Here is a 72,089-nt window from a genome sequence, read left to right as displayed (position 1 = left end):
TTGTATTATGGTGCATGGAGGTGTCTCAACGATGAGACCTTGAGACTTATATATTTAAACATGAACTGTTTATTGTTAACATTTAACTCTTTATAGATCCAAGGTATGGTCATGCATGGAGCTGTTGTCCCCATGCAGTCTGGCTCCAGTGTTCTCCCTAGCCTGTTCTCTCAGTCTATTACCATGTGACTCTATACATCATACCATGGGCGGTGCTATTCTCCAGTCCCGCATTAACCCTTTCTTTGCCGAGCACTTTTACATTACAATGGCATGCAGACACATACAACATCATGCAACATCCCCCTTTCTTCTCCAAAGAAAATTTTCATTTCCAATAGAATATAACTATTTGCAATACAATCTTTACTTGCTATCCCTGCTGCCCCGTCTCAAGTTTCTGACTTTATAAATTCAGACAGTCTTGAGGTTGACAGTTCTTCCACATCTTGGTCTGTCATGTTTGGAGGAATGATAGTAACACGCTGTGTTTCTGGCACTTGGACATCTCTATTTGATTCACTTTTTATGCTCCTTTGAGATGCGTTTCTATTTATTAACAACTCGTCTGCTTTTTTTGGACACTGTGGGTTTGCTTTGTTCCTTTTGAGGGGAATATGAACTCCCTTCATTCCTAGAGTGGACGCAAATTTTCTTTTTCCATGTTTTATTTTTATTCATTCAGGGAATATGGTATTTCACTGGCTGGGTCAGCATTTATTGACCATCCCTAATTGCCCTTGAGAAGGTGGTGGTGAGCTGCCTTCTTGAACCACTGGTGTCTGCCATGTTCTTACTGGATGTATATGTTTTGCAAATGGAACATTCATTCCCACTTGTTTCACAATTTCAGCCAAACATTTGTTTGTTGTTTTATTTTTGAACCATTTTGCAAGCTTATGAATCTTTTCATTCAGCTCAATGGTTCTCAGTACATCTGAGACACCCAGTGCTATTTCTTCTTCTAGTTCGTTGCGTTTCAGTGCCGGGTTTACATGTTCCAATTTTATTTCTGGTCTTCTCTTTCTCTGCCTGAAACTTAACTTTACCCTTGTCCTTCATTTTGGTTTCACTGTTGGCCAGGCCTGTCTCTGGCAAAGTCTAACCTGTTTCAGTTCTGTAATTGTGCTACTCATGGCTTCATTATCCACTCACAGTTTGGAAATTTCAACGGCTTTTCCTTTCAATGCCTCCTTTTTCCCATTCAACTGTTTCTTCAACTCTTCGGTCTGTTTCTTGTAGCTTTTGGCTTCCTCCTGGAAAATGGAACATTGCTGATTCTTCTCTGGTTCTTCAGTTTGTTCAAAATGATGTTAAATTCATTTTCTTTGTAGTTTTCCAGAGGAATAAACTTTGTCCTAAAACATTCTTGTAGTGTGCGGAGGCCTGTCAACAGGCTTTCCTTTTTTTTGGCGAAGCTCACTTATTTCACCTTGAGCTCTCCTGTAATTCAGCATGGTCTCCTTGAGTTTCTTCTGCTGCGCTTCCATTCTGCTGTTCAAGGCAGTCTGCATTTCTTCATGTTGCTGAATGGCTATGCATTCTTTTGGATTTTGATCTTGAAAGACAATCAGTTGGTCTTTCAACTGTTTATTTTCCTGTTGACTTCTTTCCAACTCACTCTGGGTTTCAGTGCGTCATTTAGTTGCTATTGATAATTCCAGCGCAGCTTTTCCTGAAGTAATATTCAATGTCCTTGTTAACTCCTCATGATTTTCCACGGGAGTCTTTCAGGGTCGCAACTTCTTTGCATGCCTTTTCTGCCTGCTGCTTTGCCTGACTGCACATCTGGTTGAGTTTTCCCAACTCCTGCTTTGATTTGACAACTGTGGAATTGAGGGTTGTTATCTCTTCCTGATAACTTTGTGTTGTCTCTGAAATTTGTTGATTCAGGTCTCAAACAGCTTAATTAATTGAAGGCTTCAGTTTTTCATACGTTTTCAAATGCATATACTCAGCTTGAATCTTGCGCTTCAAATCTTCCTGCTCAGCTCTGATGAGAACTTTTTCTTGTAGGACAGCTTCATTTACTTTTTGCACGTTTTGCTTCTTTTGAGTTACCTCACACTCTTGGGTCTTCTGTTGCCCTCCCTCTGGGGTCTTTTGTTGTCCTTGCCACTTAATTGGAAGTTGCCCTCTCTCCGGGGTCTCTTGTTGCCCTTGGTGAAGTTGCCCTCTCTCTGGGTTCTCTTGTTGCCCTCAGTGGAGTTGCCCTCTCTCTGGGTTCTCTTGTTGCCCTCGGTGGAGTTGCCTTCTCTCTGGAACCTCTTCCAATTCTCTGTCCACAGCTGTTTTCTTTTCTTGTAGTTACAGCTTTAAATTTTGTTGCCTTTTTAAAGCTTAGTGTAGTAACCACTTTTTTCATTCCAGGCTGTCTCTGCAGCTGCCAACTTTTTTGATATGAGTTTCCTGCACTTTTATGTTGTTGGCGGGCTCTCCGGTGATCACGGGCCTTCAATGTTTAAACTTGTTAAAACTGCAGTAATTTTTTAGCTTCAAAGATCAATTTCATGGAGATTCTTCTGTTTTATTTTAAACTCTGCAGGAACGTTCCTCTTTTTTTTGAATGCCCTGCACTTTGAGAATTTTGGTGGGCTCAAGTTCTGATCGGGACCCTTCTTTTTAATTTAAAACTGCGGCACTTCTTTCTGTCTGCTCTACTCGCCGTGAAGGGGATCTAAAAAAAACTGTGATATTCTGCAATTTTTTCTTCACTCTGCAGTTTCTGCTTAAACTTTTGACTCTGCCAGCCAGTCTTTACAGGCTTTTTTGAAACTTTGTCTTTTACTTGCAGCTCTCTTTCAGCTGCCTTCTGGATGCTGAGCCCTCAGGACCACCACCTATTCTAAAATGTAAGTACGGCTACTTTTTGGGGAGGATTTTCCGCTTGTCGGGTAGGTGGGCCCGGGAGCGGCCATGCAATTGACCGCTGCCCGCGAACGGGCCCTGACTGTGATTTCATGCTGGCTGGCCAATTAACGGCCAGCCAGCGTGAATCGCGCGCTGAAATGCTCGGCGCTGCCTGGGTGGTAGGGGTGGGGGTGTGGGGGGGAGGATGACAAGTGCGGAAGTCAGTGGATGTACGTGGGTGCGGTCAGTGAAAGCTCCCTGAAGGCACAGAGCTGCCTCAGAGGGCTGAAGATTTATCACAGTACGAATAAAGATTTTAAAATTAAGGGAAACAACATGAGCAGGTATATATTAAAAATGAGCTGTAAAAGTTTTTTTTAAGTCACCCTTTGAAACTTCATCCCGCCTGTGGATGAGGTTTCACAAAACATGCAAAGGTCGCTTGGCCTATTTACCACCCACCAAGTGTAGGGTTGGATGGGCAGGGGAAAATTCAATTTAATTCATTTATTAATGGGCTTAACAGCCCTCTTAATTGTCGGTGGGCATGCTGCCGACTCCTCTGTGTGCCCACCGACTGAAATATCGTGTGAGTGTGAGATGACGTTGGGACATCATCGCGCACTATTTTACTCCCATTTGGGTTGGGTGCATGCCCGTCCAATGAGGGAAAAATTCTGTGTTTTGTACTTTTGCTCACCATCTCATGAATTGTGTCACTCATAGTTCTGTGTGTTTTGTAGTGTTGCTCACCCGCCTTGTGATCTAAGCAGTTTTCTGCTCTGCGCCACTCAGGAGTCTTGCAATGGGCTCCCACTCACTCTCAGTGGATTCCTCAACTTCTAATTCAGTAGTGAAGCTTCTTCAATTGTTCCTTCAATTCTTCTTCTTAGGTGCACATCTCTCTAGTTCAGCTTCAGCTGCTTTTAGTGTCTTCTACCTTCATGCATTTAGGGGCTACCTTTCATATCACCGCGGGTCACCATGTCGGATTATGGTGCTTTCTCTGATGTGATATCTTGTAGAAGTGAGCACCTCTGCCAACCATGTTTTATTATGGTGCGCGGAGGTGTCTAAACAATGAGATCTTGAGACTTGTATATTTAAACATGAACCGCTTATTGTTAACCTTTAACTATTTACAGATCCAAAGTATGGTCATACATGGAGCTGTTGTCTCAATGCAGGCTGGTTCCAGAGTGTTATCTCTTGACTGTTCTCTCAGACTATTACCATGTGTCTCTATACATTATACCGTGAGCAGTGCTAGTCTCCAGTCCAATGTTAACCCTTACTCTGCCAAGCACCTTTACATTACAATGGCATTCAGGCACATACAATATCATACAACAGGATGGGGGTGTTAAGGTGTTTGATAAGGGGGTGTGTTTGGGGGTGGGACCGTTTATGTAGTGGGGGAGGGGCATAGGTTGAGTTATGATATTAATCACTGAGTTACACCAGAGTTTAAACAGTGTACCAATTCCAGAGTAAGTTTCCTGGTAAGTAGTGTGTATCTAACCCAAGTCTCTGAAGTCACTTAAATCAGTGTAAGAGACATTTGGAGAGGGCCCGGTGCAGCACAAATCAGCCCATCGGAAATTTAAACTTCCAGACAATTACTGTATATGTGCGTGCGTCAGGGCTCTTGACGGATCCTAAAGTGCAAAAGTGGTGGATGCCTCGACATTCGCTACTGTTGGCATTGGTAGACCTGGCCCCTTGAGGATAGTGGCGAAGGGTTATTTTTCTGAATGGAGGATAGTGTACAGTGGAATTCTCTGGGGATTGATATTCACAACCACTGCCCTTTTTGATATATATTGGTGGCCTGAACTTGTGTACACAGGTATAATTTCAAAGTTTGTAAATCTCATGAAGCTCAGAAATATATTAAACAATGAGGAGGATCATAACAGACTTCAAGAGGACATAGACAGGCTGATGGAATGGGTGGAAATGTGATAGATGAAATTTAATGCAGAGAAATGTGAAGTGATTAATTTTGGTTGGAAGAATGAGGGGAGACAATTTAAATAAAGGGTACAATTCTAAAGGGGGCCAGGGACAGAGGGACCTGGGGGTATGTTAACACAAGTACCTTGCAGATAGCAAGGTAAGTTGTGAAGGTTGTTGTAAAAAAAAATGTAGGTTTCTTGACTTTATTATTAATAAGAGGCACAGATTACCAAAGCAAGGAAGTTATAGTAAACACTGGGTCGGCCCCAACTGGAGTGTTGTGTCCAATTTTCGGCAACAAACTTTAGGAAGGATGTCAAGGCCTTGGAGATGGGGCTGAAGAAATTTACCAGAAATGTACCTGGAATGAGGGACTTCAGTTTTGTGGAGAGGCTGGAAAGCTTGGATCAGAGAAGGTTAAGAGGAGATTTGATAGAGTTTTCAGAATCAAGACTGGTAAATAAGAAGAAACTGTTTCAGAAGGGTCAGGAACCAGAGAACGCAGATTTAAGGTGATTGGTAAAAACTCCAGTGATGGAACATATGATGGAACTCACATTTACACAGTGTGTTGTTCTGATTTGGAACGTACTGACTGAAAGTAATTTTCGAACGGGAATTGGATAAATAATTGTACTTTGCACAGCTATGGGGAAGAGAGCAGGGGATTGGGACTAATTGGATAGCTCTTTCAAACAGCCGCACAGATATGCTGGGCACAATGGTTTCCTCCTACTGTATCATTCGAATGATTCTCTGAGAAATTTAAAGTTTTATTGTATTTGCAACATTTTCGACCATCCATTTGCAGATGATTTTTAACGTTTTCATTTCCTGATTTTCTGGGTACGTTTACCTATCCCTGAACAAGGTACAAACCTTTGTTTTCACCCTAATAGTTTCTTCACTGCTGAGTTCTTGCACTTTGCATGAATGTGAATTTATCTGCACTTTCTCTCATTCTTTCGATTTTCTGTGTTTCACTCTTTGATCCTTTCTTTCCTTCCTGCTTTTCTTTTTTCTCCCTTGATCACTGTTTTTCTCCTCCTTGAATACCTCATCTTTCTTTCTCTTTCATTCCTCTTTCTGCCTTCCTGCCTCCCTCCCTGTCTCCCTCTGTCCCTCCCTCTCTTCCACCCTCTCTCCCTTCCACTTTCCCTCCCTCCCCCTCTCTCCCTCTCTCCCTCCCTCTCCCTCTGCCTCCCTCGCTCCCTCTCTTTGTGCCTCCTCTCTCCCTGCCTCCCTCTCTCGCTCCCTCTCTCACTCTCTCGCTCCGTCTCTCTATCCCTCCCTGTCTCCTTGGCCCGTCCCTCTTCCGATTCCATACACATTGCAGAGAACGAAACGGCATATTGGTCAAATTAATGGGCATTAATAAAAAAAACAAATTGAGAATAAACATAAACAACAAACATTAGAAACACTCAGCCGGCCAGACTGAATGTTCCCAGCATTTTCTGTTTCGATTTCAGAATTCCAGCATCCGTAATCTTTTACCTTTTGAATTGAAAATAAACCCTTATTTGCGGAGAATATGTACTAATGCATGGTTGAAAGCACTGCAGTCGGAGCATTAGCCCTCTTGTCACAGCTCTGTGAATGATTCTGCTAATTTTTGCAATCAACATTGCAGCATATTTTATACTGAAGTGGGGACCAAACTGCCCAACTCTGCTGTGTGTTCAGTCAGTCTGCAATACGCCTATTCTGGGCACACTAAAGCATGAATTATTCTCTCATGCTCGAGTCATGTTACTCCCTTTCGCTGGTCTGCAGTCACTAATTCACTGAAGTGGCCAGCTCACCATAATCACAAAAAAAGTATCATCCTGAGAGCAAGCCAAAGAAATAATAATAATTCTTTCAGCAGAAGATAAGGAAGTAAAAACCTTTATCAAAAATAAATGAAAAATAAGATTAGTACCATCATTGAATGGTTGTAATGTAGAATGGAGTTGAAGTGGAGTAATTGGAATAATTCAATGTTAAAACTGATATTAAGGTGTGCATTAGCAGCTTTAAAAATAGGCAAATGTAGTATGAATATTAGCAGCTTTAAAGTAGACCAGTGTAGCCATGGGAGCTCTATCTAGGCATGATGGGAAATATAGCCAACACCGTGAGAACCAGTTCAGCATTACACACAGTGAACCAAGTGGCCTTCACAGCTTGGGTAAACAAGGTGTTAAGGAGATAAGGAAGCAGACAGGGAGCCATTAAGCTCCAGGCATGAACGCATCCCTGCTGAGGAAAAATGCTGAAACTGTTGAGATAACAGAGAATATCTGCAGAAAGAGAAGCCCTCACTTTTGATTAAGTGATGTATGTGTAAGGCATTGCCAGTGATGAACATTGAGGGATTGTAACAAACAGTGTTTTGCTGTGTGTGAACCAAGAGCTATAAATTGAATCCACAGACTTTGTATTGTCAGGGATCCTTGGAAAAGCAACCAGGGCTGATCTTTCCTTTGCTTACTAGAAACTCACAGACTTGAGTGGTCCCATCTTTATACCACAACAGAGTTAATTTCATTACGCAAGAGGAAACAAAGAGCAGGTTAAATTAACCAATGCATATATTTTAATACCTCCCTGTCCTCTCTTCAAATGTAGAGCTGATACCAGCATCCTCTAAAACCACATTGCATTAGCTGATAGCATTGTGATACAAGCACATGTATCTGCGAAAGATTTGGATATACATGTGTGTGTATGTGAGTGTACACATCTGAAAGTATATATACATGTGTGTGAGTGTAGGTATGAGTGTGCATGTGCTTTTAAAATAAAGATTAAAAAAAATAGATCCAAGGGCAGAAACAAAAACTGGAAGTTCTGGAAATGCTCAGCAGGTCAGGCAGCATTTGAAGAGAGAGGAAATGACTGAATGTTTCAACTCAAAGACCTTCAATCAGAATTGGAAAAAGTTCAGGTGTAACTGGCTTTAAGCAGGAGCGGTTTGTGATAGGGTGGAAGGCAGGAGAGGTGAAATGACAAAAGGGATGATGGTGCAAGGAAAAGGGGGCGCTAATGGGACAAGTAAAGAGACAAAAGATGGGTCTAGAGGAGGTGTGAATGGCAACAGCAGAAATCATCACCAACAGCTGCTGTTCGGAAAAAAATGGGAGCGGGGTTATGATCTGAAATTGTTGAACTCAGTGTTGAGTCTGGAAGGCTGTAAAGTGCCCAATTGAAAGATGAGGCACTGTTCCTCCACCTTATGTTGGGACAGTGTAGGAGGCTGTATACAGAGAGATCAGAGTGAGAATGGGGCGGAATTTCAAATGATAGCTTTCGGACTGAACAGAGGAAGTGTTGTCATGGTAACTGTGGGAGTCAGTGGTTTTACAATGGATATTGGTCAACAGCCTAGCTGCAGAAATAGCGATAGAGAATGAAGGGAAGGGAAGCATATGAGATGGACCAGGTTCAGGCAAGGGAAGAATGGAAATTGGAAGCAAAGTTGTGGAACATCTCCATTCAGTTTGCAAGCGTGACCACCAGCTTCAGGCCCTCTGTCATTTTAATCATTTGCCCCACTCCCACTCTGACCTCTCTGTCCTTCACCTCTTACACTGTTTCAGTGAAGCTCGATGCAAGCTTGTGGAACACTGGCAAGGCTGGCATTTATTGCCCATCCTTGGTTGCCCTCAAAAGGTGGTAGTGTGATTTCTTCTTTAACTGCTGATAGGTGTTCGATGGAATGAAGTGGCCCATTAGGCCAACTCTGGAAGCTGTTAAGTGCCAACCACATGAGTGTAGGACTGGTGTCACATTTGGGCATATTCTCACACTCGAGACTTGAGCGCATAATCCAAGCTGACACACCCAGTGCAGTAATGAGGGAGTGCTACACTGTCAGAGGTGCCATCTTTTGGATAACACATTATGCCAGGGTTTCCATCCACCCTCTCAGGTAAAAGATCCAATGAAACTGTTTGAAAAATGACAGGGGCATTTTCCCCAGTGTCCTGGCCAATATTTAATCCCTCAACCAAGGTCACTGGTGATGATCATATTAAGGTTGTTTGTGGGAGCTTGCTGTGCACAAATTGGCTTCTGTGTTTACTACATTACAACCGTGACCACACTTCAGAATGTACCTCATTGGCTGTATTGCACTTTGGGATGTCCTGTGCGCATGAATGGGGCTATAGAAATGTTTCCTCCTTCTTACCTTCTGTCCATTCCAGAGTTGCCGATCTTGTCGGGATGGATGGATTGGAGATGCTTGTGGAGATGGTTTAGGGAGAAGGTGGCAGGAAAAAGTCAGCTGACCTTCCTGCCCCTGACTGATGGGAACTTGAGTGTCTGGATGCCATGTGAGGTTATGATTGAGCTCAGTTATACTAATGATCTGCTGATCGACACTCACTGACTGTGTGTTCCAACAGAGGGCAAGCCATGTGAGGCCTGTGACAGGCCTGTGTGGTGAAACTATACTCAATGTGAGGTAGCGGTGTCAGAATTGGAGGATACCAGAAGACGTAAACTGATAGCGAGCTCGCACTGTTTTATAAGTAGTTTGCCACTTTGCAACAGCAATAAATAAACATTATATAGAATAGAAAGCAGTTACAAGTCCCAATGCAATCAAATTCTCTCATAAAGAAAGCAACCCCACAGGGCATTTAACTGCTCCAACAATTAAAATACACAAACATTAATGACTCCCATATGTTAAATTGAATCAACTGCTGATTTCACTTGTTGCTGGATCTTTTTTTGGGATAATTGTATATTAAGATTTTATCAAAGCTACAGTGATTTATATATATTTATGTTTGTATTAGTGAGTTAAACTTTATAGCAAAAAGTTACAGCTTCAATATGAGACTGGCAACTGAAAAACAGACCATTTAAAAGTTTTTAACGTTGAGTTTTATCATGCTTGTGATAGCAACTTCACAGCCTCAGTAAGTTATGCAACAAACGTCAAACTGATTCTAACGCCAGGCTGCAGCTTGTAGACATTCCTGACAATACTGAGTCACTTTTGAACTGCTTGTGGAGATGTGATCCTGAGTTTGGCACCTTACAAAGTTATTGAATCGATTTTAAATTGATTGGGCTTCACGTGCTCAATCTGCTTTGCATGCTTATTGCTCATTCAAAATGGCCTAAATGTACCCCAACTCAAACCAAGGTCCTGTTCAACCTGCATCACATGTACCCACTGAGCTAAAATGATTCCCCTTCCAGCAATGTCTTAATTTTAAAATTCTCATCCTCATCTTTAAAGTTGTTTATGGCCTCACACGCCCTACCTTTGTAATCTCCTCCAACCTAACGACCTTCTCGATCTCTAATTCTGGTCTCTTGTGCATCTATGATTTTAATCACTCCACTATTCGCAACCATGCCATAAACTATCTAGGACTAAGCTCTGGAATTCCCTCCCTAAACATCCCTGGCTCTATCTCTCTGTTATCCTTGAAGACACTCAATAAAAGCTATCTCTTTGATCAAGCTTTTGGTCATCTATCCTAATACCTCCTTAAGTGGCTCAGAGTTAGATATTGTCTAATTACACTCATGTGAAGTGCCTTGGGATGTTGTTCCATGTTATAGTTAAATTCAAGTTTTTGGTTTTGCTAAACTTTAGTAAATCCTAAAATTGTACAACTAATCTAAAATCCAATGCAAGGAGACATTGACAAAAGAGATCACAGAGAAAATAACTTATAACCACACGAAGTTGTCAATAAAGCGAAGCCAACAATTCATTCCATCTGTGTAAAAAAACCTGCTATTGATATAATTCTTTTATGAGCCTGGGTTCTCAGCCAAGCCTCCTTTTGCACTATTGGCTGAGAGCCCAGGTTCGTAAGAGGATTATGTGAGTGGGAAGGATGTTGAATTTGCTTGATTGACACCTTTACATGGTTATAATAAGTTATTTTTTTTCTGTGATCTCTTTTGTCAATGTCTCAATGCTTATTTGCACAAGATTAAGAGGTGTGAAGTGCTGAAAGCTTCTGTTATTGATACTTTAATGGCCTGTTTGATGACACTATTATAGGGTTGTAGGAACACCAGTTTTTTTCCCAAGAATTATGAATTAGGCCATTCCACATATACCATTGTTATGATTGGGTTCATCGGTCCTGTACATAGAGTATACAAGGTGAATAGTCATAGAAGAGCCATGAGTTAGCATGAATGGTATGAGGGACCATTGGGGTGGCTGTGGTGGGGGGCATGAGTTAGCATGAAAGGGCATAGGTCTGACCTTTTGAACTTACCTTTCAAGATGCTTCTGAATTCAAACTATGGTCAGAGTCACCCTCGGTTTTACCCACAGGTTGCAATCGCAGGTTTTCACACCGTATCATCCCATTCCTGCCTCATTAATTATGCAGCCACAGGAAACATGCCGCCTTGCTGGTGGGCAGCCTCTGATTTGCCCACCATGCCGTTACCTCACCGCTTCCTGACGCAGGGCGCCTTATCTAAACTGCAGCTGCGCGCACACTTCTCAATGCTTGCAGCCCAGGAGGGCACCGGTGAAGACATGGCCCAAAAAGCCAAGAGGGGTGCACCCCCTCGATTCAGTGATGCATTCCTGGGATGTCTTCACGGTGGAGGCCCGCTGCGATGTCCTCTATCCCCACTTTGGCCGCAGGAGGCCCATCAGTCTCACCACTCCTGCTTGGGAGGCTGTGGCAGCGGTGGTCAGTGCCAATGCTGCACACAAGAGGTCGGCCATCCAGTGCAGACAAATGATCTCATCCATGCTGCCACTCTAAACTCACACACTCACAAGGCCATCGCTCATTCACTGGCATCTCACTCACTGCCAGCTCATGGGACATCACCACCCACTCTCTCACACAGACCCTCTCATCTCCATCTGGCCTCATCTCCTCTGGAGACTGCATCCTCAGCCCTCACCATCTTGAGGCCACTTGCACAGATCAACATGTGTCCCCACACACACCCTGGGATACCCTCCTTCCCCAGTACAGCCCTCATTCTGCAGCCTCTTTCCTTGCCTGAGGCCACTTCTCCCCCTTCCTCAAGCAAGCCCCAGCCCTGCAGCCATTGAAAAGCTACCTCCACCTTACAGCTGGTCTGGTAGGTGGAGACCTGCCCATGAACCCTCCTATCAGTGACGTGGTGATGACTGCGAGTGCTGCCTGAAGCAAGATAGGGAAACAAACCCCGAAGCCCCGAACAAAGTGCAGCTCGCCGGGTGCATGCCGCTTATGTACAGTTGTGGAACACATTGGCAATCATGCCAATGATCCAGCTTGGGGGGATGATTCTGGTGAGCAGGGCTTACAATGAGATGCTAAGGCATTGAAATTAGCTTCCTGACGTGCGGCAGTGGGAAACGCAGCCCACCATTGAGGGGCCGAGTGGATGACTACAAACTAGTTTCACGACAGCGTGAAACCGATTTTTGGCCTTCTATATCACCTCCCCACTCCACCTCCTGCCCGCCATGATGCCTGATGCCAACAAGGCCAGAAAATTCAGGCCTATGTCTCATGGCTTTTCTGAGATTGGGGAACCACGAGTCCTTGAGAAGCTGGCTCAACTCCATGATAACTGTTGGGAGCTAGGAGATGCCTACCCCTGCAATAGAACCAGTCAGGTCGGGAGTGCAGGTGTGGGCTTGCTACTCGCCCCCTAAATCTCATGCTGGCGAACGTTGGGGGTGCTGGAAATGGAGTCGGGAATCCTGGAATCAGGTCCCACCTGCATTTTTAAATAGCTTCTGAGTCCTTCGGACAGAGCAAAATCTAGGCCTAAATGTCAAATGTCAGTGGTCAATGACCCAATGTGTCTAACCATTGCTTACTAACATGATCGCAAATGGCAATTAGAACATAAACAGAAGTAAGTTTCCATTGGTGAGTTTTTATGTATTCTTGACATGCCACTTAACATACATGGTCTGAAATTTTCTGGTCCCTCCCACTGGTGTGATTTTCCGGTCTGGCTGAAGTCAATGGACTTTTGAATGGCCACCGAATTTTCCGTCCCCGCCATTAAATTCCATCCATTGTATTTTCACCTCCCAACCACACTGTACCAATACAGTTGACTCTTATGCATTGCAAACATGTTGTAGGTTGCCTCTTAGATGCAGAAAACAAACGTGAAATGACAGAAAAAACAGTTTTATTTCCTTCGACATAAGGATATATGGGCCAGAGTTGGAGGTTAGAGTAGGCCATGGCGTACCCAGTTAGTTAGACCTTTTCCCTCACCCAATCAGCTCAGACAAACTTTACCCAGTAGCTTGGTGGAAGTACAAATTGGTAACTATATGCTGAGGGCCTTGGTGAATGGCAGGACCAATAGTCTATCTTTGAAAACCAATGAGATTAAGGATTGAGAAAGAAACAGAGGAACAACAGGGAAGAAAACAGTGAATTAGAGTTAAATCAGGAACAGAAAGAGAAATAAAGAGAGGGAAAGGAGGACTGGAATAAGAAAGAAAAGACAGAAAGGAAAAGTAAGAAAACTTTAAATTTTCTAAACATTTGACATTTTTAAAATTTCTAAGAATTTATTAGATGCAGAAATGAGATTGGACAGTTTAACAGGTTTAGTCAACTGCATTCTACAATTTATCTACCACATTTGCTGCTCCCAATGCGGTTTCCTCTATATTGGAGAGACCAAACGCAGACTGGGTGACTGCTTTGAGGAACACCTTCGGTCTGTCTGCAAGCATGACCCAGACCTCCCTGTCGCTTGCCATTTCAACACACCATCCTGCTCTCATGCCCACATGTCCGTCCTTGGCTTGCTGCAATATTCCAGTGAAGCTCAACGCAAACTGGAGGAACAGCACCTCATCTTCCGATTAGGCACTTTACAGCCTTCTGGACTTAACATTGAGTTCAACATCTTCAGTTCATGAACTCTCTCCTCCATCCTCACCCCCTTTTTGATCCCCCCCTTTTTCTAATAATAATTATATATATTTCTTTTCCCACCTATTTCTGTTATTAATTTTAAAATGTATTTCCATCCATTGTTTTATCTCCACCTTTTAGCCTATTTTGATCCCCCCTCCCCCCACCCCACCCCCACTAGGGCTATCTGTACCTTGCTCATCCTGTTTTCTACCTTTAATGTGACCATTAGCACATCCTTTAGCTAATATCACCACTGTCAACACCCCTTTGACCTTTTGTTTATGACATCTTTGGCAATCTCTCCTTTGCCTCCACCTATCACTGACCCTCTATCCAGCTTCACCTGTCCCATCCCACTTAAACAGCTTATATTTCACCACATTTCTATTTCTCTTTAGTTCTGATGAAGAGTCATATAGACTCGAAACGTTAACTCTGTCTTCCTCTCCACAGATGCTGTCAGACCTGCTGAGTTTTTCCAGCAATTTTTGTTTTTGTTTCAGTTTAACAGGTTGATTGGCATTGGTATGATCATATTGTTAAAAAGGTTATTTAAACTCTTAAATGACAGGAAGTTTGTGAGCGAGATGCTGTTTGCATAATACAATCCGTGGAGCAATGTAAATCAACTAGGGATTTCACAACTCATGGCCCTTAATCCCCTAAATTTAGTGGCCAATTTTTTGTTTTGCTTGTTTCTAGGATGTGAGCATTGCTGGCTAGACCTGCATTTTTTCCCCTCCTTTATCACCCTTGAGAAGGTGGTGGTGAAATGCCTTCTTGAACTGCTGCAATCCCTGTGGTGTTGGTACACACACACTGTGCTGTTAGGGAGGGAGTTCCAGGATTTTGACCCAGCGACAGTGAAGGAACGGCGATATATTTCCAAGTCAGGATTGCATGTGACTTGGAGGGGAACTTGCAGGTAGTGGTGTTCCCATGTATTTGCTGCCCTTGTTCTTCTTGGTGGTGGAGTTTGCAGGTTTGGAAGGTGCAATTGAAGGAGGTTTGGTGAATTGCTGCAGTGCGTCTTGTAGATGGTACACTCTGCTGCCATTGTGCATCGGTGGTGGAGGGAGTGAATGTTTAAGATGGCGGAAGGGGTGCCAATCAAGCAGGCTGCTTTGCCCTGGATGGTGTTGAGCTTATTGACTGAAGATGGTTGGGCCCAGGACACTACCCTGAGGAACTTCTGCAGTGATGCCCTGGGGCTGAGTTGATTTGCCTCCAACAACTACAACTTTCTCCCTTTGCACTAGGTATGGCTCCAACCAGTGGAGAGTTTTCACCCTGATTCCCATTGACGTCAATTTTACTCGGGATCCTTGAAACTACACTCAGTCATATGCTCACTTTATGTAAAACCAGTCATTTTCATTTCACTTCTTGAGTTTGGCTCTTTTGTCCATGTTTCGCCCAAGGCTGCAATAAGGCCATGAGACAATTGGCTGTGGTGGAACCCAAATTGAGCATTGGTGAGCAGGTTGTTTCTGAGCAAGTGCTGCTTGATAGCACTGTTGAAGACACCTTCCATCAGTTTGCTGAGGTTTGAGAGTAGACTGGGGCGATAATTGGCTAGATTGGATTTGTCCTGCTTATTGTGAAGAGGACATAGCTGGACAATTTTCAGATTGTTGGGTAGTTGATTTGCACATTAATAATGGAGTGCGCTTTTAACAAACCATTATATTTTCCAGGAACATCCGACCCTTGGTATAAAAAAAAGTTCCATCTGTTGACAAGTGATATTAACTAGGTCACACACATACACACTGAGCCTATTTCTACCACTGCAAACAACATTCTAATAAAATTACTCCCTGTAGTGGATTGGAAAACATCCAGTGAGGGCATGATTGAAGATGAATTTACATCACACCATGCTACTTTGTTCAGTGAATATTTCTCCTGGGTTGAGGCCATAATATAATGTGCCTTTGTTGATGCTGACCCAGCCCATTCGCTTCGTAGTAAACTTGACTGTCCATTCCCCGTGAGTACTGACAGCAATTACACCACCGCTCCCATGCACTCTCACCGGCACATACTGCAGAGACATTTCAGCAGCTTTTCCCAGAGGGTCCACTGATTGAAAGACACAAATAACATTTTTATTTTTATTGATGTTGCCTTTTCCCGCGTAAAGCTGTGTGCTTGTTAACTGGAAATTTCTTTTTACATTTGTTTCCTTTATATCTTTTCAAGGATGAATGTACAGAGGCAGCGAAGAAGGTAAGAAAATAGAGATTTACCAGGACGATACCAGAACTGAGAGGTTATACCCGTCAGGAAAGACTGACAAGCTTGAGTCTCCTTTCTCTAGATAAGAGAGGCCTGAGGGGGTGACCTGATAGATGTCTGTAAAACTATGAACAGGGAAGCTTGGTGAAGATGTTTCTATTTGAGGGGGAGACCAAAGCCAAGAGCCATAAATGTAAGCTAGTTACTAATAAATCCAAAAAGGAATTCAGGAGAAACAGTTTTACTCAGAGAATGATGAGAGTGCCTAGCGACCACAAGGAATAGTTGAAGTGAATAGGGGAAGTAGATAAACACATGACGGAGAAAAGAATAGAAGAATCTGCTAATAAGGTTAGATCAAGTGTGGTGAAAGGAGGATCATGTGAAGCCTTAACACTGACATGGGCCAGTTGGGCCGAATAGCCTGTTTCTGTGCTTTAAATTCAATGTGTTATTTGAAAAGACAACATGTGCTCCATTTATTTTTTTAAATTGAAGCTTGTTCCTTTGTGCACTTGATATTCAGTACGATTTAATGCCAAATGTATAATTTTAAAGCCTGCTCTTGTCAGTTGGGATGTGTTTGTTCCAGAACTACTTGTTTGTGTGTAGGAACACGGCCATTTAAAAAATTCTTTCATGGAATGTGGGTGTCGCTGGAAAGGTCCGCATCTATTACCCTTGGGAATGTGGTGGTGAGCCGCCTTTTTGAACCGCTGCAGTCCCTGTGATGCAGGTACACCCACAGTGCAGTTAGGGAGCTCAGTAAACTATCATATTCCAAGTTCGTCAGGCAGCTCATTAGCCTTGTTTTTAATAGAATAGGCCAGCTGATAATCACAGTTTGCAACTGGCTTTGCATTGGTACAAGCAGCATCATGCAATTAAGACATGAGCCTCATCCAATGTAAGGGATTAGGACCAGAAGTTGGCCATTCAGCCCCTCTAGCCTAATCCAGCATTCAATTGCATCATGAATGGCGGAGCACACTCAAAGAACCTACTCCTGCTCCTAAGTGCTATGTTTCCTATGATGGCAGATCAAGTCCATTTCCTTTCCTTTGCCCTGTATCTTTTGATGCCCTTACCTAACATAATACTAGCAATCACAACATCGAAAGCTCTAATTGTCTCCAATAATCATTTGGGGAAGTGATTCCCAGGATTCTTTGTGTGAAGGAGTGCTTCTTGATTTCACTCCCTATTGCCCTTAGTTTCATTTAAAGATTAGGTCGCCTTGTTTCTGATTAAGCTACCAGAGGGGATAGTTGCTCTGTATCTACCCTGTCAGATCCTTTTAATATTTTATACTCTATCAGAGCACTCTTCAATTCCAAATTCAATTTGCAATTATCTAAGTAGTTTATATCCTCGGAAGTGGACCCACAGTGCTTTGGGTACTACATTGTTTGCAAGTTCCTTGATTGCATTAACATTTGACTTGCATTTGGGCTGGTGAACAGAGCTCCAGATGACATTGGGGACCTCCCATTATATCATTGGTAGCATAGGATAATCGGAGTCCGAAGACTGAAATCACCATTAACAATACAGCGCGATACACTGGAAATGGTTTTCTGCTTACACATCTGCCAGAAAAATTAACCCATTTATTTTATGTTAGAACAGCTGACAGAGCAAGCCATCAGAGAGCATTAGGGATTATAGCTAATACTGTGAACCATGATTGATAAGTTTCATGTCCAAATGAATTCATTTGACTACCAAAGTAAATGTTAGCAAAGGTTGTGAAAGCATTGGACAGAAACCCACTCCTGGTCAACAGTGATTTCAAAAAGCTACAGATTGTAAACACCCAAAACCCTGGGTGGATTCTTCCATTCCCACCAGCAGTGGAAATTGTGGCGTGTAGGGGAGCAAGATTTGGCATCAGTAAAAAAAATCAGTTTCTCAATGGCGGGAAATTAAGTTGGAATCTTGTTCTCCTGACTTTCATGGCAGCTTGAATGAGTGTCCCATGGGGCTATGTTAGTAACCTCATTTGCATCTCAATGAATGCGCATTAAAAGGCCAACGTACCAGAATCTTGTTCCCTGTCCAAATGAAGCGCTCCGCCAGTGGGACTTTCGAATGTTGACTTTCACAACTGCACATAAGTGGAGTGCATCCGGTGAGTTAGGCTTCTTCCAGGACTTCCAGATCAATACAGGCTGCTTTTCTCTTCCTTTCACACCATCATTGAAAGCTATTGTCTTCCTGTTACACACGCTGTGCTAAGGCTGGCACAGGGGAGGGGTGAGACCGAACAGTACAGGAGGGGGCGGGTGTGAGTCAAGGAGCAGAGTGGAAGAATGAATGGCTGTCCGGGTGCGGTTCAAACATGGCCCCTGCACATCGAAGCCTATGAGGCGATGGCAGGGCGGGCCACTTCCTGCCCACCCCACCACATGATTCAACGTGCTGCTTGCGGATGCATAATTAATAAGCTGACCAGCACAAGACCTCGGGTGTTCAGCTGCCCTGCTCTCCAATGGAAGTCACTCCGACTTCTGCTTCTGCCACTGGACTTAATCTCCAGAATGGAAAATTTCTCTCCCTGTCTTTTAACTCAGCACAAGAGTTCAAAATACCCAGACAAGATAACCATATTGAGAAATAGAAGTATAGAAAAAATATGTTCAGAAGAAGGCCATTTGGCCCACTTTGTCTATGCCAGCGTAAAAAGATCAATCTAACCTAGCTCCACTCTCCAGATCTTGGTCTGTTGCCCTCAAGATTATGGTACTTTAAGTGGAAATCCAAGTATTTTTATTTCTACCCCCTTTGGCAGTGAGTTCCAGATGCTCGCCATCCTCTGGATGAAAATTTCTACTAAACTCCCCTCTGATCCTTCTTCCAATTACCTTAGTTCTATGTTCCCTGGTATTATGCCTCTTGAATAGGTCCCACCTAGCCACTCTGTCTAGGCCCCTTTTAATTTGTTACATTAATTAAAACTTCCCTCAACCTCAGCCTATCCAATCTTTCCTCATGGTTAAAATTCTCCATTTGTGGCAACATCCTCGTAAATCTCTTCTCTCCACTGTGATGAAAGGGGTGAATTTTACTCGGGAATGGGGGCTGCTGCCGTCCCATGCCTGTGTTAAATCTGGCGTCATGGCATTGGGTCGTGAACTCCATGTCAACACTCTGGTCAGCCATAATACGGAAGTTGGGTGCCGAAATTGGCTGCCATTTTAAAAAAAACTAAACAAGTTGTTGCGCTTGTTAACGAGGCTATTGAGCACAATTTTACATTGCCCACACCAGAATGCGGTAGGTGCACAGGAAGCACATTTGGTGGGAGTAACATTTTTTATCAGGAAGCGTTACAAAGGCGAGTTTAAAGACTGCAAATGGGCCCATGGCTGACTTCCCAGAACAGGGCGAGGGGACCTGGCCAGTGCTGGTAATTTGGCTTTTCATTCCTTTCAACGCTGTATTAGGGCGTTCCCTGAGTGAAAGGGTCAATCAGGAGGCACTGCAGTACAACATTCGTGCTGAATATCGTTGTTCCTGATGGGAATAATCCAGTCAGTGGGAGGCTCCCCCTCCAGTAAGGAGGAGGGGAGGAGAGGCAGGAGGAAGAGGGCAGTGGGCGAAGGACAGATTGTGCCCTCTGGTCCAGCAAGGTGAGCAACCTGCTGCAGAGCAAGGGCCTGTGGAGGGGAGGCAGCAGCAGGCAGGCCAATGGAGGAGAAGGCAGTGTCCTGCCAATGCAGTCCATTGGAGCGCACATACTTACAAATGTAAGGGCACCAATGCCTTTGCAGACTCTGGTCACAATAACCTGGGGCATGCTGGCTGCCAACACTGCATCTAATTGTGTAGTTGGCACCCGATGCCTGTGGCCTTGAAGGTCACAGAAGCCCTGAATTTTTTCTCCACAGGGTCCATCCAGGCCTCAGCTGGAGGCCTGTGGGGGATCTTTCGGCCAGCCGAATGCTACTGCATCAAGGGGGTGACAGATGCCCTGTTCAAGTGTCTACAAGAATTTATTTCATTTACTGACGACAATGCCAGTCAGGGTGAAAGAGTCAGAGGCTTTGGAAGTATTGCCAGTTTTCCAAAGATGCAGGGCAGAACAGGCTGTACACAAGTGGCCATTAAAACATCTTCCGGAGAGGCATGGGCATTTGTAAATAGGAAGGGCTTTCATTTACCGTGCAGCTGGTACGCGACCACAGGCAACACATCATGCAGATCTGCACATGCTACCCAGGCAGCAGCCACAATACGGAGGCATTCCTGGGTGCCAGGAATGTTCAACAGTCCGCAAGCTTTGGATGTCTGGCTTCTGGGGGACAGAGGATACCCTCTGAGGAGATGGCTGATGACACCAGTTTGGAAGTCACGGACAGAGTCTGAGATGCAGTACAATGAAAGCCACTCAACTACGATGACCCTAATTGAGCAGAACATTGGCCTGTTCAAAATGTGATTCCATTGTCTGGACTGATCAGGTGGCACTCTGCAATACGCACCTGTGAGAGTGTCACTATGGTCGTGATCTGCTGTGCATTGTACAACGTGGCCCTGGAGTGAGGGGAAGCCCTGGCAGAGGACGATGTGATAGACACAGCCCGTCCTTTGATGATGAGCCTGACGAAGAGGAGCCATACCAGCCAGGTGTACATGCCGGCCCACCGGAGGGTCTGGATGCCAGGGAGACAAGAGATTCACTCAAAATAAGATGACTCAATGATCAATCTTTCTGCAACATGCCAACACCTTCTTTGCCCTTGTCAACTCCTCACCCTCTCACCCTGTCATGAGCACCAGGGCCGTGTTTGCTAAGGATTATGTGGAGTCAACAAACAATGCCTCACAGAGGGACCCACATGAAAACAAATTCCATTAACACCATCTAGTCCACCCAAATCAAAACCATCTCATCATCCAAATCAAAACCATTAAATCATCCAAATCAAAACCATCACATCACACCCAGATAATCCATCAGTACAGCCAGAACATCATTTTCTAACACCACTCATTTAATAACATAATCAAATAACATTAATCCAAAATCACATCTGAAAATCACCTATGTGAACTGATTTGTGTCTCATGTGATTTCTTGACCTGTTTCCGGGTGCTATGGCAAGGTGCTCCCCGCTCACTGCCGGCTCTGCTGGAGACAGGCTGCTGTGAGATGCGCAGTAGCAGGTTTCGCCATGGCCTTCCATGTCTTTGGATGCATGCCTTTTGGAATTTGCAGAAGTCCTTTTTTTTTAAATCATTCATGGGATGTGGGTGTCGCTGGCTAGGCCAGCATTTATTGCTCATCCCTAATTGCCCTTGGGAAGGCAGCAGTGAGCTGCCTCCTTGAACCGCAGCAGTCCATGTGGTGTAGGTACATCCACAGTGCTGTTAGGGAGGGAGTTCCAGGGCTCTGAGCCAGCAACAGTAATGGAATGGCGATATATTTCTAAGTCAGAATGGTGCGTGACTTGGAGGGAAACTTGCAGGTGGTGGTGTTCTCATATGTCTGTTGCCCTTGTCCTTCTAAATGGTAGTGGTCATTGGGTTTGGAAGGTGCTGTTTAAGGAGCCTTGGTGAATTCCTGCAGTGCATCTTGTAGATGGTACACACTGCTGCTACTATGTGTCAGTGGTGGAGGGAGTGAATGTTTGTGGTTGGGTGCCAATCAAGCAGGCTGCTTTGCCCTGGATGGTGTCAAGCTTATTGACTACTATTGGAGCTGTACTTATCCAGGCAAGTGAAGAGTATTCCATCACACTCCTGACTTGTGCCTTGTAGATGGTGAACAGGCTTTGGGGAGTCAGGAGCTGAGTTACTCACCGCAGGATTCCTCGCTTCTGATCTGCTCTTGTAGCCACAGTATTTAGATGGCTAGTGCAGTTCAGTTGCCCCTGTGTCAACCTTGGCCTAAAATGAGCAGTTACCAACTTTCTTAGGACACATAATTTGAGACTTGACAAAAATTTCGGACGGTGTGTTGATGTCTATGTTTTTCATGAGATTGACCATGTGAAACATATGTTTACTGCTCTTCGTCTCATCGTGCACATCGTCATTTTCTGGTTTATCAGTCATCTCATGTATAGGCTTCTGACAGGAGACCAGATGGTCATTATCATTGGTTGAAGGTGCCTGTTGTGTAAGGTCTGTTGGATCAGAGCACGGCTCTTTGTAGCCACACCTGCCTTTGCTCTAGTGCACTGCCACAGCCAAAGCCCTTTTCTGCCACACAATTGATGGAAAGCTGGGCATTTCCTTGGTGCATACAGAAGGCCCCACCTTCCACATGTCTTGCTAGGTTTGGGTGTTATACTGAGTCTGTCAAAAATTGGGGTGGTACTTAGGACTTGTAAGCTTTGTTGACCTGCGAGGATCACTTCGTATTTATGTCCATCTTCAGTAGCTCTTTGATGCTATACATTTTGGGCTTGCTGAGCAGATCTTTCTGGAATTCTTTCATGGGAGTGAATGCCATCACCAACTCAACAATTCTGCCTGTCGCTCTGAGTTTGAAAAGTCACAGGACGTACCCTTTTCTCTGCACCTGCTGACGAAGTAGTCTATGGATTCTGTAGGCTATTGTCAAAATGACATGAATCCTTGTTGATGATTACAGAAGTTTAACCTGATTCTGTAATGGTCTTCCAATGTAGTCCGTATCCTTTGGGGATCTTTTAGCTCTTCTGCTGTTAATCCTGACATGCGCAGCCTGTGTAGACCTTCAATTCCCATTTGCTGGGTGAATTTTAATGGCTTGCTTGTCTGTTTCAGACACACCTGGATCAAGAAAAATTTTGAATTCGGATAGTTGGTCAGGTGTATCCCAATTCAACCTGGGGAATTTTGTGGACATTTTGACAATATCCCTTTGACCTTCCTTCATCCTTGTTTTATTCAAATTATTGTTCAGCAACTCTTGATGCCACACATCACGATTGCAACCTTGTCTGGCCCGATTTTTATGATGGATTTGTTTGCTTTTTTTGATTGACTCATCCTTGACTAACGATCCACACCCTGATCACTCGTCTTTCCTGACTGAGCTAACCCGGTCCTCTTGACACACTGCCCCATGAGGTACCTGTCTACTTACCAGCTGTTTATTTGAGCACTATCTCTGCACCACATCTTTGAAGATTTCCTGTGCAGCCGCTACGCTGAGATTTCAACATCATTGCAGCCTGACCAAAACATCGAGGGTCACCTCATGCCATGTAGCATAATCTAAGTCTGTTCACCATGGCGTACCTGTACTTAATCTTGCTGCCATGTTGTTTGACCACTGCTGAACAGCATGTTGTATTTTTATAATATATAAAGGCACCAATGATTCTTAAGGGAATAGCTAAACACATTGTGGGTTCTTTTATTTAGCCTAGGCACATGAGAGCAGATGTACAAAGGCAGAAAGCTTGAAGGCATCAACAGCAGAGGTTTGTGCGTGCGTGTGTGTGGTGTGTGTGTGTGTGTGTGTGTCTGCGTGTTCTGCTCATAGACCAAAGTGAAACTGAGGCTACATTACATGACACACTTCCCCTCTAGTGATGGCATGACACTATCCCATAAAGGCCTATTGCAACAGGGTTGTCCAACGCTGGTCCCTATTTGGTCCCCGGCTGTTTCTGTGACCTGAATATCAGTAGCAGCGAGTGTTACACCTTCAAGCATCTTCAAGTCCCAGACCACCCTGATTTATCTACAGGGAAACCTGGGAGGCAGACTCAGCAGGTTTGTTACAATTTCCTCCATTAGCCACAACTGGTGTTGGATATTAAAGACAGGTTCGAGAAGTTTAAGGGCCTCCTGCTGTACCTATGTTCCCAGGCATTCAGAAGCTTCAGATACCATCCCAGCTTTAACACTTACTCTCAAAACTAAAACCAGGTTATCCACAAGGCCTATATAGTGATATCACCTTAGAGGCCTCATCATCAGACACCCTGCAGAAATGACCTGTGCTATGCTAATTTGTCATGTGCCTACTGTAGGACGTAAAAAATAGATGAAATTGAGTCTGACTATTTGACAAAATGACTATTGTACCCAGAGGGAATTTTGCAGCTGACTGCACTCAGCATCTTAACAACTCGACAGGTTTGTCCTTGTCCTCTCATTTGACGGAGTAAGGGAAAGAAGGTTGAGCTCACATGCCCCCTGTTGTGCTTTATTTAGACTGGTCAGTGAGTGAGATACTGAATATAACCCTATAGTCAACATTATCTTCATACTGTGTGAAAAAAAAATCAAATAATCAGTGCAGCATGGCAAGTCTCTCTTCAAGGACTAGTGCAAATTTTGCATAGAAAGGAGCCTGTCTACTTCCACTCACAAACCTTTGTAAAGGTCAGTGCTACTAATGAATCTTCTATGGCTTTGCTCAATCGTTATGTTGGTCAGGATACTCCAGTTTGGGACAGTGGCCTGGTGGGGTGGGACTACCATCGCTTTGAGTCAACCCCAAGATTGATACGGTTCCAGATGTCAAGATCACTTTCTGAGTGACAGCAGGCTCTGGCAAGGTTTGGCATCATGAAGAATGCAAGAACACAAGAAACAGGAGCAGGAGTAGACCATATGACCCTTTGAGCCTGTTCTGCTATTCAATGCATTTGTGGCTGACCTCGGGCTTCTTGAACTGCTGCAGCCCATGTGGTGTTGGGGAGGGAGTTCCAGGGTTTTGACCCAGCGACAGTGAAGGAACAGTGATATATTTCCAAGTCAGGATGGTGAGTGGCTTGGAGGGGAACTTGCAGGCAGTGGTGTTCCCATGTATCTGCTGCCCTTTGTCCTTCTAGGTGGTAGGGGATGTGAGTTTGGTAGATGCTGTTGAAGGAGGCATGTTGAGTTATTGGAAAGCATCTTATAGATGGTAAACACTGCTGCTACTGTGCATTGGTGGTGAAGATGGTGAATGTTTAAGGTTGTTAAAGGAGTTCCCAACAACCTGGGGCACCTCAGGAGCCAATTCCCAAAGGCCAACTTCCCAAAAGGTGGCCCCAAGAAACATTGGAAATGTAGGCGGGGATGGGAAGGAATTCTGTCCAGTCACGGGACCGACAACTGGTGGAGAAGCAGCATCCAATGACTGTCCAAGTGGGCAGAAAAATGTAGGTCAGGCAATGAGAGGCCCACCTCAGAGATTTTCCATCACTCTCTGCTGCAATCTGCCTAGATTTGTCAGAATCACAAAGGCTTGTCAGCTCTGAACAGAGCTATGTAGAGGTCTATCTGGTTAGCAGCATATGTTAATAGGAGCAGGAGGAGGCCATTAATTTAGATCATGGCTGATCTGTATCTCAGCTCCATTTACTCGTCTTCTTTCTGTAGCTATTAATATCCTTGCCTAACAAAAAAATTTACTAATCCTTGTTTTCAAAAGGTTAATTGTCCCCCTACATCCAGATGCCATTTTGGGGGAAGTGGAATCCAGATTTTCACTGCCCTTTGTCTGAAAAAGCTCCTCCTGGTTTTGTTGCTGAATGGGCTAGATTAAACTTGTTCCAGAAATGCCAACTAGAGGAAAGACTTTCTCTGAATTTACCTCATCGAATACCTTATAATCACAATTCGATCATCCCTCAACCTTCTAGGCTCAGGAGACTACAGCCGGGATTTTTTGGTCCTGTTGTGGGTGGGACCCACCGCGGGCGAGGTGGCGCCCCTGCCAGGAGGCCATTGACTTGCGGCCCCACCCTACAAGCCAAGTCCTTGTAATTTAATCCCCTAAACCCCAGTATCATTCTGGTGAATCTGCGCTTGCATCCACTCCAAGGTCAATATCTCCTTCCTGACATGTGGTGCTCAAAACTGAAGCAGTTACTTCAGATGGGATCTGACTAAGGCTCTGTACAACTGAACTTCATTTCCTCACCTGCATATTGCAAGGTTATGGGGCAAGAATGGGGAGAAGTACGGGGACAATTGGATAGCACATTAAAAGAGCTAGCACAGACACAGAATCACAGAATCACACAGTGCAGAAGAGGCCCTTCAGCTCACCAAGTCTGCACCGACAGTGAGAAACACCTGACCTACCTACCTAATCCCATTTACCAGCACTTGGCCCATAGCCTTGAATGTTATGACGTGCCAAGTGCTCATTCAGGTACTTTTTAAAGGACATGAACGGTCAAATGGTCTCCTCCTGTGCGATATCGCTCTATAGTTCAGTGAATCTCACCTTTGACATAAAGTCTATTAGCACTTTATTTACTTTTTTGTACCTGTGCACCAGCTATTGGTGTGCTCTTTAAATGGACACCCAAATCCCATTGTTCCCTCACAGCTCTTAGCCTTTCGCTATTATGAAAATACCCCAGCCTGTGTAATTCTTACAGAGCCTGGTGGAGTACCCCTGGTCCCATATAAACAACTTGAACACTTCACGGTTCCGGTCCCTTTCACAAGTACCAGTGTGTAAGTCTGGGCGGAGTTTGTGTTGTGCAGCCTCTGCCCGCGCATCTCCCCGATTGATATTTGTGGAGTATGTGATTGGCATATAGGACCCCAGCAGCATTTTCAAAGAGCTTCTGCCCACCCACCGGTAAGGCCTTTGTGGGATGGCATCAGCCTGATCAAGAGTAGGAACGTAGCTGCAAGACACAGCATACCCACTGTGATTTTTGGGATGAAACCAGTGCAAAGCTACCCCTTGGTGGGATCTGTCTGGAGAAAAAAATACAGTTTGACTATGACTTCTTCTGATTTATATTCTATTGGCTGGTCTCCCACCTCCCACTCTTCATAAACCTGGGCTCATCCAAAATTATGCTGCCAAGATCTCATAAAACCATTGTCCCTATGTCTGCTGACCTATATTGGCTCCTAGTCTGGCAATGCCTGGATTTTAAAATTCCAATTCCGCCTCCAGCCTTGCTCCTCCCCATCTCTGCAACCTCCTCCAGCCCTACAACCCTCCAAGGGCATCTCTGTTCCTTCATTCTGGCCTCTTGCACACCCCCTACGCCCCCACATCACACCACCATTGCTGGCCTTGCCTTCACCTGCCTCGGCCCTAAATTCTGGAGTCCCATCCCAAAACCTCTCCACTCCTTATACATCTCCCTCTTCCTTTAAGACACTCCTTAAAACCGATCTCTTTAACTAACCTATTGACCATCTGTCCTAATATACCTTTGTGTGGCTCGGCGTCAAATTTTGTCCAAAAACGCTCCTGTGAGGTGCCTTGGGACATACGCTAAAGGTGCTATATAAATGCAAATTGCTGGTGTTGAATGGGAAAGTATGGCCTGTAGAAATAAAATAAGTTGGCAACAGTTCAGTGATGGCAGTGTGTGTAGCGCTGTGTCTACTTCCTTATATTTCTGCTTGTTTCTTTGTTTTGCATCTTTACCCCAGGCCAACTGAACATATTTAAAATGTCACCAGATATCCGGTTGTGTTAGAATATGTTAATTAGTGGCAACCTGTGCAGTTCAAATTAAAAAAAAACAAAAGGGATTATTATCTCCCTGACGCTGGTTACCATTTGCAAACCAATCTTTGTATTGTGAAAAGATTAGACCATAATTACCAGCCTGGAGTTCGGAGATATGAAGTGACTTAAAAATGATTATCTTCAGCTCGCTAAACTCTAATACCGCACAACTTTAAGAACAATGGCCTTTTGAATTATAATCTGGGCAATATAAAGTTAAAGCAAATTTTAATTAAATTTACCTCAATCAACAATTAATTTTCTCTCGGCGTTCTCCAGCAGCTCCGTTGTAGTAGCAGGGCTCCACCAGTAGGCTGCAATACTTTGCCTCTCTGCACAAGCGATACACTTAACTCAAATTTCTCTCTGGGTCTGAAAGCCTTGGTTATAAACTATGTTTAAAGTCATCTGTGTCCTTCTAAGTCCGGACGGAAGCTGACAGGGTCTGATTAGCCGAGGGTGAAATAGGCTGTGAGGGGACAGGGGCTAGTAATCGATGTGGCGTGTGGTACCTTTCCTCTGCTCCAAGTACTAAAGACCTACGAGGCTTTAATAAAACCCTGTCTTCCCAGCAACAGCTGGCAATTTTCTTGTGGGCAGGATGCATTTGGAAAGCCGTTGTACAAAATGGCCTTCGGCCCCGCACCCCAGAATCACTGTCAGACTTTCCCACATTAAATCATTTCATTCACCGAGTAGAAAGGAAGGTCAGATACAATGCCAGGTTACAACCTCATTAAGCAACCTCTTTACAGCTGGTGTCCCTAGAGGGCCCCTAAGACACTCAAATGGATTTGAACTTCTGAACCTGATAGTCTGGATGTCATTAATCATGAAGCCACAGCCAAGGTTTTCATGGGCATTTCACCCTGAAACCAGAAAAGGTGATTTTTTTTTTTCTTTTCAAATTAGTCCATAATTTTTGTGAAGAACTCAATACAATTGCTGCACATTGGTGTGTAAGAGAAAACACCAAATCTGAAGGGAAACCAGAATCTCATAAAAATGTACGCCACATTCCAGCATTTTAACCTGGGAGCTTTGAAAGCCCCTGGCAACCTCTGAGACAGTACTTTTGTCCAGGGGTTTTCAACTGGGGGCTTGGCGGTCGGTTACCTGGCTCCTCCGAACACCATCAATCAAGATTGGCTCACTGGATTCACAGCCAACTAGCAACATAGCAGTCACATGACCCAACTGGCCTCTCGCCTCCCTTTCGTGACGCAGCAATTCATTTACAAATGTTAAAACTGAACTGCCGGCAATATTTTTAGTACATTTTTTACTGTTTACATCCAGTAATAAAATTTATTAGATGGCTGCACGATATACGTTTCATTTATAGCGTTCTCCTCCAAAATCCCTTCCTAAGACCACCACCACCATCTTCCCCATGTGCAGAGTAAAGGGTTAACTCTAGCACTGATATAACAATAGCCAATGAGCATGTGGGTAAGGGGTGATATAACAATGATGTCACACAGAAGAGAGTCTGAAAGATGAGCTGTGGCTCTGTCCTAGTGCTCTGCAATCCTCTACATAGTTGAGTATGGAAATAAAGATTACTTTGAGAACAGATCTTTTCCTCCAGCCAGGTCTCTTGTTAAGAGTTAAGACATGGAACATCTTCCAAGATGACCCAACAACAACAGGCCATTGGATAACTCCACTTAACCTTTCTGTTTGAATCATTGGTGTGCAAGGGATGGGGGGGGTGGGTGGGGCGTGTGATAGCGAGGGGGCTCCAGGTACTGAAAAGGCGAAGCGGCAAATCTAGCGCTTGTAGCCGGATGAAAAGTTCCGATGAAAAGTGTTTAGGACCCCAGTCGAGGCAGCAGGAAGTCCCAGAGAGGGGAAAGCTGGTGTTGGGAAGATCCTGCAGAATCAATCTCCCTCCGTCTGGACAAAATCAAAGAGGTGAACCCAAAACCAGCCAGAAAAGCATAAGTGGCTGGAAGCGGCTGGTGTGAGTAATGAGCCCTGTTAATTCTGTGTGTGGAACATGATTGTGCTCTATGATATTAGAAACAGAAGCAATGAAGTGGAAGGGGCTGAAACAGCTCAATCTTGAGAAAAACGTGGACCATTTACTTAAACGCCGGAAAACTAAAGCAAGAGAGCAAATGGAGAACAGTTGTTTCGAACTCACTATGGTGCTGGAGGGAGGTTACGAATGTTGCTGGTGCTCTGGAGCTGTGAGGTTGTTTGGATTGAGTACATGTTTGGGGATTTGCAACTTAAGCTGATCCAACTGGTGGTAGGAAACACACAGCTTCACAATTCCCCACAGGATGGTGAACACAGATTGGATAGTAGCTTTTAAAAAGGAATTGGATAAATAATTGAAGAAGAAGAAAATAGACGGATTTGGGGAAAGAGCAAGGGAATGGAAGCAAATAGATTACTCTTTGAGAGATCCAGTGCAGATTCACTGGGTCAAAAGGCCTCTTTCTGTGAGGTAGTATTTTATGAATCAATTCTATTAGAGACAGTGAGGGCTCTGGGTGTCGGGTACATTAGAAGTGCTGGGAATCAGAGATAGTGAGGGCTCCGGATATCAGAGATAGTGAGGGCTCCGGGTATCAGAGATGGTGAGAGCTTCGGTCATCGGAGACATTGAGAGCACTGGGTATTGGAGATGACGAGGGCACAATGTATCGGAAAAAGCAACGGCTCCGGGTAATGGAGACAGTGACGGCTACAAGTATCGGACACAGTGATGGCTCCGGGTATCAGAGACGGTGAGGGCACCAGGTATTGGAGACGGTGAGGGCATCGGGTATCGGAGACGGGGAGGAATCCGGGTATCGGAGATGGTGAGGGCTCCGGGTATCGGAGATGGTGAGGGCTTTGGTATCAGAGACGGTGAGGGCTGCAGGTATCAGAGACGGGGAGGAACCCGGGTTTCTGAGATGGTGAGGGCTTCTGATATCGGAGATGGTGAGGGCTTCGGGTATCGGAGACGGTGAGGGATTCTGATATCGGAGACGGTGAGGGCTTCGGGTATCGGAGACGGTGAGGGCTTCTGATATCGGAGACGGGAAGGAATCCAGGTATCGGAGACGGTGAGTGCTCCGGGTATGGGAGACGGTGAAGGCACCGGCTATCGGAGACGGTGAGGGCTCCAGGTATTGGAGACGGTGAGGCTCCGGTAATCAGAGGCAGTGAAGGCTCCGGGTATGGGAGACTGTGAGAGTTCAGGGTATGGGAGATGATAAGGGCTGCGGGTATCAGGGAAGGTGAGAGCTCCGGACGTTGGAGACGGCGAAGGTTCTGGGAATCGGAGGTGGTGAGGGCTCCGGGTGTGGGAGACGGTGAGGGCTCCGCGTTTCGGAGACGAGGACAGGTCTAGGTATCGGATACGGTGAGGGCACCAGGTATTGGAGACGGTGAGGGCTTTGGGTATCGGAAACAGGGAGGAATCCAGATATGGGAGATGGTGAGGGCTTTGGGTAACGGAAAAGGGGAGGAATCCGGATATCGGAGGCGGTGAGGGCTCTGGGTATGGGAGACGATGAGGGCTCCGGGTACGGGAGACGGTGAGGGCACCGGGTATCGGAGGAGGTGAGGGCTCCGGGTATGGGAGACGATGAGGGCTCCGGGTGTTGGAGACGGTGAGGGCTCCGGGTATGGGAGACGGTGAGGTCTCCGGATGCCGGGGACAGTGAGTGCTTCGGGTATCGGAGACCGTGAGAGCTCTGGGTATTGGAGACAGTGAGGGCTACGGATATGGGAGACGGTGAGGGCTCCAGGTATGGGAAATAGTGAGTGCTCCGGGTATCGGAGATGGTGAGGGCTCCGGGTATGGGAGACGGTGAGGGCTCCGGGTATGGGAGATGGTGAGGGGTCCAGGTATGGGAGACGGTGAGGGCTCCGGGTGTTGGAGACGGTGAGGGCTCCGGGTATGGGAGACGGTGAGGGCTCCGGGTATGGGAGACGGTGAGGGCTCCGGGTATCGGAGGAGGTGAGGGCTCTGGGTATGGGAGACGATGAGGGCTCTGGGTATCAGAGACGGTGAGGGATCCAGGTATCAAAGACCGTGAGGGCTCCGGGTATGGAAGACAGTGAGGGCTCCGGGTATGGGGGACAGTGAGGGCTCTGGATACTGGAGACGGTGAGGGCTCCGGGTATCGGAGATGGTGAGGGCTCCATGTGTCGGAGACAGTGAGGGTTCCGGATATCGGAGAAGGTGAGGGCTCTTTGTATCGGAGACAGTGAGTGCTCCGGGTATTGGAGACGGTGAGTGCTCCGAGTATGGGCGAAGATGAGGGCTCTGGGTATCGGAGATGGTGAGGACTCCAGGTATCAGAGGGGGTGAAGACGATGGGTATCTGAGACGGTGAGGGCTCCGGGTATCGGAGACGGTGAGGGCTCCGGGTATGGGAGACAGTGAGGGTCCCGGGTATGGGGGACGGTGAAGGCTCCGGGCGTCAGAGACGGTGAGGGCTCCCGGTATCGGACACGGTGAGGGTTTTGGGTATGGGAGACGATGAGGGCTCCGGGTATGGGAAACGGTGAGGGCTCCGGGTATCGGAGATGGTGAGGGCTCCGGGCGTCGGAGACGGTGACGGCTCCGGGTATCAGACGGTGAGGGCTCCAGGTATCGGACACGGTGAGGTCTCCGGACGCCGGAGACAGTGAGTGCTCCGGGTAACGGAGACGGTGAGGTCTCCGGGTATCGGAGACGGTGAGGTCTCCGGGTATCGGAGACAGTGAGTGCTCCGGGTAAGGCAGACGGTGAGTGCTCCGGGTATCGGAGACGGTGAGAGCTCTGGGTATTGGAGACAGTGAGGGCTACGGATATGGGAGACGGTGAGGGCTCCAGGTATGGGAAATAGTGAGTGCTCCGGGTATCGGAGATGGTGAGGGCTCCGGGTATGGGAGACGGTGAGGGCTCCGGGTATGGGAGAAGATGCAGGCTCCGGGTATGGGAGACAGTGAGGGCTCCAGGTATCGGAGATGGTGAGGGCTCCAGGTATGGGAGAGGGTGAGGGCTCCGGGTATGGGAGATGGTGAGGGGTCCAGGTATGGGAGACGGTGAGGGCTCCGGGTGTTGGAGACGGTGAGGGCTCCGGGTCTGGTAGACTGTGAGTGCTCCGGGTATGGGAGACGATGAAGGCTCCATGTCTGGGAGACGGTGAGAACTCTGCATATTGGAGATGGTGAGGGCTCTGGGTATAGGAGTACGTCAGGGCTTCGAGTATCGGAGACAGTGAGGACTCCGGGTACCGGAGATTGTGCCTGCTCCGGGTATGGGAGAGGTTGAGAGTTGCGGGTATGGGAGACGGTGAGGTCTCCATGTATCTGAGACGGTTAGGGCTCTGGGTATGGGTGACGGTGTGGTCTCCATGTATCTGAGACGGTGAGGACTCCAGGTATGGGAGACGTTCGGGGCTCCGGGCATCGAAGACGATGAGGTCTCCGGATATGGGAAATGGTGCGGGTTCTGGGTATGGGAGATGGTGAAGACTCCGGGTTTGGGAAACGTTGAGGGCTCCGGGTATGGGTGACTGCTCCGGTTATTGAAGACGGTGAGAGCTGTGGGAACTGGAGACAGTCAGGCTCAAGATATCCTAGCTTGTGAGGGCTCCGGTTATCTGAGACAGTGAGGTCTTCGTGTAGCAGAGAGAGTGACGATTATAATCCCAGACGACTATTATTATAATTCTATGTGCTAGCGGCATGCTTGCAAAACGCATCAGATTTACAGGCAGTGTAAACTTTTTATTGGTGAAACCTGCCATCATCTGACAATGCAGCATCTATGGTGGCCTATTAAAGAGCCTCCTGTTCAAACAGGGAGACTGTACATCACTGCCAGGACTCTCCACCGCTGGTAGAGAATAGCATAATCAGTGGCAGATGACAAGGATGGACCAGCCAAGATTGAGGTGGATGAGGCAATTGCCCTGCTGGTGGCAAATGGACACACAAGATGGAGGCGATGAAATGTGAAGTGCGACTATTCGTGACACCATGCAGAGCCACTCCAGAGCACTCAAGGCAGCATGTTAAGAAGCCCAGTGGCGTACTTGATGATGTCTCTGGGAAAGGCATGAGTTTAATTGTAGTACTGCTCTGCACCTTTCTGGGGATGCCTCACTGGCGTCATGTATGGGTCATGACAGCTCTCTGGGAGACAAGCGCAGACCTGCATTATTCTTCTCCTGTGGTCACACACCAGTTGTACGTTCATGGAGTGAAAGCCTTTACAATTTTCAAATGCAGCTGGCGGTTACCAGGGAGCTTTTATGGCCACATGAGTGCAGTCGCTGACACCTTGCACTCGAGGAAGCTCACCAATGACACTGAACATGGCTGACCTTGCTGCCTGGCTGTCTTCATCGGGCATGAAGCAGATAAACTCATTGGCACCACTAAATAGGACATCCGACACCCTCTTTATGCACCTACGTCTGGCAGACTGTGAGATACCGCATGTCAACCATCATGCCCTGGAAGCCGCCGCTAGCTTAGAAATTGAGTGCCTCTGTAACCTTGAGGACCACTGGCATGGGTTCCCACCAAATCCACATAGCTACTCGTCTTGACGAACAATCCGACATATCTCGATGACCATTCCCTGGCACATCCTCAGATATCTCTGGCATCGCCTCTCTGACATCTGGATGTAGTTTGTTCTTGTCCTCTGGATGCATTGATGTGAAGTCTCCGTCTTCGCCGATACCTTCCCTGGATGTCTATGTCCAGACCAGTCTCCCCCTCTGGAGCTGGGTGCTGCTGGCCTTGAGGCTTCTGTTGTTGAATACCAAGAGCTCTCCTTCTTCACATTCTGACCTCCTTTTCCCGAGGTAAATGGGGTGAATGGTTAAGGCAGTAATTGCACTGTGTGAAGAGGGCAGACGTACATGCTTATCCATGGTTCTCAATCATTTAACTAATCATTAGGGAGTCCCTTTAATTGGCCAATCATGCTCAGCATGAACTCCACCCACCCAAAACGACCCTCCTCCCACTCTAATCTACAGCCCTTGCAGCCAAATGTGTTATAAACAAGCCATGGACAATGGTGCCTGTTACCTTTTACTCCATCTGTCATCCTCATGTCTGCCCTCATCACCTTTGATCCACCCAGCATAACCTTTCCTATCCCCTCTGTTACCCTTGAGCCTCCCTCTGTTATCCTGGATCCTATTTCCCTGCACATGCCATCTCTCCAAGGTCAACACAGGGCAAACATGCTGCTGACTTTATCTCTGCATCTCAACCCGCTGTCAGGAAATGAAAATTTTGCACCCTGCCTAATTAAGTCATGCCACGTTTCCCACCATTGTGGGGCTCCATAAAATCACAGCCCCTACTCCCCCCCCCACCGCAATCACACCCCCTTCCCACAAGTCCCACAAACAACAATGTGCTTTATCAGTGTGATAACCTGATTTTAGTAATGTTATTTGTGAGATAAATAACAGGCGGGGCCCAGGGGAGAGCTCCCCTGCTCTTCTTTAAAATAGTGCCATGAGATCTCCTATGCCCACTATTTTGGTTTTCAGTATCAAATTCCTTGAATCTGGATTTTGAATCTAAGTGCTTTTATGCACTTGACAGTGAGAATTGGGTGTGTCCTAATGCGATTCTATACCCACATTCTTATTAATAATTAACATGCACTGAAAGTCACTGAAAAGTTCATAATCGAATCCCTGTCCATTTGGTGAATGCTTAATTCTACGGATTGGGATTTGTTTTCATGTTCTCTGAAAATTCAATACAATATAATATAATACAATTACTGAGGGAGGAAGGGACAAAGGAATGAATGTGGAAGACTAATGCAGGCTAGTTATACAGCACTTGTCTTTCAATATATTAGAGATTAGTAGTCCATCCTGGGCTTAGGAGGACAGAACAATTCAAGCATTAACTTTGGCTTGGACTAAACTGATCATATGTTCACGCCCCACTGCAGAGACTTGAACACATAATGTAGGCTGACAATCCAGGGCAGTACTGGGGGAGAGCTGACCTGTCCTTTTGAACAAGGCATTAAAACAAGGTTCCTTCTGCCCTCTCAGGTACATGTATAAGATCCCATAGCACTACTCTGAAGGAGAGCAGGGATGCTCTCTCCGATGTCCTGACCAATAATTACCCCTCCACCGACCATCACTAAAACACTAATACCTGGTTATTTATCTTTATGCTGCATGCAAACTGACTACCACATTTCCTAGAGTACAAATGGCTACACTTCAGAAAGCACTTCATTGGCTGTAAAGCACTTTGGGATATCCGGAGGTCGTGATAAGGTGCCATGTAAATGCAACTTCTTTCTATCTATTTCCTGGTCTTACTATTCCTCTCTTTCTGGGGTTGCAATTGCTTGCATTTCATGCCTCAAACACCATCCTGCCTTTCATGTGATGCAGGGGGTCTGCAAATGTCTGCACAGGACCTAACAAAGGTCTTTACAATTCTGAAAGGTTTGATAGAATAGACATAAGACTTGTAACATTTGGCTCTACAGCACCACTGGTGCTAGCGATATGCAACCCCAAAAACTTCAAAAATGCCAACTGGAATGCCTCTGGCCACTTCTGGTGTGGTCCATGCAGTGATGGCTGTAACGCCTCTAGCATGAACATGCCATGCTTATGCTGGGCACCGGAAGCATTCTGAATGGGCGGACTGTGATATCAAACAGCACTGGATGCTGTTTTATCTCACGGACTGCCAGTTTGGACTTCCCAGGACCTGCTAACAACTTCATCACTCTCAGCTAATCATGCATTCAGTGCACGAGGACCTGCCACAACCACCGCCCTGCACCAACCCGCAGGCTAGCACTATTTAAAGAGATCACCAGGGAACTTCCAGATGCGGTAATTTTGACTTTCTTTTACCTCTGTAGAGTTAATGGAAATGTTGTGTTCAGTGTTATTGGAGGAGTTTTATGAACATTTTTGATCCACAAGGAAGTGGTGCTGAGGAGGTCAAAGGAGTTGGAAGGCCCATCAGGCGAAAGCCTGTTTCAGTAATGGGGGCTGTGGTTGCATTTCCTCTTGGGCTGCAGAACGATGGGAGATGGAGCAGAGGTAGCAGAGACGGGAAGGGTCACAAAGGGAAAAGGAGGGAGGGATGGAGTATCTGGGACCCCTTCTCTCCCAATGGGCTGCCCATGAGCAGATACTGAGAATCTGGTTCCCTGAGATCTCATCCCCACATCTCCGCTGCCCTAACAATTCCCCACCTCTCAATCACGCTGCTATGGACTATCACAGCATCCTCTTGGCCAAAATCCTGAACTAAAAGCTGCTCACTAAAAACCCATTCCATACCAACCTTATCCGATAACTCTTCCAAAAATAGACACAAGCCTGAACTATTTGCCCTTGTACCATCCTATAGTGCCTGAGTTGTGGGTAACTTTACCTGGCCTGGTGGAAAGCTGCTGACTTTCAGTGGGGGAGACTGCAGATGGCCTTTCAGAATGACCTGGAGCAGCTCTAGCCCTTGAGGGCCCTGTTTCAGTCTGTATTACCCCAGCATGGGCGGCAGCTGGTTGTGCTGGCAGGCTGAGAGGCAATTATAGCAGCACTGGCGGAGTGGCAATGCTGCCATCCTGAGAGATGACTGTAGGTTCGTGCTCTATAGAGCGACTGTCACTGCCCTGGGGCAACTCCTCAGTAATAATCCAGTCAGCTGGAGCATAACTTGCTGGCTACTGGTGGGAACCTGAAAACCTCTCTGAGCACTGAGACCTGAGCCATACTGGCAGCGGTCTGATCCTGCATGGCACAAGCACGGATCCCGTGATGTGCAACACTCAGACTTCTGACTTCTTCCTGTGCTGTGGTGGAAATTGGGACATCGGTCATCAGACAGTGGGCCCACAAGTTTTCTCATGGAGCTGGCCACCACTTCCATGCTGGATAGGACAGGGTCCAACCTCCGCAGAAAGCCCTAGGCCTCGTTGGAGCTGTGCTTCTCCCCGTGTCGAGACAGTGACAAGGGGCTCGATGGCAGGCTTGCTGATGCACCAAACATCTCAGTGAACATGTCCATTAGCAATCTCCTCTATGCTCCCTCACCCGAGTCCCCTGCAGCAGAACTCATCCACAACCTCACCCTCTGAGGAGCTGGCACATGAACCATCCTTTCCTCCTGGCCTGGCTGCAGCCACTCATGCCCCAGGGGACTCACCAAGTGCTGATCTGGACTCTATGATACCCTCTCTTGTACCTGTAATGCCAAAATCCGAGCTGGTAGCTGCTAGTGTCAGATCCATTGATGGCGCTTCTTCATCAGAGTTCTGTTGCTACTCTTGGCCTTCCTGTTAAGGATGATGTGGCTGGCCAGGTAGCAAACCTTTGGTACCTGAAAGTAAAATTGCAGGAGGGAAGGGTTGGATTGAGCTAAACTGGGCTGAAATGGAAAGCAAGAGATGCATGATCACATCATCTGCAGCTTGCACTTCACGTCAGACAGCAAGATGAGGGTGAAGTGGGATTTTAAAAAACGCATGAGGCAGGAACATATTGTGATCCTGAATTTTCTTGGTGATGCCGGATGCAACAGTCTCAGTGACTGTCGGCTCTATCATATGGAACATCATCACCTACCAAGGACTCTGGAGATGCACATGTGCCTGTCTCCCTGTGGTTCTCTGCTGCTCTCTGCAGTTATGTATAAACTTGGCCTGCAAGAGAGAGGGAAGAGAGTCGGTGAGTGCAGTATGTTTGGGTGATGGGCCTGTCATAGCTGAATAGCTGGAGGTGTGTGGGTATGGAGGTTGACAGCATTGGTGTATATGAGGGTGAGGTAAAGCACCTGAACGCTAGACATGATTCTTGATTGCTGATGGAAGGAAACTGTTTACAGCATATGAATGCATCATTGATAAAGGTCTAGCACAATACAGTTCAAATTTCTGGCCCTCAAGATAACCACCATCTTTTATGATAGACTGTTTAATCTGATTTTCCAACAGTTCACCTTTGCTTCTGCTGTCACTATCTTCAAGCAGTTGCAGCATTATTAGTACAGCATTAAAAACATTGACAACATTAACACTGAAAAAGGGTTTGTGAATTATGCTTCAGATAGTATTTGCAACTTGCTTTGATGATGAGCACATCCAAAGGTATTAAAACTTAAAGGTGCACAAGGACTTTATGAACACCCTTTACTCTAAACATCCTTCCACTCCAGTAGTGTTAGGTAATGTTAAGGTGTGGCTCTTTTTTCAAGGAAACATGGACGTTGTGGTTCTGGGGTGTTACAGTTCACTCAGAGAGTCTGAGTGGCACTTTTACATGCCTGCTGTAGCCTGGAGCTATATAGATAATGGTGGTAGAGGATCCAACATTCTTTCCATCGCGTGACTGACCAGGAATCTCTCTCACTCTTACTGCCTGCCATGGACATGTGTTGGAAAGATTTACAGGTTGGTTGATACTCAACCTGTTTGGTCAGGTTAGAAACACACTTTCCGCGGCCGTCAAGTCCTACAGTGAGACTCAAACGCAGAGCGTCTGGCTCAGAGGCAGGGACACTACCCACTGTAACACAAGCTCTGTACGTTGTAGGGGGAAAGCAAAGATTGAGGGAGGTTTGGAATTCAAAAATTTGGAGGTCATAGAAAGAACAGGGGTAATTTTAGATTTGGGGGATGGTGTTCTACAGCCCGTTGTTATCTTCAATGGAACGACCAACTAGTTCAATATTTCTCATTTTAACCCTATTGACAACATCAAAACTACCCCAGTGAGTTAGAGTGCGAGATAGTGAAATGTGGGAAAAGGAAGAATCGGATATTTCAAGCTTATAAGGAAGAGAGGGAAAATTCAGAGGAGCGAGCACATTGATAATGGATATAAAGTATTATTGAGGAGGGCAGTATAGGCTCTCATGTATCAAGCAAGCTGAGCAAAATAGTTCAATTATGATTTATGCTCTTAGTTTGAGCAGATCCCTATTACTTCCAGTTTATTACTGTTATAAAAAGTGCCACATTTGGTTGGATTTGACATTCACATTATTCCTGCATTCAGAAAGTTCAAGTGTATTATTGGTCTGCTGAAATATGAAAACAGGTTGGAAATACTTGTATTGCAATATTAATATTAATGAAGTCCTCAAGATCGATTATGTGCAATTGTTTTCAAGAGGGTGGATTGAATGAAATGCTTTTTGTGAGATGCAATTTAGTGGTTTGAGTGAAAGGAATTGTATGAGTTGTAATTGTGCCAAATCAGGAAACTGATGCAGTTTAGGAAACGACATGTTTGGACAAGTAGTGATACCATCATTCACACACAGGAGTAGATTTTCTTTGATTCACACGGGCATGACTGGAGTGATGTGGTACGGGCTTCACATCTGCCCCTGTCATTTGTGGCCAATTCTAAACAAATACCCTGGGAGCAGCCCAAATGGACACCCAGTGTGAGTTCTCAATATGCAACCTATCAGCTGCTGGGCATGGGAATGGGAAGTGGGTGGTTGGTGACAAACAAGCTGAGCATTGATTCAGTTGAATCCCTTGTGGCTCACATTTAGGTCACCCAGTCTGACCTCTCTCAACCTACCCACTGCCTCTGTGTTATCAGACAACTTGTCCAATACCCAATCTTGGATGAGCAGCAATCTTCTCCAGTTAAGCTTCAGGGACATTGAAACCATTGTATTTGGCCCCCACCAAAATCTCCATGCCCTTTCCACTGATTCCATTCCCCTCTCAGATCACTGGGAGTGATTTTAACTGAATTTTAATCATTGACTTCAATGGAAAGTAAAATTGGACGGGGTGTAAAGCTAGTATTATGCATGGTCCAGTCAGTGTTTCAAAGGAAAATGACCTATATTATCTCTAGCTGAACCACACTGTTCATGAACTTGGTGTCCTATTGAACCCTGAGTTCAGCTGCCAACCCCAGATGCTCCCTGCCACAAAGCCCTGCTGGTAGACGAAGTGGTCCACATCTCTTGATGATGCAGAGCTGTAAACGGCCAGTGATGATGGATGGAGTTATGCTACACAAATTCAACCAAGGTTTGAGCAAAGTTGGTGACATGACTTGGGCACGCTGGTTCATTTCTGGGATGAGGGGCTTATCTTATGAAGAAAGGTTTTTTTTTTATTCATTCATTTACGGGATGTGGACGTCACTGGCTAAGCCAGCATTTATTGCCCATTCCCGATTACCCTTGAGAAAGTAGTGGTGAGCTGCCTCCTTGAACTGCTGCAATTCAAGTGGTGTAGGTGCACCCGCAGTGCTGTTAGGGAGTTCCAGGATTTTGAACCAGCGACAGTGAAGGAACGGCGATATATTTCCAAGTCAGGATGTTGAGTGACTTGGAGGGGAGCTTCCAGTTGGTGGTGTTCCTATGTGTCTACTGCCCTTGTCCGTTTAAATGGTAGTGGTCGTGGGTTTGCAAGGTGCTGTCTAAGGAGCCTTGGTAAGTTCCTGCAGTGAATCTTGTAGATGGTATTACTGTGCATTGGTGGTGGAGGTTGAACAGTTTGGGCCTATACCCATTGGAGTTTAGAAGAATGAGAGGTAATCTTATTGAAAGATCCTGAGGGGGCTTGATAGGGTAGATACAGGGAGGATGTTTCCTCTTGTGGGGGAGATTTTTACCAGGGGACACAGTTTAAGAATAAGGGGTCTACCGTTTAAGACAGAGATGAGGAGAATGCTTTTTCTCTCAAAGGGTCACTAGTCTGTGGAATTCTCTTCCCCTGAAAGCAGTGGAGGCTGGGTCATTGAATATATTCAAGGCAGAATTAGACAGATTTTTGATAGACAAGAGAGTAAAGGGTTATGGGAGGTAGGCATGGGTGGGAAGAGGGCAAAGTGGAGTTGAGACAGAACCAGATCAGCCATGATCCTATTCTATGGCGAAGCAGGCTTGAAGGGCCGAATGGCCTACTCCTGCTTCTAAGTCCTATGTCCCTATGTTCCTATTTGAGTATGCAGAGAAGGCCTAAAGTGGCTACAATTATTCTAATTGTGAAATATTTTATATATGTCTGAGAGGGCAGATGGGGCCACAGTTTAATGCCTCATCCAAAAGACAGCTGGAGCTGCAAATTTAAGAATTGGCATCAAATGAGTCCCTCAAACCCTGAGGAGTTTGAGGAAGCTCTGACCAAGTTGAAGACCTGGTATCACTCATGAGCTTGGGAAAAAAACATTGTGGAAAGCACCAATATTGTGTGCAATATTGTTTCATTACATTTTTAATTCTCTTCAGCTCTGAAGAAGTCATAAGGACTCGAAACATTAACTCTGCTTTTTTCTTTCTCTCCACAGCAGATGCTGTTAGACCTGCTGAGTTTTTCCAGCATTTTCAGTTTTTGTTTCAGATTTTCAGCGTCTGCAGTATTTTGCTTTTATCTTAGTGTTTAATTCACTGCCACTGCTCTTCCGGGAACCTTGAAGAAGTGCTGCTCTTCTCTCTGACAGGATTTCCACTTGTCTCTTTTGCCCTGTTCACCTTCATTGCTTTTCATTTGCCTCCTGGTGTTTGACAAGGTGTTTACCAAAACTCGCTTTCACAGCCATATTTCCTTCCTTGGTGACTGACTCCATCTCTGACTTGCCCCACGTGGATTCCAACTGACGTTCCATCCCTCATGTTTCAAAACTACCCAGGATTGCAGGTATCTCTGGGACATACAACGCTCCTCGGGCTGCTGTTCTCACTGCATCCTGAGAACCACACTCAGTGCCATGCGCTGCCATATGAACACACTCGACCTCTCCCTCCAGCAACACCACCTCACCCTATCTCTAAGCTGTTCTTGCCCCCAGTTTCATTTCATTCTTCGTCTCATCCGACGCCTTAACGAGAAACTTTGTCTCTTCCTTTCAGGTGCAAAGGAACGCAAGCTCCAACAACTCATTGATACCAACACCCATCCGGGACCCTCCACCCCTGCCCGTCCCTCTGTCCCCATCCCGTCTTCCAATCCCAGCCCCGGCCGTGTATTCACCATATCCTCTGACCTTCCCCTCTCTGATGCTGAACGTTCAGTGCTCAGCAAAGGACTCAGTTTCATACCCTTACGCCCTCATCTCAATGAATTTCGGGCTCGGCACGATGCTGAACTCTTCTTCTGCTGCCTTCGTCTCCGTGCTCACTTCTTTGGGCAGGAGTCCTCCCCCCATTCAACGGATCCTTTCCACCCGCCTCCAGTATTCTCCCTCCACCTGGACCCCTCCCTCTGGCCTCTTACCTGCTCTTGATCTTTTCATTGAGATCTGTCGGCATAACATCAGCCATCTCAATTTCTCTGCTCCTCTCATCCATTCCAACCTGTCTCTCTCTGAACTTGCTGCACTCCATTCTCTCAGGTCCAACCCTGACTTTGTTATCAAACCTGCTGACAAGGGTGGTGCTGTTGTTGTCTGGCGCGCTGACCTCTACCTCGCGGAGGCTGAGCGTCAACTCGCAGACACTTCCTCCTAGCTCTCCCTGGGCCATGACCCCACCACCGAACATCAAGCCATTGTTTCCAGGACTGTCACTGACCTCATCTCCTCTGAAGATCTTCCCTTCAAAGTTTTCAACCTCATGGTCTCTCAACCTTGGAGGACAGCCCGTTTCTACCTCCTCCCCAAAATCCACAAACAGGACTGTCCCGGAAGACCCATTGAGTCAGCCTGTTCCTGCCCCATGGAACTCATTTCTTCCTATCTTGACTCCGTTCTCTCTCCCCTTGTCCAGTCTCTTCCCACCTACATCCACGATTCCTCTGATGCCCTATGTCATATCAACAATTTCTAGTTCCCTGGCCCTAACCGCCTCCTCTTCACCATGGACATCCAATCTCTCTACACCTCCATCACCCGCCTGATCTGAGGGCTCCCCGCTTCTTCCTTGAACAGAGGCCCGAACAATCCCCATTCACCATCACTCTCCTCCGTCTGGCTGAACTTGTTCACTTCCTCCAAATAAAAGGTGTGGCTGTGGGTGCCCGCATGGGCCCCAGTTATGCCTGTCTCTTTATGGGGTATGTGGAACATTCCTTGTTCGAGTCTTGCTCAGGCCCCCTCCCACAACTCTTTTCTCGGTACATCGATGACTGTTTCGGTGCTGCTTCATGCCCTCGTCTGGACCTGGAAAAATTTATCAATTTTGCTTTCAATTTCCACCCCTCCATCACTTTCACATGGTGCATCTCTGACACTTCCCTTCCCTTCCTTGACCTCTCTGTCTCAATATCTGGTGATAGACTGCCCACCAATATTTACTACAAGCCCACCAACTCCCACATCTACCTTGACTACAGCTCCTCACACCCTGCTTGCTGTAAGGACTCCATCCCATCCTCTCAGTTCCTTCGCCTCCGTCACATCTGTTCCCAAAACAGTGCTTCTGACATGTCTTCCTTCTTCTTTGACCGAGTTTTCCCACCCACTGTGGTTGACAAGGCCCTCAGCCATGTCTGACCCATCTCCTGCGCCTTTGCCTTCACACCTTCCTCTCCCTCCCAGAACCATGATAGGGTCCCCCTTGTCCTCACTTTTCACCCCATCAGCATCCGCATTCAAAGGTTCCGCCATTTCCACCAACTCCAGCATGATGCCACCACCAAACACATCTTCCCTTCATCCCCACTGTCGGCATTCCATAGGGACCATTCCCTCTGGGACACCCTGGTCCAGTCTTCCATCATCCCCAACACCTCATCTTCCTCCTACGGCACCTTTCCATGCAATCGCAGAAGGTGCAACTCCTGTCCCTTTATCTCCTCCCTCTTCACCTTCCAAGGGCCCAAACACTCCTTTCAGGTGAATCAGTGCTTCACTTGCACCTCCTTCAATTTGGTCTACTGTATTCGCTACTCCCAATGCGGTCTCCTCTACACTGGAGAGACCAAACGCAGACTGGGTGACCGCTTTGCGGAACATCTTTGGCCTGTCTGCAAGCATGACCCAGACCTCCCTGTCACTTGCCATTTCAACACACCACCCTGCTCTCATGCCCACATGTCCATCCTTGGCCTGCTACAATGTTCCAATGAAGCTCAATGCAAACTGGAGGAACAGCACCTCATCTTCCGATTAGGCACTTGACAACCTTCTTCACTTAACATTGAGTTCAACAACTTCAGATCATGAACTCTCTCCTCAATCCCCACCCCCTTTTAATCCCCTTTCTTCAATATTCATTTTTATTTTTTACCCACTTATTTTTATTTTTATTTATTTTTATTTTTATTCATTCATTGTTTTATCCCCACCTTTTATCCTATTTTCAATCTTTTTCCCATCACCGTCCCCTCCCCCCACCCCATCCCCACTAGGGCCATCCGTCACTTGTTCATCTTGTTCTTTCCAGAGTGCTTACCCTTGTCCTGCTATTACCACACTCTGCTTTCTGACCTTAATGCCACCATCAGCACCTCCTTTAGCCCTTACCACTACCATTAACACCCCTTTGTCCATTTGTCCATGACATCTTTGTCAATCCCTCCTTAGCCCCCACCTATCGCTGGCCTTCTATTCAGCTTCACCTGCTCCTCCCCCCTTAAACAGTATAAATTTCACCACATCTTTACTTCTCTTTCGCTCTGAAGAAGAGCCATACAGACTCGAAACGTTAACTCTGTTTTTATTTTCTCTCCATAGATGCTGTCAGACCTGCTGAGTTTTTCCAGCATTTTCAGTTTTTGTTTCAGATTCCCAGCTGCCGCAGTATTTTGTTTTTATAATATTGTGTGCAGGCTTGGCCTCCTTACCAAGGGCAACAGGATCTAAAATAGACGGCAGCGATTCCAGATGTAATCCTGGTGTCAACATTCTCTTGGATGATAAAAAACAGAAAGTGCAGGAGAAGCTCAGCAGGTCTGGCAACATCCGTGGAGCGAGAAACAGAGTTAACGTTTCGAGTCCAATATGACTCTTCTTCAGAACATCAGCACCTCTAAAGGACTCTGGAGGTGCAGGCACTTCAGCTAGAATTTCCCCTTTGGGCACAATGGGCAACCTGGGCACAAACTGTGCCCTAAATTATATCCGTTTCGTAAAGTTTCCACTCAAACTCGTTTGCAGATTGCTAAACACTAAACCTGTCGAGGACCAGTGCTATTGGGCAGAGTTTTAAAATATAATTTTTAAAAATAAGAAAAAAACTGCTTTAAAAGATATTCCTTGATAGTTTTAAAAGTCCAAATTTGATGCAGTTCGGTTAATGCAGCTGAAAGTGAGTTTTTCACAGACAAGTGAACATTTTCATCACAGTGTCAAAACATCACCTATGCTTGATCCAATTTGAAATTACTGAAAGTAATTTTTCATAAATGGAGAGAACCATTTTTAAAATTCATTCACGGGATGTGGGTTTTGCTGACTGGGCCTGCATTTGTTGCCCATCCCTAATTGCCCTTGAGAAGGTGGCGGTGAGCTGCCTTCTTGAACCACTGCAGTCCATGTGGTGTAGGTACATCCACGGTGCTGTAAGGGAGGGAGTTCCAGGATTTTGACCCAGCGACAGAGAAGGAACGGCGATATATTTCCAAGCCAGGATGGTGAGTGACTTGGAGGGGAACTTCCAAGTGTTGGCGTTCCCATCTATCTGCTGGCCTTGTCTTTCTAGATGGTAGTGGTCGTGGGTTTGGATGGTGCTGACAAAGGAGCCTTGGTGAATTCCTGCAGTGTGGATCTTCTTGTAGATGGTACACACTGCTGCCACTGTTCATTGTTAGTGGGGGAAGTGAATGTTTGTGGATGGGGTGCCAATCAAGTGGACTGCTTTGTTGTGGATGGTGTTGTGCTTCTTGAGTGTTGTGGGAGCTGCACTCATCCAGGCAAGTGGGGACTATTCCATTACACTCCTGACTTGTGCCTTGTAGATGCTGGACAGGCTTTGGGGAATCAAAAGATCAGTCCTAGTTATATTGGGGTATATATTTGGTTTCTTCATAAATATAAAAAAGTTATGTTTTAAAACATGCATATTGTTGTCCTTGTGCCCCATAGAAGCAGGTTAATTTTTCAGAACCTCCTCAATGCCTGCAAATACATGCAATTAGCAGATACTCCCAATGGTGATTGATCTGTCCTGGGGGCCATGGGCAGATTTGTGGATGGGGATGGTAGCTAGCGTAATGCAGGGGCTCAAAACCGGGATCTTTGGCTGCTCCTGTTGTCTCTGTCCCTGGCTCCCTGTGCTGAGGTTTTTGTTAATGTGCTTTCCTATCTCTCTCTTTCTCTGTCAGATGTTCAGGTTAAACTGGAGCTAGGCCATAGGGCCCAGAGGAGGAAAAAACCCACGGTTATTTTTGGTGGGCCTCTTGGAATCTCCTCAGGGACCCCTGAGAGGGGGCTGCAGCTTCCTAGTTGGTCCAGAGCATCAACTGAACCTCATTGATCGATGTCTATTTGCTTTTATAAGAATAACTCTTTTTATGGCACACTTTAGCCGCAGTAAGTAACTGAGTCTGTTTTGTTTTTAAAAGCCATTAGGCTCCATTACTGTATATGGTATGTTAAATGATGCAATGCTTGAGTAGTTATTCTGTTGATGAAGAGCTTTCTTTTATGCTGTGCTATGTGGACACTATTGCTAATAGTATGTGATGCCTGTGTGACTGAAACTGTGGCCGGGCTTTTCTGGGCCTGCTGTGGCGGGTCGCTGAAGCAGCGGGCCAGCCAAATGCCCATTGGCTTTCGGTGGAACTGGAAGATCCTGGTGACGGGCGGGGCCGGAAAGTCCAGGCCTGTCTCTAAGAGTTATAACTTTCCTCCTCTGGACTACATAGGGAAGTCTTGTGGTGCAGTGGGCCCCTGTCACTGAGCCAGGTACTTTGGGTTCAAGTCCCATTCCATGCCTTGATGGCCGCAGAAGAGCATTGACAATGCGGCCAAAGAGGTTGATTGTCAATCTGCAAATCCTTCCAACATGCCTATGGCAGGCGATAAGAGCGGGAAGAGACTCATGGTCAATCAAGTTTGATGCAGAGCTTTCCCCCTCAAGCTATAGACCCTGGCTTCAGGTTAGTGACCTGTTCCAGGAAAAACTAACTACAGAAAACAGATGTAAGCATGTGCTTTGTCTGCCCCATGCATCTAGACGTGAGAAGTCTTCTAAGTGTGGACTACTTAAAATCTATTGTAACCAGCCTGGAGAGGTTGGATTAGCAAAGGAGAGTGATTTATTTCAAATGTTGAGGTAAATTTAGTGTGAATGGGAATGAGGAATTTGACACTAATGGTATGCTGTCCTCACACTCCTGCCCCATAGAGGCTTCTTTGAGGATATTGCAGATTACTTTCTCAATTCGAAGCTCCTTTGTTATCAAGATGAGCTGGGACTCTACACTTTACACTTTGGAGATGACTTGGGTTTGACCTGATTGAGGAAGTGAATTGTGTTCCAGTTGACCTCTTATTCCAACTAAATGGGTGAAAGAGGACCGAGGTTTGTATTGTACAAGGTCAGGTCTCATTTAGGTGACAGGAGTGCGTTCTTTTCCCAGGGAATAGTGAATCTCTGGAACAGGCTGCCTTCTTGTGTGGTGGATATGGATTTTGTTGAAAGCTGGACATGTTTCTGTCTAGGACACAAATCACCTCTTACAAGAGGCACCAGAACATAATCAGGTAATGTTAATCAGGGCCAGGGTGGTCTCCTGGACTGGTTTCTATTGCCTAAGGGGCTCAGAAAGGACTGGTCCAGGTACTTCTTGAAACAACCTGTGGTTTTTAATCTGTTTTCTTACTGCTCCTGGGAGAACACATGGCTTCGAGGTGAGTGTGGATTGTGTACGTTATGTATAAGGCAGTGCAGTTGTGCGCGTCAGGCTGGACAATCAGTACAGGCTGGATGGCCCAGAGTGCCTTTTCCTGGCTGCCTTTGTTCAATGTTAACAGTGTAATGAGTCATAAACAACAGCCTGGGTATATCCACATAAGATGGACAGCAGCAGTTCAAGAACACGGCTCACCACCACCTTCTCAAGGGCAATCAGAGATGGGCAATAAACGCTGGTCTATCCAGTGACCCCTCCCCCCCCATATTCCGAGAATGGATTCAATAAAAAGTCACTTGGATAAAATTAGACCACTTACAAAAATTGAGATGAAGCTGAAAAATTTCCATGGGCCTATCATGAGATTTAAAGGGACAACTTTAAGCAGTGGGACCCAGGGAAGAGAGAAATCCTGTCATGAATCCAATCTTATGGGTGCAATTTTACAGCCCCTTTGTGGTGGGGGCGGGGCCGTAATGTGCGGCGAGTCATTCAAAAGTCCATTGACTCCGGCGGGACTGTAACATCCTGTCGGTGTAAAATTCCGCCCCCTGTGTGTCCTGGATACAGAAACCAAAAGGCTCAACATTCTTCCATTGTCCTGAGTCGCTCAGCATGTAACTGAGCACCAAATGCGTTTACACTGGGCACGAACTTGACAACGTGCAGTCAAGTCACACTGAGAGCCAGCAGGGATTGCACGAAGCTCACCTCGAGAAAGCAACAAAGACAAGGCCAGGCGGCCAGCAGGAATCAAAGCTACCAATTCCAAGCCGATCTAAATGCCACAATCGGTATGGTGAGGATGTTAAAATATTTGCCAATGGTTTGTTGATGAAAATAGATAGCCAGCAGATGGAGATGACTGAATGGCAGCCAAAAAAGAGATGAGTTATGTGCTGAATTGCAAAACTGTGTCATCTGCAGTACTGAAGAACTGAAAGAGAAGGTGGAGATTAAAGCAAGAATCGTCCATAAATCAAACCAGAGTTACCCTGAAGAGGAAACATACAGCATGTCATCTCTCTAATCTCTCCAACAGACTTTCACTGTAGGTTTCAGTAACATCCAGGCATTCACTTCATTTTGTAGAAATCTATCTTTCGGATGAGATATTAAGCTGAGGCTCTGTGGGCTTTCTCAGACGGAAGCAGAAAAAAATCCCATGGCACCATTTGGAAGAAGAGCAGGAGATTTCCCCTCCCCCTGGGTTCTAGGCCAATAATTATCCCTCAATCAACGTCACTGATAAAATAGATTATCTTGCCATTGTGACATTGCTGCTTGTGGGGTTTCGCTGTGTGCAAATTGGCTGCCATATTTCTACACCACAGCAGTGACTACACTTCAGAAGTTTTTCACTGGCTGTAAACTGCTTTAAGGGATGCCCTGAGGTTCTGAAAGCTGCTAAAATATAAAGTCTTTCTTTTTGTCATCAACCTACCCCCATTCTTCACTTTCATTTGGGCCCTATCTTTACCACATACAATTCTTCTAAATTAGATGCAAAACAGAAAATGCTGTAAGTACTCAGCAGGTCAGGCAGCATATGAGGAGAGAGAGAAACAGCATTCTGGGTTGATGGCTTTTTATCAGATAAAATCTTGGGAGGAATTTACTTTTGGGGGACGTAATACCCCTGATGTCAGGATCCAATGCTGGCCCTGGGACATCGCTGCTGGAGCTCCTCAGGGTAGTGTCCTCGGCCCAACCATCTTCAGCTGCTTCATCATTGACCTTCCTTCCATCATAAGGTCAGAAGTGGAGATGTTCGCTGATGATTGCACAATGTTCAGCACCATTCACGACTCCTCAGATACAGAAGCAGTTCATGTCCAAATGCAGCAAGACATGGACAATATTCCAGCTTGGGCTGATAAGTGGCAAGTAACAATCATGCCACACAAATGCCAGGCAATGACCATCTCCAACAAGAAAGAATCTAACCATCTCCCCCTGACATTCAATGGCATTACCATCACTGGATTCCCCCATTATCAACATCCTGGGGTTACCATTGACCATAAATTGAACTGGACTAGCCATATAAATACTGTGGCTACAAGAGCAGGTCAGAGGTCAGGAATCCTGTGGTGAGTAACTCACCTCCTGACTCCCCAAAGCCTGTCAGCCATCTACAAGGGACAAGTCAGGAGTGTGATGGAATACTCTCCACCTGCCTGGATGGGTGCAGCTCCAACAACACTGAAGAAGCACAAAACCATCTAGGGCAAAGCAGCCTGCTTGATTGGCAACCCATCCACAAACATTCACTCCCTCCACCCATGACTCACAGTGGCAGCAGTGTATGCCATCCAGAAGATGCACTGCAGAAACTTACCAGGGCTCCTTCGACAGCACCTTCCAAACCCACAACCACTACCACCTAGAAGGGCAAGGGCAGCAGATACGTGGGAACACCACCACCTGGAAGTTCCCCTCTAAGTCGCTCATCATCCTGACTTGGAAATATATCGCCGTTCCTTCACTGTTGTTGGGTCAAAATCCTGGAACTCCCCTCCTAACAGCATTGTGGGTGTACCTACACCACATGGACTGCAGTGGTTCAAGAAGGTAGCTCACCACCGCTTTCTCAAGGGCAACTAGGGATGGGTAATAAACACTGGCCTAGTGACGCCCACATCCATGAAAGAATTTTTAAAAAAGTCCCAACGCTTCACTGTCAGGAATAGTCACGTGACATGATTTTCCAAGGAATGACCAATTAATAACTGGAGGGCACACTCACCTTCCAATTAAATATGGCGAGGGGGAGTAGTCTCCCGATACTGGAGGGCCAATAAAAGGTCCAATAAAAGAGGGAGCAGCAGACTGTCCTTGCAGGTAAGGGGGAGAGGGATGGAGGAGTTCTCTCAGGACCTCTGAAAGGATAAATAACAGCAGCTAGCAGCTTGGCATTGTAAAGGGGGAATTGCTCCATAGGACGGGCTGAGTCTCGAGGTATAGCCACTTTCAACACCGGCATTGCAGGAGAGAGGGCAGGCTTTGAAGTATTCTAGAGCACCACACCCATCCCCCACCCCTTCCTCCCCCACTGCCCACCAACCCAGTCTGCCACCTCCTTTCACTGGCTGTGTTTGGACCATCGTGTGTGACCTGCCTGTCGAGAATGGGAACTCGCTTCAATTTGGCTAACCAGCTAGATATTGCACCTCTGGCCTGACCTCCTTGAGAATGGCCTGGAGACGGGAAGGTGCCAGCAAACTGTGACTCTTCTGCTCGGTTGCCCCAAGTCCTGCCCCCACGGTTATTTCTAATCTGACCCATTAACTCTGTTTCTCTCTCCACCAATGCTGAGTAGACCTGAATATTTCAGATATTTTCATTTTTTATTTCAGATTTCCTGCATCCGCTGTATTTTGCTTTTGTAGTAAATACATATGCCTGGGTCTTTAAGATTGTACGGATGGCTTGTTTATCTTGATACGTGTACACACCTTACAAAGATTAACTTGAACATTTCTTACAAAGCATCATTATGTGAAAAAGATCATGTCAGCTAACAATTCTACATAGGTCTGGTTTAACATCTCATCTGAAGGGTAGTACCTTCGACAGTGCAGCACTCCCTCAGTACTGACCCTCCAACAGTACAGTGCTCCCTCAGTACTGACCCTCCAACAATATGGAACTCCCTCAGTAATGACCCTCTGACAGTGCAACACTCCCACAATACTGACCCACCGACAGTGCAGTGCTCCCTCAGTATTGACCCTCCAACAATACGGAACTCCCTCAGTACTAACCCTCTGACAGTGCAGCACTCCCATAATACTGACCCTCTGATAGTGCAGCGCTCCCTGAGTACTGACCCTCCGACAGTGCTGCACTCCCTCAGTACTGACCCTGCATCAGTGCTGCGCACCCTCAATACTGACCCTTCAACAGTGCAGTGCTCCCTCAGTACTGAGCCTTCAACAATGCAGCACTCCCTCAGTACTGACCTTCCGGCAGTGCTGCACTCTCTCAGTACTGACCCTCCGACAGTGCTGCACACCGTCAGTACTGACCCTCTGACAGTGCTGCATTCCCTCAGTACTGACCCTCCGACAATACGGAACTCTCTCAGTGCTGACCCTCTTACAGTGCAGCACTCCCATAATACTGACCCTCTGACAGTGCAGTGCTCCCTCAGTACTGATCCTCCGACAGTGCTGCATTCCCTCAGTACTGACCCTCCGAAAAAACGGAACTCCCTCAGTACTGACCCTCTGACAGTGCAACACTCCCACAATACTGACACTCTGACAGTGCAGTCCTCCCTCAATACTGACCCCCCCGACAATGCAGTGCTCCCTCAGTACTGACCCTCTGACAGTGCAGTGCTCCCTCAGTACTGACCCTCCAACAATATGGAACGCCCTCAGTACTGACCTTCCGACAGTGCAGTACTCCCTCGGTGCTGAGCCTTCGACAATGCGGCACTCCCTCAGTACTGACATTCTGACAGTGCAGCACTCACTCAGTACTGACATTCCGACAGTGCAGCACTCACTCAGCACTGACCCTCTGACAGTGCAGCACTCCCTCAGTACTGACCCTCTGACAGTGCAGCACTCCCTCAGTACTGACCCTCTGACAGTGCAGCGCTCCCTCAGTACTGACTCTCCGACAGTGCTGCATTCCCTCATTACTGACCCTCTGACAGTGCAGCGCTCCCTCAGTACTGACCCTCTGACAGTGCTGCACCCCCTCAGCACTGCAATGGGGTCTCAGCATAGATTTTTGTGCTCACGTCTCTGTAGTGGGATTTGAACCTGGAGGTGAGAGTGCTACCAACTAAGCCAAGGCTGACACATCGTGTTCCTTGGATTGTGCACCCTTATCAAGGGTTTCCAGCGAGAGCTATTGTTCTTTATTATTTCTGCGAACGTGAGGGATATTAGCAAAGTCATATTTGTTGTCCAGTACCAGCTCCCCTGAAGGTGATGGTGAACCTTCTCCTTGAATGGTACAGTAACGTTAATCCCACACCGGAGTTAAGAAATTCCAAGATTTTGAAAGTTGGCTCTCCAGGAAAAGAGATGATTAGAAGTGTGTTGTTTTTCCCACAAAACTAATTAAAATCTGGTAATTATGGGCAAAAGAAGAGGGGATGAGGAGATTTTTTGTATGCAGCAAGCTCTGACAATTTGGAATACGATGTCTGAAAAGGTGATGGAAGCAGATTCAGTAGAAACTTTCAAAAGAGAATTGGATAAACTATGGGTATGGGTAAATTGGAGGAAGTTAGGACTTACTGGGTAGATCTTTCAAAGAGCTGGCACAGGCACTTACAAATAGTTTTAGGAACTTGATTAATTAAATTTAAATGTTTTTATTCAGGTTGATCCAGGTCTGTCCTGGTACAGCCCACAACACCTTTTCCCTTCTACTAAAGATGACCACTGGGCGATAGCAGGGAGGGGTGGGGGCGCTGAGGAATGTGGTGAGGATGCATGTCCCTGGTACAGCTGGAGAATGGGCTTCCAGCTTTAGGAACATAGGAATTGCTCAACAACATGAGACCAAATCCCATCTACTTCACCTTCTGCCATCCTGCTAGTCACACGATACAATGATAAAGAGCTATTGACCAATCACCGTGATCAATCTCAAACAGTGACACTAGGTGGGGAAACCTCCAGTGGTGGAAAGATTGGGAGCCAGAGGTCCAAGCTCACCTGCTCCTCCAAGGATACGCTTATAATGTGCCATGTCTCAAATCACCCAATTCTAGTTGGAATCTTGTGCCCTTTCCCTCAGCATGTTTGGTGGTGGGGGGGGTGGCATTTAATCAGGCAGGTGGTAGGTGGGGATCCCGCTGCCTCCATCCCGATTAAGTCCCTGATGGAAAGTCCTGTAGAAGGCCTTCCCACCCTGCTGCCAACTGAGGTCCTAAATTGGACAATTAATGTCCACTTAAGGGTCTCATCAATTGCTGCTGCTGCAACGGGCATGGAGTTTGCCATACCAATTTACTTGTGGGCTCTTGGTGGGGGGTAGGTCTCTCATTCAGGCCCGCCGAGAGCCACCCTCCGCATTTGTTGCTGACTCCGCTCACCGCCTCCCCAGCAACACCCTTCCCATAACCCCCCATGCCTGGGTCCCTCCTTGATCCAAGGTGTCGCATGGGGGTTGTACTGGCAGCAGCCACTGCCTCTCTGGTGGTGCTGCTGAGTACAGAAGAGCTGCTGGCCTCTGATTGGGCAGCAGCTCTTGGCGGGCAGGACTTGCACCCCTGGAGGCCTTACCTAAAAGAGACGATGCGGGGGTCTTGCTGGCTCTCCATTTACAGAATCACAGAATCACAGAATCGCATAGTGCAGAAGTGGCTCTTCGGCCCATCAAGTCTGCACCGGCATGTGAGAAACACGTGTTACTTTCTGAAAGAAATCTAAGCTGTAGCTGAATGAATCAACACAAACTGCTCCAATCCTCTCCCTAGGAAGCCTGTTCCATAGATTGACCACACGGTCACTGAACTATTGAACTGAATTCTCCCCCAAGGTGAAACGCCCGGTCGCCCAGACCAAAAGTGGGACCCAACCCAGCGCAGGCCGACAGCTGGGCCCTGGGACGGCATTTTACCAGTGGCAACCAATTAAGAGGCCATCACTGGGACCACCACACAATTGAAGAGGGCGGCCTGCCTCCCAGAGCTTCTGGCTCAATCAGAGGGTTGGCAGCTCGGCACCACCACCATTTTAGATGGTCACTGCTGAGGTTGCAGGGTGAAGGAAGGTTGAGGCTCCCTCAAAGATGTGTTTTTATTTTGACAAACTGGGAGCAGGTTGTCAAAACTTGGTGACTAGTGATGGTGGTGGGCAGGGGGAGGGAGGGTGGAGTTGCTGTAGCGGTGGGGGCATTTTTAATCAGTGGCATCATAGGGGAAGGTCATTGCCACTGGTGGGGGCATAGTGGGGCTCTAAGCGCCATGGAGTGGCCATGAAAGAGAGCCCCCATCCACTGAAACCAGCTGGGAAACCACCAGTCTTTACCTGGCGGCCTCCCAGATGGCAGCAACCCCTCCAAAAATGGTAAGATGCCAGCGGGAGTCAGAAATGACCCTTAACTGGGCACTGATTGGCAAAACTGGCCACCTGGTGGGTGGCTAGGCTGTTGAGTTTCCCTCCGCTGGTAAGACACGATGGTGACACCTGCCACCATTTCATTAGCCCTTGCCCACCCCCTCACCATAGGGCTGGTAAAATCCAGCCCATTGTTTCTGCAACTTCCCTTTTCCAGTGGGAACATGTCCAATTTTTGGGTTGGAGGCCTGATGTAGAACCTCAATCTAGACCCCACCCCAACTTTGGCTTATCTTGATACAGCCAAAGATACAATAGCTGAAGGGAGAGACTCCAACCCTTCCTCTGAACTCTGTGGTGACATTGCAAGCATATTGAGAAGAAAATCCCTGACCGCAATTTCCCAGCACAATGAATATGATCTCTTCAAACCTCTTTATTACTTCATTAAAACCAGCGAACAAGGGAGATCATCCAGCACGGTCATTATGGTACTTATCATTACTTGATTTTAACACTGCTGATAGTTTTCCTTCTTTATGTATTCAGACCTAGACATTTTACTCATGCCATGCCCCTTTCTCAGACATAAAAGATAATTAACATTAAAAATAGGAGCTGGAGTAGGCCATTAGGCCCTATAAGCCCTCTGCTTTGCCATTCAATTAGACCATAGCTGATCTTCTGCCTCAACTCCACCTTCCTGCATTATCCCCTTATTCCGTAATTCCCTTAATATCCAAAAATCTATCAACCTCTATCTTGAATCTGTTCAACAACTGAGCATCAACAACTCCCTGGGGTAGAGAATTCCAAAGATTCATTACCCTTTGAGAGAAGAAATTTCTCATCTCAGTCCTAAATGGCCAACCCCTTATCCTGAGACTGTGACCCCGTGTTCTAGGTTCTCCAGCCCAGAGAAAAGTTTTCTCAGCATCTACTCTGTTAAGCACCTGAAGAATTTTATATGTTTCATTCTCCTAAACTCCAGGGAATATAGGCCGAATCAACTCAGTCCCTCCCTGCAGGTCAACCCCCTCATCCCAGTTTAGTGAACCTTTTCTGCACTCCCTTCAAGGCCAGTATGCCCTTCCTTAGGTAAGGAGACCAAAATGGTGCATAGTATTCCAGGTGTTGTCTCATAAATGCCCTGTGTAATTGTAGCAAAATAGGCTCCTAAGGATCCAATATGGTGGGTCAGAAGTACACTGTTAGTCATTTTGGATTGGGCTTCTTTGGTAGGCATCCGAAGTGCATGCTTAAACAATTGAAGTCATTCATTATAATATTTCCATAAGGGTGCGGGCTATTATGTGAAATTGTATAGCCCCAGGGCATCACTCACACATGATGAACTCGCTCAGCAACCTAAGATGTTAACAGGCAACAAGGACCCTGCCAGAGTGCTATTCACAGTTTAGTTCATGGTTTGTCTTCTTAGGCTGCTAGTTAAACGTTGGACCTCCTTTTGTGGCTATCATCTGCATTCTACAAGCTAATGTTCAACTTCTGGGACCAGGTTTATGCTAGCGCCAGACTGTTCCAATCAACTCTGGAAAAATTTTATTGCAGTCATAGGTGGTCTCATCATTCTGCAGCAACAGAGCAGGATAAGCAGAGGATAAAGAAGGGAGAAGGAATAGATTTCCTTTTATTCGTTCATGGGATGTGGGTGTCGCTGGCTAGGCCAACAATTGTTGCCCGTTCCTAATTGATGAGCTGCTTTCTTGAACCGCTGCAGTCCATGCAGTGTAGGTACACACGCAGTGCTGTTAGAGAGGGAGTTCCAGGATTTTGACTCAGCAACAGTGAAGGAATGGCGATATATTTCCAAGCCAGGATGGTGAGTGACTTGGAGGGGAACTTCCAGGTTATGGTGTTCCCACATATCTGCTGCTCTTGTCCTTCTAGATGGTAGTGGTCATGGGTTTGGAAGGTGCTGTCGAAGAAACATTGTCAAATTGCTGCAGTGCATCTTGTTTATGGTACTGCCACTGTTTAAAGTGAATGTATAAGATAGTAGATGAGGTGCCCATCAAGTGAACTGCTTTGTTCTTGATGGTGTTGAGCTTCTTGAGTGTTTCTGAAGCTGCACTCATTTATGAAAGTGGAGAATATTGCATCACATTCCGACTTGTGCCTTGTAGATGGTGGACAGGCTTTGGGGAGTCAGGAGGTGAGTTACTTGCCACAGGATTCCCTGTGCCCAGCCCCTGACCTGGTTTTTTAGCCACAGTATTTATAGTTCAGTTCTGTTTCTGGGCAATGGTAACTCTCCAGAGTGTTAATGGTGGACTTTCAGTGATGGTAATCCCATTGAATGTCAAGGGGGAGACAGTGAGATTCTCTCTTGTTGGAGATGGTGATGTCCTGACACTTTTATGACACTGATATTATCTGGCACTTATCAGCTCAAGCCTGAATGTTGTATTGGTCTTGCTGCATATGGACACGGACTGCTTCTGTATTTGAGGAGTTGCAAATGGTACAGAACACTGTGCAATCATCTATGAACATCCCCACTTCTGACCTTTTGATGGAGGGAAGGCCATTGATGAAGCAGCTGAAATGGCTGGGCCTAGGACATGACCCTGAGCAGTGGGTTGGAGATAAGAGTGTTCACCAGGTGCTGAGGCATCAGGATAGATCCTGACCTTTTCGACAGTTTAAAATGGATAACACCAGTCGGCAACCTGTTGGAGTGGAATGGAAATAAAACTAGGCAGAGGTGTGGAGGGGCCTGTTGACTTGCTATCACCAATTTTACACCAGCAAACAAAATCTAGCTCCATTCTGATTATGTTTCAGCATCCTTGAGAATAAATATTTACAATTACACAATAATCTTTCAACCGGAGGTCAGCTGGTTCTATGGGGATAAATAAAAACAAAAAAATGCTGGAAAATCTTAGCATGTCTGGCAGCATCTGTGGAGAAAGAATCAGAGTTAACATTTCAAGTCTGTATAACTCTGCTTCAGAAGACTCTGAAGAGCTCTGAAGCAGAGTCACATGGATTCGAAACATTAACTCTGGTTCTCTCTCCACAGATGATGCCAGACCTGCTGAGATTTTCCAGCATTTTTTGGCTTTATTTCAGATTTCCGGCATCTGCAGTATTTTGCTTTCATCTTAGTTCTATGGGGGCTCTGTGTTACCTGCCATCTTGAATCTGGTGGGGAACCCCATGTAAAAGGAATAGATGGCCATTCTCAGCTGATTCTACCATTTCCCTTGTGGAGGATGTGGGATGGGGTGCTTCCTGCTTCCTGACAGCAACCCCTGTGGCATCTCAGAACTTAGATGTGTTACATAGAATTTACAAAACAGGTCATTCATTAGACCACCCTATCCATGTATGCTGGTGTTTATGCTCCACATGAGCCTCTGTCCACCCCTCTTCACCTAACACTGTGCTTTTGGTATCACAATGAACCAATGATCCCTACAGGTCACTTTTATCTCCTGGAGTAACTGAGCATGTCCGCACTGCAGAGTTCTGGTGTTATGGGTTATCAACCAAGAGTAAAGTTCGTGTAATGGTGAGTTTAATACACACTATAATCAAGTTCTGAGCTGACATCCCTATCCCAGAAACCCTCCATTTTCATAGCTGCTTTTTGCACTGCCAAAGAGCAGGTTCTATTACAAAGGATTTGTAGCACAGAAACAGACCCTTTGGTCCACATGACTCTCTTTCCACTCCTCTTCATCTAACTCTATCAATGTAGTTGTTCAATTGTTTGGTGTTTGATTATTTGTGTCTGTTGACTGTTCAATGTGCTGTTAGTCAAGCCTTGGTGTGGTTTCCGAGAAAGAGAAACTAAACTGAAGCAAGCAGCTGTAAGCATGAGAGCAGACATTTTAAAAGCATTGTAAATAAACTCCTGTTGCACACATAGAATGTGGTGTGTCATCTCTGCATATCTCCAAGGCATAGAGCAGCATAACAATCAAAATTTCCTTCTAACCCATAATCTCTCATATGTTTATCTAGCTTCCCCTTAAAGGCATTTTTTTGCCTCAACCACTCCCTGTGGTATTGAGTTCCACATTCTCTCCACTCTCTGGGTAAAGAGGTTTCTCCTGGTTTCTCCTGGATTTATTAGTGACTATTATATACTGATGACACCACACTCCCTGCCCTAGTTTTGGACTTATGAAGTGGTGGAGAAAGCTACTCTGGAAATTTCTTTTGGATGATGAACATTAAGCTTAATAAATATATTTTTCTCTTCTCCACGCTACCAATAAATAAACCGTCTAAAACTCTATTAGATGAAATACAACAGACTTCACACCCAATATAAATTTCTTCTTTGGAAGCTGAAATTTGTTTTTCAGAACGAAAACAACCTTGGAACATATGGTGCCTCAGCAGGTGGTGGTTGAGTTCCACACACCATAACCAAAGCCAATGCTATTTATCCTCCTCCTTTATATTCATGTCTTCAAACTCTGCCGGTTGGTACACGAGGAACAGATAACCTGGCTCTGTGGGAGGATGAGGGTGCTGCTGGAAGGCATATGTGCATGTGTGTGTGTCTGTGTGTGCGTGCGAGTGTGTGTGTGTGTGCACGTGTGTTTATGTGTATGTGTGCGTGTGTGTACATTTGTGTACGTGTGTGTGCATGTGTATGTCTGTGTGTGCCTGTGTGTGTGTGCGTATGTGTGTGTGTGTGTGTACGGGCGTGCATGTGTGCATGTGTGTGTGCATCTTTTTGTTTTTAACTGTCTAGTTTGAGAAGTTGCCTCAAACATAAACAGGATGGATTACATCAACTTGAAGGGAAAATGTTGTAAATATATCCAGCTTCAGATGGAATTTAATTCAAATTTACTCTTGCAATGTGGCTGTCACTGGCAAGGCTGGCATTTATTGCCCATCTGGAATTGCCCTTGAGAAGATGGTGGTGAGTCACCTTCTTGAGCCATTGCAGTCTGCATGCTGAAGGTACTGCCACAGTGCTGTTAGGAACATGGTTCCAGAACTTTGACCCAGTGACAGTGAAGGAACAGTGATATTGTTTGAAGTTAGAATGGTGTGTGATTTGGATAGGAACTTGCAGGTGAAGGCATTCCCACGTACTTGCCTTTCTAGATGGTGGAGGTCATGGATTTGAGAGGCAAGTCAGATAAATACATGCAACCAGGTAATAGATATAAAAAGGAGACATTTTTAAGTATCCAACAGGGTAGTGTCATGCTTTACACAATATACATGGCCCTGAATGTTTCTGTGGGAGTTGGGAATTCTTTTCAGGATCTTCATGGTCTGCTCTGTATATGAACGTTTCTGGTGTTTGATCTGAAGATGTTAGAGACCCCATTATTGCTCTTTATCAGCAGCAGAGTTGGACATACTCATAGTCAATGTGAGAAGCAGTGAGGAGAACATGCACCATTCAACCACACGTACCACCTGATTCTTGAAGCTGTTGTCCAATGAAACATTTTCACATAAAGTAACTTGATTTAGAACATCCATCATTAAGAATTGGGTACCACTGGCATCTCTGCTGCAGTTTTAAGAAACTTTACATCTACTAGGAAACAAAGAAAAGAAAACAACATAGGAATAAAAGTGGGCTGGTCAACCTCTCATGCCTTTTCTGCCATTCATTGACATCATGACTGACTTCCATTCTAATTCCATCCACCCTCCTTCGTTCCCTTAAAAGTTTGGCTTAGAAAAATCTATTGATCTCTGATTTAAAATTATTAAATTGTGCTAACATCTATTCTTTTTTGTCAGGGATAGTTCCACACTTCTACAACTCTGTGTGATGAAGTGTTTCTTAACTTCTTTCCTGAATAGCCTGGATTTGATTTTAAAGTTACGTTCCTTACCCTCAGAGAGTCCCCAAGCAGTGCAACGTATCCACTCTACCAATTCATTTGACAATCCTAAAAACCTCATTTAAATAACCCCTTAACCTTCCAGATTCCAGGAAATATAAGTCTAGTTTATGTATTCGTGACTCATAGTTTAACCCTCGGAGCTCTGGTAACACTCTGGTGAATCTGTGCCTCACTCTTTTCAAGGGCAACATATCCTGTGTGGTCCCCAGACACTTTACTGCAGATGTGGTCTAACCAGGGCTTTGTATAGCTATAGAAAAACCTCTTCCCTTCTATATTCTGACCCTCTAAATATAAAGGCTAACATTCCATCAACCGTTATGGTTTATTTTTTTCTACATGACCACAACATGTTAGAAATCTGCTCCCATGGACTTCTAAATCTCTTCAAACCTTCATTATCCTTAGCTTAGTACCAATTCAACCAATTCTACAATGAGCATGCAATCTGCTCCAGTTGGTGATGAAGATGAAAGTTTTCCCCTTCATTCTTCCTAAATATGCCAGTGACTACAAAGTATTTCATTGCCTCTAAAGAGCTTTGGGACGCTCTGAGGTTGTCAAAGGTGCTTTATAGTTGGGGGTTCTTTCTTTAACTCGGCTTTTTAATTAGATTCCATTCTCCATCATTCTGCCCCTCTTTCAGAGAGAAGAAGTTGTGAATATGTATGCTTGGAATGTAAAAGTGGGCTCGGAGGAAATAGGAATAATAAAACTGCATTCCCCATGGGATGGCATAGCAAGGAGAAATAAATCCAAAAGGAAGACAGATATTTCCGATGCGCATTATATTGCCCCAAGTAATGTGCTCATTATAGTAAGAATCTTGGCTCATTGATAATTAACCCTGGTGGAATCATTTATTTTTAACACATCCATGACCCTTCTCAATATTTGAGGATTGTAAGAAGAGAAGCAAGTCTCATTAATTATCTTTATGGTGGTTTTTCACTGCACTGCACTGTTAATATGATATATCCGTGGTGATTTTTATGGTATTTTATTTAATCCCTGTGCAAAACAATGAATTCTAATCAACCCAAATCTATGCAACACATTCCTATTTCAATTGATGAAAGCATTTTCCAGCATTTTCTGTTTTTATTTCCTATTTCAATTACTTATTTGTGCAGTTCTTGGTAGCATAGTGAAAGAATCACGACAATGCCCCCAAAGGTTCCCTATTTGTATTTTTCGTTTTCAATGGCTGGATTTTGATTCCAAGAAACAAGTTTATTAATTACAGCTTTTACACATTATGAAAATGCAGCTGATATTATTGTATTGTAAAGTTTACAGATCTTTGCAAATTAAACGTATTATTGCAGAAGTGGCAATCTATGAGTGGCCTTGACTGATAACTTGTTAGAGAAACTTGAAAATAATGACCAAAAGATTGAAAAAATGAGAATTTTTAATTGGTATATGTAGAAGTGGACCTTTTTGCTAAAACTACTGTTCTTATGGTTTTAATTAGTTACCCAGGTTCAAATCCATAAAGGCTACCTTAATCTAGGCTAATCCTACGCAGCTCTGAGGGGAGTTGCACTGTTGGAGGTGCCCTCTTTTAGAACACATGCTAAGCTTGGGCCTGCTTCAATGGGGCATAAAAGATCCCATGGCACTGTTGGAAGAAGAGCAGGGGGTTCTCCTGGTGTCCTGGCCAACATTCTTCCCTCCACCAAGACAAACAAGAAACAGATATTTTTCTAGTCATTTATCCCATTGCCATGGCTGTGTTCAAACTGGCTGCTGATTACCTAAGTAATGGCAATGACCAGACATCCTGTCTACATTTGTTGTAAAAGGCTTTGTTTGGGGTGCCCATTTCAATGTGTAAACTGGTATATAAATCCACTTTCTTTCTTTGTCTCCTTTCTCTATCTTGCTCTGTCCACCTGGGGACAATCATTTTGCTTTGTTGCACTGTACTTCATTCCTTTAAGCAGTGGCGTAGTGATAATGTCACTGAACTAGTAATCTAGAGGTCTGGGCTAATGCCCTGGGGATATGGGTTTAAAATCCCACCATGGCAGCTGGTGGAATTTAAATTCAATTAATAAATATGGAATTGAAAGCTAATCTCAGCAATGGTGATCATAAAACCATCATTGATTGTTGTAAAAGCTCTTCAACTAACATGCATGTGCAGCAGGCAATTAGGAAGGCTAATGGAATGTTAGCCTTTATCGCAAGAGGATCTGAGTGCAGGAGTAGTGAAGTCTTGCTTCAATTGTATAGAAGCTTGGTTAGCCTGAACCTGGAGTACTGTGTGCACTGTCAGTCCCTTTACCTCAGGAAGGATATTATTGCAACAAAGGTTCATCAGACTTGTTCCAGGGATGGTGGGACTGTCTTATGAAGAGACATTGGGGAAACTGGGTCTGTATTCTTTAGAGTTTCGAAGAATGAGAGGTGACCTCATTGAAACCTAACAAAATACTTAAAGTGATAGACAGGGTAGGTGCAGATAAGATGAATAGGGAGCTGGGGTGTCTAGAACCAGGGGACACAATTTCAGAATAAGGGGGAAGCCACTTAGGACTGAGATGAGGAGAAATTTCTTTACTCAGTGGGTTGTGAATCTTTGGAATTCTCTACCCCAGAGGGCAGTGGAAGCTCAGTCATTGAGTATGTTTAAGGTAGAGATTGACAGATTTCTGATTAACAATAATGTAAAGGATTATGGGGATAGTGTGGGTAAAAGGCATTGAAGTGTTCGATCAGCCATGATCGTATTGAATGGTGGAGCAGGCTTGATGGGCTGAATGGCCTTCTCTTGTTCCTATGTTCACTGATGCATCTTTTTTTATCCATTTATGGGACATGGGCATCACTGGCTAGGTGAACAGTTTTGTCCATCCCTAATTGATCTCGAGAAGGTGGTGGTGAGCTGTAGTCCATGTGGTGTAGGTACAACCACAGTACTATTAGGGAGGGAGTTCCAGGGTTTTGATCCAGTGACAGTGAAGGAAGGCCAATATATTTCCAAGTTAGGATGGTGAGTGGCTTGGAGGTGGTGGTGTTCCCATTGATCTGCTGCCCTTGTCCTTCTCGATGGTAAGCCGTAGGCTTGGAAGGTGCTGTCTAGGGAGGCTTGGTGAGTTCCTGCAGTGCATCTTGTAGATGGTACACACTACTGCCACTGTTTGTCAGTGGTGGAGGGAGTGGATGTTTATGGATGGGGTGCCAATCAAGTGGGCTGCTTTGTCCTGGATGGTGTCAAGCTTTTTGAGTGTTGTGGGAGCTGCACTCATCCAGGCAAGTGGGAAGTATTCCATCACACTCCTGACTTGTACCTTGTAGATGGTGGACAGGCTTTGGAGAGTCAGGAGGTGAGTTACTCGTCAAAGGATTCCCAGCCTCTAACCTGCTCTTGTAGCCACAGTATTTATATAGCTAGTCCAGTTCAGTTTCTGGTCAATGGTAACCCCCAGGGTGTTGATAGTGGGGGATTCAGCGATGGTAATGCCATTGAATGTCAAGGGCCATTGGTAAGATTCTCTCTTGTTGGAGATGGTCATTGTCTAGCACTTGTGTGGCGTAAATGTTACTTGTCACATGTCAACCAAAGCCTGGGTATCCTCCAGGTCTTGCTGAATTTGGACATGGACTGCTTCAGTATCTGAATAGTCACGAATGGTGCTGAACATTATGCAATCATCAGTGAACATCTCCACTTCTGACCTTATAATGGAAGGAAGGTCATTGATGAAGCAGCTGAATATGTTTGGGCCGAGGACACTACCCTGAGGAACTCCTGCAGTGACGTCCTGGAATGAGATGATTGACCTCCAACAGCCACTACCACCTTCCTTTGTGCTCGGTATGACTGCAGCCAGTGGAGAGCTTTCCCTGATTCCCATTGACTCCAGTTTTGCTAGGGCTTCTTGATGACACACTCGGTCAAATGCTGCCTTGATGTCAAGGGCAGTCACTCTCACCTCACCTCTGGAGTTCAGCTCTTTTTTCCATGTTTGAACCAAGGCTGTAATGAGGTCAGGAGCTGAGTGACCCTGGCAGAACCCAAACTGAGCATCAGTGAACAGGTTATTGCTAAGCAAGAGCCGCTTGATAGCACTATTGATGACCCCTTCCATCACTTAACTGATTAGTGAGAATAGAATGACGGGGCAGTAATTGGCCGGGTTGGATTTGTCCTGCTTTTTGTGTACAGGACATACCTGGGTAATTTTCCACATTGCCGGGTAGTTGTCAGTGTTGTAGCTGTACTGGAACAGCTTGGCTAGGGGCTCAGCAAGTTCTGGAGTGCAAGTCTTCAGTACTATTGCCTGAATATTGTCAGGGCCCATAGACTTTGCAGCATCCAGTGCCCTTTGCAGGTTCTTGATGCCATGTGGAGTGAATCGAATTGGCTGAAGACTGGCATCTGTGATGCTGGGGACCTCCAGAGGAGGCCGAGATGGATCATCCACTCGGCACTTCTGGTTGACAATTGTTGCAAATGTTTCAGCCTTATCTTTTGCACTGATGTGCTGGGCTCCCCCATCATTCAGGATGGTGATATTTATGGAGCCTCCTCCCCCAGTGAGTTGTTTAATTATCCACCACCATTCATAACTGGATGTGGCAGGACTGCAGAACTTAACTCTGATCCATTGGTTACGGAATTACTTAGCTCTGTCTATCACTTGCTGCTTATGCTGTTTGGAACACAAGTAGTCCTGTGTTATAGCTTCACCAGGCTGACACCTCATTTTTAGATATGTCTGGTGCTGCTCCTGGTATGCCCTCCTGCAATCTTCATTGAATCAGGGTTGAACCCGTGCCTTGGGGTAATGGCAGAGTGGGGGATATACTGTGCCATGAGGTTACAGATTGTGGTTGAGCACAATTCTGCTCCTGCTGATGGTTTCCTTGCCTATGTTTGACCTGATGCCATGAGATTTCATGGGTCCGGAGTCGATGTTGATGACTCCCAGGGCAACTCCCTCCTGACTGGGCCGACACCTCTGCTGTGTCTGTCCTGCCGATGGGACAGGACATACCCAGGGATGGTGATGGTGATGCCTGGGACGTTATCTGTAAGGTATGATTCCATGAGGATGACTATGTCAGGCTGTTGCTTGATTAATCTGTGAGACAGCTCTTCCAATTTTGGCACTAACCTCCAGATGTTAGTAAGGAGGACATTGCAGGGTTGACAGGGCTGAGTTTGCCAGTGTCATTTCTGGTGCCTAGGTCGATGCCAGGTGGTCTGTCTGGCTTCATTCCTTATTGACGTTTTAGTGGTTGATGCAACTGAGTGGCTTGCTAGACCACTTCAGAGGGCAGTTAAGAATCAATCACATTGCTGTGGGTCTGGAGTCACATGACCTCAGTGAACCAGATGGGTTTTTTGCAACAATCGAAAATGGCTTTATGGTTATCATTAGAATTTTAATTCCAGAGTTTGATTGATTGAATTCAAATTCCAACATCTGCCGTGGTGGGATTCAAACCTGGGTCCCATAGCATTACCCTGGGTCTGTGGATTACTCATCCAGCGTCTCCTTTAGGGGAGGAACTCTAGCAAGTCACTCAGTTCAAGGGTGATTAGGAATGGACAAAAACAGGGGGCCTTAAAAACACAACATCTGTGTGATCTCCATAATCAGGCGGTTTGTAGCTATATGTATGAATACAATCAATGGCATTTGACCTGCCAATATGTCTATTGTGCTTACCCTTTATTGAGATAATTGACCAATCTGCACACCAAAGGAACACAGAACATAGCTACTAGACAAGATTAAGATCTCTGATTAACTTCCTTTTCCCCAATTTTCACTCCTTTTCTCCTTAAGAATAGAAAGATTTCTTTCAGAGTATATTATTATGGGATTCAGTTGATGGGTGATTTGAGACATGGTATGGTGAATGTAGCAAGCTTAGGAGGAGCAGGTGAGATTGGGCATCTGGCTCACAAAATTCTCCACCTTGGAGGTTTTCTCTCACCTCATGTCTGCTTGTAGACTCATTGTTAGACAGTGCCACAATTAGTCAATAACTCCATCATTGTTGTATCATAAAACCATCAGAATGATAGAATGTAAAATGTAGGGTATGACAGCATAGTGGTTATGTTAATTATCCTGGCACATGAGTTCAAACCCCACCACAGCAGTTGAGGAATTTAAATTCAGTTACTCAAATGAATCTGGAATTTAAAAAAAAAGATCTGTAATGATGACCACGAAACTACCAGATTGTTATAAAATCTATCTGGTTCGCAAATGCCACTCTGGGGGAGGAAATCTGCTGGTCTGACCTACTGGTGACTCAGCAATTTGATTGACTCTTAACTGCCCTCTGAAGTTGCCTAACAAGTCATTCTGTTGTACCAACCCATTGTGAAAAAAGTCTAATAAGAATAAAAGCAGCATCAACCTAAGCACCAGTTGTGACAAAGGAACACCTAATATAGTCGATGTGCAAAGTCCTCTTCACTACCATTTGGAGAATATGTGGGAGACCTGGGCCACAAACTATTCAAGCAAAACCTGGTGCAGCCATACTCACGGAATCATACCTTACAGCCAATGTCCCAGACCCCTCCATCACCATCCCGGGGTTTTTTCTGTCCCATCGGCAGCACTGACTGACCAGATGTGGTGGCACAGTAGTATGCAGTTGGGAGGGAGTTGTCTTGGGAGTACTCAATATTGAGTCCAACCCAATGAAATATATGGCGTCAGGTCAAACATGAACAAGAAAACATCCTGCTGACTACCATCTAGTGCCCTCCCTCAGCTGATGAATCAGTATGCCTTCATGTTGAACACCATTTGGAAGAAGCATTGAGGGCAGCAAGGGCACAGAATTGTCTCTGGGTGGGGGAACTTCAATGTCCATCATCAAAAGTTGTTCAGTGGCACCAGTCCTGAACCCTGTCTTCACACTGAGGAATGTTCCATCATGTCATTATCAGAAGCAGAATTGCATTCCACCACAATCTGTTACCTTATGTCTTGGCATATCCCTTATTCTACCATTTCATCAAGCCAAGAGATCAACCCTGGTTCAATGAGGAATCTAGGGGAGAATCACACAGAATCACAGAATCACAGTGCAGAAGAGGCCCTTTGGCCCATCGAGTCTGCACCGACACGTGAGAAACACCTGACCTACCTACCTAACCCCATTTACCAGCACTTGGCCCATAACCTTGAATGTTATGCCATGCCAAGTGCTCATCCGGGTACTTTTTAAAGGATGTGAGGCAACCCGCCTCCACCACCCTTCCAGGCAGTGCATTCCAGACCATCACCACCATCTGGGTAAAAAAGTTTTTCCTCACATCCCCCCTAAACCTCCCACTCCTCACCTTGAACTTATGCCCCCTTGTGACTGACCCTTCAACTAAGGGGAACAGCTGCTCCCTATCCATGGAAGGCGCAGTGGAGAACCCGAACCGAGACGTGGAATATCTAAAAGAGCTAAATAAAATAATCAAGACCCAGCAAGAGTTGCTGGAGAAACAGAAGAAGCGGGGATGTGAGGAAAAACTTTTTTACCCAGATGGTCTGGAATGCACTGATGGGAGGGTGGTGGAGGCGGGTTGCCTCACATCCTTTAAAAAGTATCTGGATGAGCACTTGGCATGACATAACATTCAAGGCTATGGGCCAAGTGCTGGTAAATGGGGCTAGGTAGGTAGGTCAGGTGTTTCTCATGTGTCGGTGCAGACTCGATGGGCCGAAGGGCCTCTTTTGCACTGTGATCCATGCCCCTCATAATCTTGTACACCTTGATCAGGTCGCCCCTCAGTCTTCTCTGCTCCAATGAAAACAACCCAAGTCTTAGCAACCTCTTTTCATAACTTAAATGTTTCATCCCAGGCAACATCCTGGTGAATCTCCTCTGCACCCCCTCCAGTGCAATCACATCCTTCCTATAATGTGGCGACCAGAACTGCACACAATACTGCAGCTGTGGCCTCACCAAGGTTCTATACAACTCCAACATGACCTCCCTACTTTTGTGATCTATGCCTCGATTGATAAAGGCAAATGTCCCATATGCCTTTTTCACCACCCCATTAACATGCCCCTCTGCCTTCAGAGATCTATGGACACACACGCCATGTGTCTTTGTTCCTCAGAACATCCTAGTGCCATGCCATTTATTGAATACTTCCTTGTCAAATTACTCCTTCCAAAGTGTATCACCTCACACTTTTCAGGGTTAAATTCCATCTACCACTTATCTGCCCATTTGTCTATATCTTCCTGTAGCCCAAGGCACTCAACCTCACTGTTAACCACCGGCCAATCTTTGTTTCATCCGCAAACTTACTAATCCTACCTCCCACATAGCCATCTATGCCATTTATATAAATGACAAATAATAGGGGACCGAGCACAGATCCCTGTGGTACGCCACTGGACATTGACTTCCAGTCACTAAAGCATCCTTCTGTCATCACCCTCTGTCTCCTACAACTAAGCCAATTTTGAATCCACCTTATCAAATTACCCTGTATCCCATGTGCATTTGCCTTCTTTTTAAGTTTTCAATGTGGGACCTTGTCAAAGGCTTTGCTGAAATCCATATAAACTACATCAACTACACTACCCTCATCTACACACCTGGTCACCTCCTCAAAAAATTCAATCAAATTTGTTAAGCATGACCTCCCTCTGACAAAGCCATGTTGACTATCCCTGATCAAACCTTGCCTCTCCAAGTGGAGATAGATACTCTCCTTCAGAACTTTCTCCAATAGTTTCCCTACCACTGACGTGAGACTCACTGGCCTGTAGTTCCCTGGCTTATCTCTACAACCCACAAAGCTTTATTTGATGCCCCCTCCAAGATATCATCTCTCCATGCTGCAGTAACTGACTCCTTAACTAATAATGCAACGCCTCCTCCTCTTTTACCCCTTCCCCTGCCTCGCCTGAAGATTCTATATCCTGGAATGTTGAGCTGCCAATCCTGCCCTTCCCTCAACCACGTCTCAGTGATGGCTACTATATCACAATTCCACGTGTCAATCCTCACGCGCAACTCATCTGTTTTACCTGTAATACTCCTGGCATTAAAGTAAATGCCATCCAGCCTTGCCTTACTCCCTTGAAGCTTATTGCAGCTGTACTCCCTCTGATTTGATTATTTTACTGTATTATGATGTATCCCTATTCTACTAACATTCTGTGTCCCACCCCCTGCCGAGTTAGTTTAAACTCCTCCCAACAGCACTAGCAAACCCATCCGCAAGGATGTTGGTCCCGCTCTGGTTCAGATGTAGACTGTCCTGCTTGTTCAGATCTCACCTTCCCCCAAAATGGTCCCAGTGATCCAGGAATCTAAAACCCTCCCTCCTGCACCAACTCTTAAACCACATATTAATCTGCGCTATTCTCCTATTTCTGAGCTCGCTAGCATGTGGCACTGGGAGTAATCCAGAGATCACATCCCTCTTTCTACCTATGTCATTGGTACCAACATATACCATGACCTCTGCCTTATCACCCTCCCCCTTCAGGATGCCCTGCAGCTGTTCAGTGACATCCCGGACCCTGGCGCCAGGGAGGCAGCCTGGAGTCACGTTGACGGCCACAGTAACGCCTATCTGTTCCCATGACTATAGAATCCCCTATTACTATTGCTCTTACTTCCTTCCTCCCCTCCTGTACAGACAGGCTGCTTGTGGTGCCAGAAGCTTGGCTCTGTCTGCATTCCCTGGAGGAACCAGCACGTCATCAGCCTCCAAAACGGAGTACCAATTTGTGAGCGGGACCTCAGGGGACTCCTGAACTACCTGCCTGTTTCTCTTGGACTGCCTGGTGGTCACCCATTCCCTTCCTTCCTCAAGTCCCTTCATCTGCAGTGTGACCACCTCTCTAAACGTGCTATCCACGATGCTCTCAGACTCGTGGATGCTTCACAGTGTCCACAGCCGCCGTTCCAGCTCTGAAACCCGAGCTTCCAGGAGCTGCAGCTGGACACACTTCCTGCACACATGCTGGCCCCGGGCTCTGGAAATGCCCCTGGCTTCCCACATGGAGCACGGCTTTGAGCGCTCCTGCCATGACTTATCCCTTTAAATTAAACCTTTTAAGTCAGTTACTCTAGGGCCCTTCTTTCCTGATCCTCATTACTGTAGAATATACAAACTGTAAACCCAAAAAGACCTTAAACTATAAGTGATTAAAGTAGTAAATACCTTACCCGCTACTTACTAGTGATTCCTCTCCCTTGTAGCCTTTCCTGCTGCAGCACGCTCTGAAGTCTTAAGAAGTTGGATAGCAAGGAAAAAATGCAGAGAGCACCTCGTCCCCTATGCTATGAACAGCACCAGGTACACCTAGAAATGCAGTAATGACCTGATGAAGCTACAACACACGACTGCATGCATGCTAAACAGTGGAAACAGCATGCGATAGGCAGAGCTAAATGCTCCCACAACCAACAAATCAGATCAAGGCTCTGCAGTCCTAACACTTTCAGTTATGAATGATGGTGGACAATTAAATAACTAACAGGAGGAGGCTCTATGAACATCACCATGTTCAATGATGGAGGAGATCAGCCATTTGTGCCAACGACAAGCTGAAGCATTTGCAACAACATTCAGCCAGAAGTTCAAGTGGATGATCCAGCTTGGGGTCCTGTATCACAAATATCATTTTTCAGCCAATTTGATTCACTCCATGTGATACCAAAGTATGGCTGAGGACACTGGATATAGGCATTGGAGAGGGTACAGTGAAGGTTTACAACGATGATACCAGGAATGCATGGGTATTGACAAGGATTGACAAGCTGGGTCTCAGAAGGATGAGGGGTGACCAAATAGAGATCTTTAAAATTATGAAAGGTTTTAATAGAGTGGAAACAGAGAATGTTCCCTCTTGTGGGGAAGAACATAATCAGATGCCAACGATATAAAATAGTCACCAAGAAATCAAATAGGGAATTCAGAAGAAATTTCTTCATCCAGCTTATGGTATGAACATGCAACTCACTACCACAGGGAGTGGTTGACATGAATAATACAGATGCCTTTAAGGAGAAACCAGACAAGCATGTGAGGGAGAAGGGAATAGAGGATTACAATGATAGACTTAGATGAGAAAAGGTGGGAAGAGGCTCGAGTGAAGCATAAACACCGGCATG

Source organism: Cetorhinus maximus, chromosome 5, assembly GCF_964194155.1.
Source record: "Cetorhinus maximus chromosome 5, sCetMax3.hap1.1, whole genome shotgun sequence".
Taxonomy (NCBI): domain Eukaryota; kingdom Metazoa; phylum Chordata; class Chondrichthyes; order Lamniformes; family Cetorhinidae; genus Cetorhinus; species Cetorhinus maximus.
Note: the sequence above shows the minus strand (reverse complement) of the source record.